The sequence below is a fragment of the Carcharodon carcharias genome, chromosome 15, assembly GCF_017639515.1.
Source record: "Carcharodon carcharias isolate sCarCar2 chromosome 15, sCarCar2.pri, whole genome shotgun sequence".
Lineage (NCBI taxonomy): Eukaryota > Metazoa > Chordata > Chondrichthyes > Lamniformes > Lamnidae > Carcharodon > Carcharodon carcharias.
In genome coordinates, this window is record NC_054481.1 from 26,762,586 (window position 1) to 26,818,568 (window position 55,983).

Below are 55,983 nucleotides of genomic sequence, written 5' to 3' on the forward strand. Positions count from 1 at the left end.
GCACAGAGAGAGGTTTTCGTGCATTGACCCTACCTTGACCTGTGCTTAAAACTGCTACAAAAAACTGTAATTGGTTTGTTTTCCCAACATCTGATTTTACATTTCAGTTAAAGTTAGAAAATGGCCTGGTTCCATTTACTTGCTAAAATATAATCTCGCTGTTTAATAAAGTCTGCCCAGTCAATACAAAAGGAACTTGTTTATAGAGATTTTTTCTTCTTTTTGGTTCCATTGGATTTTTTGTTTGGCACTACATGGACAATTTCCGTGGGCACCTTCTGCACTGGATTAGTAAATGTATCTCCATCTTCACTATGTTCAATCAAAGTCAATTCAGTCTCTTCTTGTTCAAAGGCTTCCTGTTTCAATCTATAATTATATTAGAACACACCACCAGTTGGGATGCCATTGAGGCACATTAGATAGCAATGCAGAAATCACTTAATGTCCATATCACAATATGCAACATCTTAACTTATTGGCTTATGAATTATCATCAAAGTAGTATAAGTAGAGATCCTGAGTACAAGAGCCAAAGAGGTGTGTACAAAATTTCTACAAGGCATTGGTTAAAACAGTTTGGGCAGGAACTTTAAAGCCACAGGAAGTCTAGCGTCTTGATACACCACAATGACACCATGCATGAAAATCTATTGTTAAGAGGAGAGACTTGAAATACTGGGGCTATTCCTACTGGTGAGAGTGCATGTGTGAGACTGGAGTCACTTTTAGGTCCAGTCCACGGTAGAGCAGCAGGGTCCCTTCCCTCACACAAAAACAGAAAATGTTGGAAAAACTCAGCAGGTTTTAACAGTATCTGTGGAGAGAGAAAGAAATTGAGTTAATGTTGAGTCCATATGACTCTTCTTCAGAGAGGGTTCCCTTCCCTGAAGGACATCAATGAATCATCTGGGTTTTTACAACAGTGTAACTTTTATGGTTATTTTTCTGGCACTAGCTCATAAGGATCCAGATTTCCTGAATTGAGTTTCATAGTGGGACTTAAACCACAATGTGGAATTCAAATCCCAGCAAGGCAAGTTGGGTATTTATATCTCATGACCTCTGGGCTACCAGTCCAGGATGAAACCATTAGGCTTCCTTATTCGGGTATGGCATACACACCAGTAAAGAACAAGCAATCTTTGCCTCAGACTTGTATCAACCAGACTCATCCTCTTCAGCAAACTCCAATGTGAGGGAATCCTAACCTTGTGAAAACCTTTTGTTTTAGATATAGCCAAGACCAGATCAACAGATCTATCTCTCCACACCATCCACTCCTAGCCTATAAGAGTTGGGATTAATCAATGATCTTCTAGTAAACATAGGGATACAGACCTAGCTCTTGTTGCAGCCTTTACCGCAGCCTGGCGAGCCAGCTCATTCTGTCGCACAATGTCCCTCTTTGCCTCCACTTTCAGAACTTCAGCATGTCCAAAGGCTGGAAATAGCCTCTTCATGAAGAAGAAATAAATTTGACTCAACCAGAATTCCAACTCAGCCCCTGACTTGACCAGAGCCTTTTTTGCTGAAACCTTTTCTGCTGAAGCCTTTTCTGCTGAAACCTTTTCTGCTGAAACCTTTTCTGATGGGGCCTTTTCATGTGGAGCCTTTTCTGATGGGGCCTTTTCAGGTGGAGCCTTTTCTGATTCAGCCTTTTCATGTGGAGCCTTTTCTGATTGGGCCTTTCCTGCCACTTTGTCTTAATAAAAAAAAAGAAGAAAATGGAACATTTTTACAGTTAAGATCTAAAATTTATTTCTATAGATAGTAATATAAGAACAGAAGGCCATTCAGCCCATCGAGTCTGCGCCCCCATTCAATATGATCATGGCTGATTGAACACTTCAATGCCTTTTACCCACATTATCCCCGTAATCCTTTGCATTATTGCGAATCATAAATCTCCTTAAACATACTTAATGATTGAGCTTCCACGGCCCTCTGGTATAGAGAATTCCAAAGATTCACAACCCTCTGAGTAAAGAAATTTCTCCTTGTCTCGGTCCTAAGTGGCTTACCCCTTATTTTGAAATTGTGTCCTCTGGTTCTAGACTCCCTAACCAGGGGAAACATCTTACCTGTATCTACCCTGTCTATTCCTTTAAATGTTTTGGCGGTTTCAATGAGATCACCTCTCATTCTTCGAAACTCTAGAGAATACAGGCCCAGTTTGCCCAATCTTTCTTCTTAAGACAGTCCTGCCATCCCCAAACAAGTCTGGTGAACCTTCGTTGCACTCCCTCTTTGGCAATAATATCCTTTCTGAGGTAAGGGGACCAAAACTGCACACAGTACTCCAGGTGCTGCCTAACCAAGCTTCTATACAATTGAAGCAGGACTTCACTGCTCCTGTACTCAAATTCTCTTACGATAAAGGCTTACATTCCATTAGCATTCCTAATAGCTTGCTGCACCTGAATGTTAGCCTTCAGTGACTTATGGACAAGGATACCCAGGTCCCTTTGTACATCTACACTTTCTAATTTCTTACCATTTAGGAAATACTCTGCACATGTGTTCCTTCTACCAAAGTGGATAACCACACATTTTTCCACATTATATTCCCTCTGCCATGTTCTTGCCCATTTACTGGGCAGAATTTTGCCCTTGGTGGGCGTGCCAGCCCCACCGGCTCGGCAGTGGGCGGACAGCCGACCCCCACTGACGAAACGGGGCCTGCCGCCATTTTGAGTGGGCTGGCCAATTAAGGCCTGCCCAGCAGCCTGCCCGACATGAAGCGCTATGCGCTTCCTGTACGGGGGTGGGGAGGGATTCCCCATCTGTCAGTGTGCGCTCTTTTGCGCATGCACACGAAAGAGCGCACTGCTCCGAGACTAAGTGCTGTCTCAGGGAGATTACTGACAGGTAAAAAAACTGCAAGAATAGAAAAATATTAAAATGTACCCCTCATGTGACAATGTCACATGAGATGGGACATGTTAATAAGAAACACATAAACTTTAACAAACATTTTAAACCTCATAAAACCTCATCCCGCCATGAATAATCTGGAGCCCACTGGGGCTTCTGGCCTGCCCACCAACCTTAAGCTTGGACGGGCAGGTCTTTAACAATCTTAATTAGCCTGTCAATGGCCTTAATTGGCCATTGACAGGTCGGCGGGCGGACAGCTGATTTCGCTGTCCGCCCGCGTTCCAGAAAATTTAAAGGGACCGGGATGACATCTTGGGTTCCTCCCAATGTCATCTCGTGTCATTTTCCCGTCAGCAAGCGGGCGCCGCCCCCAAATCACCGATGGGAAAATCCTGGCCATTACGTTTGTCCAAATCCCCCTGTAGCCACTTTACATCTTCCTCACGTCACACCTTCTGCCCAGCTTTGTATCATCTGCAACCTTTGAAATATTACATTTGGTCCCAACATCCAAATCATTGATATATATTGTGAACAGATAAAAATGGATGCCTGAGAGAACACTCCTTTACAATTTGTTTAAGAGTTTTAAATGACAGAACTGCGAGAGCAAATTTTATCAACTGGCATCAATTCGGCTTTGATATTTGTTGACCCCTAGTATTGTTGTAACTTATAATATTTACAGTTTTAAACTTGCATGTAGCTACTTCTCTGTGCTTGGTTGCTTTTGAGCCAGGAGAGAGAGAGTGTGTGTGTGTGTGTGTGTGTGTGTGTGTGTGTACGTGCACATGTGTGTGTACACGCATGTGCATACTTGCATGCGTGTGTATGATGACAGAATGCGCTACACATTCATTGTGTGTAATACTGTTTGTAATCAAGAATTTTAAGCTTGCAAAGTCATTACTGCAGATTTATCAAGAGATAAAAGAATGGTTGATTCTACACAGTGATTTTTCATGTTTTGTTGTCGGATTTTCTCCCTTCCATTCACCTGCTGAAGGTACTCCAAACTCACCACAGGGAGAGCATAGAATACTGCCCAAAGAGTAGAGAAAGTTGTTGTTCAATCATATTGAACTTGAGTATTGCTGAAAAAAAGAGACATTCTATTGAAGCTTTCCATCTTGCACTCATCAAGACAGCTACACAAGATAAACCAACAGTAAAAGGAACAACAATTTATACTGTATGAGAAGAGAGTTCTGACTGATTGACAAGCGGACTGTGATTGGTAGAAGCATGCCCATGAAGAACGCAGCCGAGAACTGTTAACTGCAAAGCATTTGTTTCAAACTCAAACCAGGCAGGTTGACTGTGATTGATCAAAGCATTGCCAAGGGGAATTACCAAGGAATAGCGGTACCCCAAGCTTTTGTTTAGTGGGGAAAAGGCGTAATTTGTCTTTCTGTTTGCAAAGGACAGGGCCCTGTGTGAGAATAAATGTGGATTCTAGTATGTGTAAGTGAGCCACACTGCGAGCCTGACTGATAATCTTAAATTTGTTTTCAGTGTAATTTTTAGCACAATCAGGATTGTTTAATAATTGTAAACAGAATCACATTTAATATTTGCAAGCACTGGGGGGGGGGGGGGGGGGGGTGGGGGGGTCGGTGGCGGGGAGACAGTGGGGCCCAGAGCAAGAGCAGACCTACCGAAGTGTGTTCTTGTGTGTCTGTGAGAGTGAGTGAGTGTGTGTGAGAGTGAATGAGTGTGTTTGTGTGTGAAGGAAAGAAGGGAGTGTGTGTCTGTGTGTGTGTGAGTGAGAGAGAGAGGAGAGTATGAGTGAGTGTGTATGTGAGAGAGCAGCATGTGTGTGTCTGGCTCACTCCCAGTCTCAGGGTTCTCATTCACCCTCAACCCCACACACCAACTTGCAATCTCATCTACTCTCACAGTGTTTGAGGGTGAGTGAATGAGCACCTTGAACCTGGGAGTAAGCTGAACACATACACTCTCACCCTCTCAGACTCTAATGGTCACCATTATTTATTAAAATAATTTCTTTTTAAATTATCATTTTATTGCTTTGACGTTTTTTATTTTTGCTCAGTCAGTTGTCTCTTTTCATATCTCAGTGTTTTTTTTTAAATTCATATTTAATGTTGTGCCAAATGTTATTTTTCAGAAATTTTCTCATTGGTCCCTTGAATGAGAAAAAAATTGAAATTTGGCATTCCGAAGCAAAAAGTTTGGACAAGCCTGTTGTAGGTGAACTCAAGGTCCTGTAAGAACTATGCCAGTCAACACCCTGAGATGGGCCTACACTTGGACAGTGTTGACGCCACCTTTTAGCCCCTCAATTTTTACTTTAACTGGCTGTTTGCACTACTGCCCCACCATACCCAGGATGCCAGGCCCTTCCCTCTTCCACTCCTCCATGTCCCTGACCACATCTTGTCCTCCCTTGGATCCCTCTTCCATTCTTCCATTCCCTCAACCCCACTACACACCACCCCCGCCTCACCACGGACTCATCGTTGCTGGTCCTGAGCCTCCTTGCAAGCTGCCATTCTCCTGCTCCCCTCCCTTGTCCACAGAGTTTAACAAGGAAAACCAATGACCTCAGACATAACTGCGCAAAGCTGACTTTTATACATCACCGTTAAATGAACATGAACGGGGTGCCACGAGATTCTCATGCATTGCTGACTTTATCTTGAAGGTAGGACATAATTAAAGAAGTGTTACACTAATGCAGTGTCACATGAGGGGACTTGTCAGGGAAATTTTATTTTTCTATATTTAACATTTTTGAATTTGGCGCCGATCTCCCTGAGGCAGCACTTAGCCTCAGGGAGATGAGTGCGCTCTTTCACATGCATGCGTGAAAGAGCCCACTCTTGGATAAGGGAATCCCCCCACCCGCACAGGGAGCACATAGCACTTCCTGGCGGACATCACGCTGGGAGGGCCTTAATTGGCCAGCCCACGTAAAATGGCAGTGTGTCCCCAATCGGGGCGCCGATCAGAGGTGCACCTGCACGTGCCCGCTCCTGAATATCCCCCCCAAAGGGGGGAAAATTCTGCCCCATATTTCAATTGCTATTGGAAGTTAGGGTCAAAATCCTATCCCAATGGGGAAGTTCTCTACTGTGTATAATAAATACAAATAAAAAAGATCCCAAGTGTGAAAATAAAGCCAGCTTCAATGTGTTCACCTATTTCACTCAGAGGGGCCTTGGACGGCATTTTATTAATTTCCTTTGTAGGTCCAGATTGCACCACTTTATGGCTTTGTTCCTCTTCTTTTGAAGAGGTCTTTGTAGAGGATGTAGTAGTTTTACTATGATCTACATAAATCAATAACAGACAGTTGTTAAGACCTATAAAAATACCAGTGCAATGCCTACAAACTTACACCAATTTCATTAAAACATTAGAATATAGGAAATAAGAGCAGGAGTGGACATTATGGCACTTTAACTCTGCTCTGCCATTCAATAAGATCATGGCTGAGCCTCTATTTCAGCTCCACTTTCCTGCCATATCCTCCTAGCCCTTGATTCCCCTTGCAATCTCAGTCTTGAATATGCTCAATAACTGAGCACCCATTGCTCTCTTAAGTAGAAAATTCCAAAAATTAATGAATCTCTGAGAAAAGTATTTTCTTGCTCATGCTGAATTGGTCTAGAGAACATGGTGGTGAACTACCTTCTTGAATACAAATTAGTTGCTTTCTAGGGCAGTTAAGGGTCAACATCACTGTGGATCTGAAGCCACATATAGATCAGGTAAGGGCTGCAGGTTTTCCTTCCTAAAGAATATCAATGAACCAGATGGGTTGTTATGACAGTTCAGTAGTTTCATGGTCACCTTTACTAACACTAGGTTTTTATTCCAGATTTATTTAAGTGAACTTAAATTCCCCAATTTCCATGGTGGGATGTGAAGTCATGTCTCTGGGTCTTTAGTCCAGGTCTCTGGATTATTAATCCAATAAAATGACCAGTTCGGTATGCCTTTACATTACACTGAGATTCCCAGTACTTCTCCTCTGAGGGGTAGAGCATGGCAGAATCGCTGAGGTTAACAGTAATGGTAGGACAGGAGTTCCAAACCCTTCTGACTCTTTCCTTCACTCATGTAAATGAATGGGGCACCCATTTTGAGGGAACCCCAAGAAACTGCTGGTGGCCTGCTCTCCTGCCATCATCTTCTGACCAAAGAAAGCAGCTAGCAAAGTGAGTAGCTGATCCTTCTTTCAGGATCCAGGCATGCTTTCAGGTCCCGCTGCCTTTTGGCTGCTATCTGACCCTCAAGACTGCTTAGAGATTTAGCTACAACACACTGGATAAACACTTGGCAGGGAAATATTTGCAGGATTACTGGGGAAAGAGTCAGGGGTAATGGGACTAATTGAATAGCTCTTTCAAATGCTAGCACAGTTATGATTGGCTGAAGGCCATCTCTGTTCTGGATGATTCTTAGATCCTACATAAAAACTTGGAAGAGCCACAGGCCACCATGGAAAAGACACCATTTGATGGAACTGTAAAAATTATACTCAAAGGCTTACTTGCTGAGCCTAGACAGGTCATTAACAGTCTCAGATTTGCAGCAGCAATCTTGCTACTACCTGTTTCCAATAAAAAGCTCTCTAAGTGTTCCGACAGGACTTGTTAACATCTTGAAGCACATACATTGGACAGCGATACCTTGATAGGGATAGTGCGAGATCTATTTTTCTTTTTATCAGATCCAAAGATTGTTTCAATGGGTGGCGATACCTTGATAGGGATAGTGCGAGATCTATTTTTCTTTTTATCAGATCCAAAGATTGTTTCAATGGGTGAATGTGCTGGGTTTTTTGATTTACTGCTTACTTATATCTTCCAATTCTACACAGCCCTCCACCCCTCTCATGAAGGAACACTGGATAGCAATGGGATAGGACCTATCAGGCTTCTTTCCTCCATATCTCAGGGACAACCTGGACAATTATGGTGACCCCTTAAGTGTCAATGCAGCTGAAATCAGCAAGCGTAGCACTGGCTGAGCAACAAACCTGGGACCTTCCAGTCTCTAACAATTAGTTGCTCATTGACTTCATTGATTGAGCAGTGGAGGATTGGAGCCAATGCTGGGTTACTCCCCTGTATTGCCGTTATTCAATGTATTGCCTAGTACTGAAGTGAGGCAGACATTCAAACTTTTGCTGATTTTATAAAATGGCTGCTATGGAAATAAATGCATTTTGCATATTGAAATTGCTGCATGCATTGATGTACTAAACTTACCATGATGGGCAGATAATTTCGAAGGTTTCTCAGCTGATGAGACAGGTGCTTTAATTTTCTTTCGCTAAAACAAATATAAAAGTTAATTTTTGCCCCATGGCAGTAATTGCAGTCCCCATCTCCTCAAAACAATGTGGGTAATTTTGACTTTGAGAAATAGTGTAAAACAGGCGTTATCGATTCATGCCCCCGATTTTAATTTACATTGACATTTCTTCCTTTGGTTCCCTCCTCTTCCTCATCTATATGCTGGTGCTTCACAATGTCATCCATACACAGGGGGTTAGCTACTGATTCCATCCATCCCCCTGACAACAGTCTGAAATTAATCTTGGTGTCACATTTGACCCCGAGATGAGCTTCTGAACTCATATTCGCATGATCACTCAGACCACCAATTTCCACCTCCATAACATCACACTGACTTCGCCTCTCTCAGCTCATCTGCTTTTTAAACCCTCATTCATGCCTTTGTTGCCTCTAGACTGGACTATTCCAATACAATCCAGGCTGGTCTCCCACATTCTATCCTCTGTAAATTGGAGGTCATTCAAAACTCTGCTGCCCACGTCTTAACTTGCACCAAGTCCCATTCATCTATCATCCGTGTACCTGCTGACCTACATTGGCTCCCAGTGAAACAACGTCTTGACTTTAAAATTCTCATCCTTGTTCTCAAATCCCTTCATGGCCTCGCCCTACCATATCTCTATAATCTCCCCCAGCTCCACAATCCTAAACAACTATCTGCACGCCTCTGCTTCTAGCCTCTTGAGCATCCCCGATTTAATTGCTCCACCATTGATTGCTTAGGCCCCAAGCTCAGGAATTCCTTCCCTCCTTTAAGACAGTGTTAATATCTGTCTGTCTATCTGTCTATCTCTCTGACCAAGTTTGTGGTTCGGTATCTTTTTTTATTTTATAATCCTACTCTGAAGAGCTTTGGGTCACTTTATTACATTCAAGATGCTATATAAATGTAAATTGTTGCTGTTGTAGCTTCCCCATATATGCAACAATACCAAGCTCTATTGCTCCATCATCCTGTCTGGGTGGACAGGACAGTGGAGTTGAGGCCGCAATTAGATCAGCCATGATCTTATCGAATGGTGCAGCAGGCTAGAGGAGCCGAATGGCTTACTCATGCTCCTAGTTCTTGTGTTTGTGTGTTCTTTTGACCTCTCCAGTAACTCTGTAGTCAGAGTGCTTGTCTGACATCCAGTATTGGATGAGCCAAAATTTCTCCAGCTAAACAGTGGCAAGGCTGAAGCCATTATGTGCAGCTCCTGTCACAGCTCTATGTCCTTGCTACCAATTCAACTCCCACCGCTGCCACTTTTTCAGACTGAACCGGATAGATTGCAAAATGGGAACCCTTATTTGACCCTTACCTGTTTCCGATCCCACATTCTTTTCACCAGAAAGATAACTTACTTACGTCAAATCTTGCCCATCTCCATGTTTGCTTCAACAATTGCAGCCTCACCCATGTCTTTGTCACCTCCAGATTCAACTATTGATTGCATTGCTCTTCTGGGTGGCTTCCTATCTTCCATCCACCGTAAATATCATCAGTTCATTCAAAACTCTGACGTCTTTATCATATCCCACACAAAGCACTGTTCATCCATCACTTGCCAACTTACATTGGATCCCAATCACCCCCCAAACTAACAGCACCAGTTTAAAATTCTTATTTTTCATTGTATCAAAACCCTTCATGGTCTTGCCCCTTACCAATGATGTAACTTTTTCCAGCCCTACAACTCACACCCTAATTCCCCACTTCAAAATCACCAATCCTGTAACTCTGACCTTTGGGGTTTTACCTCCTTCCTTTGCCTCACCATTGGCAACCACGCCTTCAAGGCGCCACACGCTGGAATTTCCACTATATACCCCTCAGTCTCTCCTCCTTTAGGATCCACCTCTTTGATCAACATCACCCTTCTTTGGCTGTGTCCAATTACTCCCTTATGTCCCCCTGAAGCACTTTGGGATTTTTTTTGAATTTACAGGTGGTCTATACATCAAAGTTGTTGCTACTGTTATATGTTGACATCCAGAACTAGCTAATCTTAATTAATCTTAATTATCATTCAGAGTTCCTTCTGCCGATTTTTATCCTGTGACTCTCCAACTGGAAAGTGCAATGGGTGTCAAGTGAGAACAGAATCGACAGAACTGAACTCTGGGCTCACAAATGCAAGGCCAACTTTGGCAAACCACCACTTCCAATGGGCTGACTGCACCTGTGGAAGTGTACCCCAGCAAGAAGCTTTCACTTCTGGAGGAGATTGGCATTAGAAAAAGTACCTAATGTTTTGCATATAAAATATCATCCATTCATCTTGTAAATAAATGAGATACGTAATCATCATTTAAACCACTGATTTCCTTCAAGTGCTTACAGTAGATTCACCACGTTTCTTCACAGGGGCTTTTGTGCTTTGTTCATTCGCTTCTACTGCAGATGATTCATGGGTAATCTGATTGATTTAAAAAAAACAGTTGTAAAATTTTACTCAACATTCTTTCACTAAAATAAATAAATAGGTATTGAAAGTCTATGGTGTATAGTATCACTAATAAAAGCATTTTGTCAGAATTTTTGATTTAGTGCTGTGGTGCAAATTGCTCATCACTATACTTAATTGAGATGAAAAGGTCATACAGAAGAAAAGCTTTGGTCTCCAACTTTTTGGAATGCATCGTGTATAAAAATCAAACATTAGGACAGCCAACGCTTAATATTTGTCTTTGAATATATTTTAAAGTGCAATTCACAAAATTTTTAAAATGTTATTCTTTCATGGGATTTGAGGGTCGCTGGCAAAGCCAGCATTTGCTGCCCATTCCTAATTGCCCTTGAGAAGATGGTAAGGAGCTGCTTTCTTGAACCACTACAGTCCTTCTGATGTAGGTACACCCACAGTGCTGTTAGAAGTGCCAAATGCTGGCCTTGCAAGCCACGCTCACATCCTATGAAAAAATTTTAAAAGTTGATATATGGTAGGCAACTTACTATCAGGCATTCCTCCTCCTCCGCCCAAGCTGGGCATTAGGAGGTGTGAGAGAGCACTAAGACTGATACAGTCTCAGACCTCTTTCTAGCAAAATACTGAACCAGACTCTTGTGTTACAACGGTAGGACAGTTTTGTTTAACATTTCATCCTAAAGGGCAGCATTCTCTCAGTACTGCACTGGGAAATCCAGCCTGGATTATGTGTTCGTGCCTCTGGAGGGCTACATGAGCCCACAACCTTCTGATTCCAGGACGAGTAACTATTGCCACTGATTGGGGACTCTAGGGCTAGAAGATATAACCTAAAAATTAGAGCCACACTTTTCAGGAGTGAGATTAGGAAACACTTCTACACACAATTGGAACTCTCTTCTGCAAACATCAATTAATGCTAGATCAGTTGGCAATTTTATCTGAGAGTGAAAGAATTTGTTAACCAAAACGTATTAAGGGAAATGGGACGAAGCTATGGAGTTAATCACAGGTCAGCCTTGATTTCACTGAATGGCAGAACACGCTCAAGGAGCTAAATGGCTGTTCCTGTGTTCCTATGAGTGCTCAACTGAGCCATGGCTATCACTAGATTAACAAGTATTAGGTTAACAAGTCATAATGGATGATTAATGAGGCTTCAAAATATTTTAGATCTGTGGAGCAGAGAGGTACTGAGAAAAATAATTGGTAAGTAAATGTCAGGAATCAACAGCAATTAAGGGGAAACTTTTTTTGTTTAATTGAGTTTGGCTCTGGAATGCACTGCCTGAAAGAGTGCTGGAAGCAGATTCAATAGCAACTTTCAAAAGGGATAAATACTTAAGGGGAAAAAATTTGCAGGGGTACGGGATAGGACAGGCAAATTGGGACTGGTTGGATAGCTTTTTCAAAGAGCCAGCACAGCATAATGAGCCAAATGGCCTCCTTCCGTGTTGTGTCATTCAATGATTCTATGAATTAAATCCCACAGAATTTCATGAGCGTGAGGTGTATCCCATGGAGATCGAATTTATCTTTATGAGATTCTTGCTGTTAAGCAGAACAGTTTGTATTTAAAAAGATTAAAGAAATCAAAGCCATTTCATTACCTGCTCTGAAGGCGCTTGGACCACTTGCATAGACATATCACTTGCTATGTGTAATACTTTCACCTCAACCGAAGATCTAGAGGATGCTTCTGAATTCTCGAGCAATCTTTTAGTCACATACACTGTTGCACATGCAATAAGTGCTTCCAGAAACTCCAAGAAAACCATCTGAATAAAAAGGTTTGTTGCGCTCACATCATCAAATAATAAAATATTTATTCCGTTTGCAAACACTTTATTACTAGAAGTTTCATAAATTTGCTTTTGAATTTTTCACAGATTTAAAAATAAAGGTGAGAAATTGCAGAATGTTCCAAAGCCCTTCACAACCAATCAAGTACTGCTGTAAAGTGGTTACTGTTCTGATGTAATCAACCACAGCTGCCAATTTGTGCACAGTAAAATGTGCTTTATATTATATTGCAGTACCTTTTCCAAGTGTTAGTTGGTTGCACTCTTGTCCCAGAGTCTGAAGGATATGGGTTAGAACCTCTAACTTCTAAAATGAATTATACCTCTATGTTCATGTTATTGTAGGTTCCATCAGACACTGCAGGGTTATCCTCAGACAAGATCTGTACTACATGAGTTGCTGTTAAGTTCTTGCTTAATAAATTTAGATCCTGCAATTACAGAACAAAATGGAAAATAGGATACATGCATTTTTTATAAATATGTAAAAATCAAGATTATTTAGAATTAAGCAAATTTTAATTGTAAAATATCATATTATTTATCATGAAACCTTCCTCCCACAGAGATGGGACAAATGACTGGGTACCAGTACTTGATGATTATCCAACAAACCCTGATGTGAAACGCATTGAATTAGGCTAGGATTAGATACGGCTCTCAAGCTGCATGCTAATACTCACTGCTTAGCTCGCCAGAGAATAACAGTTGCTTGGACAAGTTCTTAGAAATCCAATTAGCACCCAAAAGGTGTCAACACTTTCAGGAGAGATGGGAGAAAATTGCACCACCTAATTTTCAGGTTTCCATTATTCTGGGAGCAATTAATGCTGCATGCCATGGATTTCTAGTGTCAAATAATATCACACTGAACCCACTTCTTTTCCAATACGACAGCTACTTGTCTCCACCTGCTGGTTTTGGATGCCTGCACCTGAAACTATAATGAAGCTCCACTCATATGGTTCGCATAAATATGTCAAGATGTCTTTCATCCCCTTTATCACCTAAATTCTTTTCTTTACTTCCTATTGCTACAGCATTGTATCTTTGAGCACTTACCTTTCCCAAGAACACAAGCAAAGTGGAGGGCAAATCCACTTTGGTCTGCCATCCACAAAATGGGGATATTCGGTTTCCATCATATAGACCAGACTTGTCCAACCTTTTCATGTGGGGAGTGGGGGGGGCGGGGGGGGGGGGCACATTTCAATTTTTTCCCACTCAAGGGTCCAATGATCAAATTTCAGTAAGATAAGGTTTCACACATTAGACATGAATTTTTTAAAAATCAATGTCAAAGTAATAAATTGATCATTTTTTAAAAAAAAGTCATTAATATAAATGCCCATTAAAAAGTGCCAAGCAGCAGAGTTCACCAATAAAACCCATTTTGGCTTTTCATTAAGAAGCAGAGCTAGGGAGAGACAGACTAGGCCCCAAGTCCTGGTCACCAGGGAAGAGGTGAGGACCAGGCCTGAACTTAGGAGTTGGGTTCAACTAACACTGACCTTGCATTCGCTTCTGGTGGCACACACTCTGTGCTGGCCTTGGCGGAATTCATCCGAAAGCGGGGGCCAGAAGTGCGTTGCCTTTCAACCTGGGTTTCTCTCCTTTCCTGGCCTGCTTTGTGAATAGGTTTTTGGGGAGGGAGGAAGAGGAAGGCAGAGTGTGAGTGGGTCTGGCTCACTCCCAGTCTCAGGGTTCTGGCTAACACCCATTCACTCACACAGACACACTCTCTCTCTCGCTCAGACACACTCCCTCTCTCGCTCAGACACATTCCCTCTCTCGCTCAGACACACTCCCTCACTTGCACAGACACATTCTCTCTCACTCTGTTATGACACAGCAGTTGGTAAAGGCTGTTATTTAAAATCCTAGAGGGAAACTTTAACAACTGTCATAACCTATATTTTAAGTGGTATGTTTGAGATGCAGCTCTAAATTCAGGAATCAGACCACCAGTTCTCAAGAGGTTTTATATCAAAATACATGAGGCATTTATTAATTTACACAAATTAAATATATACACATGGCTACAAATTACTACTATCATAACTTTTTAAAAAATTCCCAAACTAATCTACATTAAGGCAACAACAACCTATAGACTTTAAGCAGACAGCAGGCAAACCATTTTCACCTTACAAATTCAAAATGAGGTTCCTTTGACTTTGGTTCTTTTGCAGACAGTTGTAGGCTTACATCTGCTTTGGTGTTATATGCCTCTGCTCTGCACACATAAAACTGCTATCTGTCATACCCAGCACATCCCTTTGAATGTAAATTCTCATTGTATCACCAGCCCCTTTGAACTGCACCTCTACTAACAATAAAACCCCTTTCATAGTACTAATTTTATTAGTAATATAAACATTGCTTGGTCTCTGCTACCTAGGTGCCAGATTTCACTCCCCTTCTTGAATGCTCTATTCAACAAGATGCAAATGCACTCCAACTCTCTTACACCTCAAAACTAGCATACATCAAAGCACCCAGACACACACGCACAAACACACACACACAGATACAGGCAGACACGCACACATTCACACACAGACACATATACGCAGACACACACACAGACTCACACTCGCACAGACTCACACACATGCACAGACTCTCTCACACACATACATAGTCTCTCTCTCACAGACTCACAAACAGGCTCACACACACACAGGCTCTCACACACACACACACAGGCACACACACACACACACACACACACACACACAGGCTCACACACACAAGCTCACACACACACTTGCCACCTGGGCCTATGAAGTTTGGACATGTCACCTCAGGAGAATCAATCATGAGGTGATAGCCTGGCCCTCCTCCCATTTGGCTGGCCTTCCCAACCTCCACTCATTCCATAGACCATGCCGTTGCTTCCCATTCTGCCAGCCTTCACAACCTCCAACCCCACTCTGCAGGCCTTTCCGACCTCCACTTGCTCTGTGGACTTTCCCGATCTCCTCCTGATTGCCGAACACTTGTTGCTTCTTCCTTGCTACCCTTCTTACCACCCTTTTCCCGAGTCCTTGCTTGGGATAACCCTTGGAGCAATCAGCACTATCAGGAAGCAGCATGATTTCATCTCATGTTCTCAACCCTTTTAAAAAAAGGTAAAGCTGCAATTTTATCAACAAAAACATTAAAGTTACAAATGAGGTGATCTCTGTTATCGTCCATGGATGTACTTTAAAACATTCATTAATTTTTTTTATTGTATTACAATAGTCACATTTTGAGATCTTTTGACCATCTTATACGGAAAGAATTTGGGAGAGAAAGTTATTTTCAAATTTTTAAAGCTTAGGATAGTCACATAAATTTAAAAAGGCATAGAGCAAATAGTTGGTTAAAACGATAGTGGACAAAGTTCTGATATTGTTTCCCCATAGACTGAAATTAATAAAAGATTGTACATACATAGCACCTCTCATGACCACGGGATATCCCAAAGTATTTTAAAGCAATGAAGTACTTTTGACGTATAGTCACTGTTGGAATGTAGGAAGTGCAGCAGCCAATTTGCATTAAGTAAATTTCCAGCGGGATGATAATGACTAGTCAATCTGGTTGGAGTGATGATGATTTTGAGAGGGAAGTATTGCTCAGGACATGGGGCATAATTTCCCTGTTCTTCTGCAAAATAGTGTTGTGGACCTTTTATGTTCGTCCGTGAGAGCAGATGGGGCCTTAGTTTAATGCATCTGAAAGATGGCAAGGGTCTTCCCTGGTGCATCATCTAGATTTTTGTGTTCAAATCTCTGAACTGGGACCTAAGCCCAGGTGAAACTGCTACCATTGAGCCATGACTGGTACTGTAAATTTGCTAACTTTTCCCAGCAGTCAATAAACACCTCTTGCCCACTGTGTTGGGAAGTTTCTGGTCATTTCAGGCTGTGAACACAGGATGACAAGACTTATAGAAGGAGATACTGGTAGTCAGCCATCAATGGCTGTTACCCATTGGGTTTATAAAACCAACCGTAGCATGGGAAAAGTTTGGAGAGGCTCAGAGGAAGATTGCTAGAGGCTAGTTAGGAGTTATTTTGATTAAGACCAACCCACTGACGTGGGAAGTATTATTTATTTATTATGTTTTTAAAAATTAATTCATGGGATGTGGGTGTCGCTGGCTATGCCAGCATTTATTGCACATCTCTAATTGCCCTTGAGAAGATGGTGCTGAGCTGCCTTCTTGAACCGCTGGACTCCATGTAGTGTAGGTACACCCACAGTGCCGTTAAGGAGGGAGTTCCAGGATTGCGACCCAGTGACAGTGAAGGAACGGCAATTTGGTTCCCAGTCAGGATGTTAAGTGGCTTGGAGGGGAACTTCCAGGTGATGGTATTCCCACGTGTCTGCTGCCCTTGTCCTTCTAGATGGTGGTGGTCATGGGATTGGAAGGTGCTGTCTAATGAGGCTTGGTGAGTTTCTGCAGTGTATCTTGTAGATGGTACACAATGCTGCCACTGTATGTCGGTGGTGGAGGGAGTGAATGTTTGTGGATGGTGTGCTAATCAAATGGGCTGCTTTATCTTGGATGGTGTGAAGTTCTTGAGTGTTGTTGGAGCTGCACTCATCCAGGCAACGGAGAGTATTCCATCACACTTCTGACTTGTGCCGTGTAGATGGTGGACAGGCTTTGGGGTGTTAGGAGGTGAGTTGCTCTCTGCAAGATTCTTAGCCTCTGACTTGCCATTTGTCAGCCCAACCCTGGATATTGTCCAGGTCTTGCTGCATTTGGATATAGACTGCTTCAGTATCTGAGGAGTCACGAATGTTGCTGGACATTGTGCAATCATCAGCAAACATCTCAACTACTGACTTTCTGATGGAAGGAAGGTCATTGATGAAGCAACTGAAGATGTTTGGGCCTAGGACACTACCCTGAGAAACTCCTGCAGTGATGTCCTGGAACTGAGATGATTGACCTCCAACAACCACAACCATCTTCCTTTGTGCTAGGTATGACTCCAGCCAGCGGAGAGTTTTTCCCCTGATTCCCATTGACTACAGTATTGCTAGGGCGCCTTGATGCCACATTCAGTCAAATGTTGCCCAAGGATAGTCACTCTCACTTCAACTCTGGAGTTCAGCTCTTTTGTCCATGTTTGAACCAAGGCCGTAATGAGGTCAGGAGCTGAGACGCCCTGGCAGAACCCAAACTGAGCATCAGTGAGTAGGTTATTGCTCAGCAAGTGCCGCTTGATGTCCCCTTCCATTACATTACTGATGATAGAGAGTAGACTGATGGGGCGGTAATTGGACGAGTTGGATTTGTCCTGCCTTTGTGTACAGGACATACCTGGACAATTTTCCACATTGCTGGGTAGATGCCTGTGTTGTAGCTGTGCTGGAACAGCTTGGTTAGGGGCATGGCAAGTTTTGTAGCACAAGCCTTTAGTACTATTGCTAGCATGTTGTCAGAATGTTTGCAGTATCCAGTGCCTTCAGCCATTTCTTGATATCACATGGAGTGAATTGAATTGGCTGAAGACTGGCATCTGTATGCTGGGGACCTCCATAGGAGGTCGAGATGGATCATCCACCCGGCATATCTGGCTGAAGATTGTTGCAAATGCTTCAGCCTTATCTTTTGCACTGATGTGCTGGGCTCCCCCATCATTGAGGATGGGGATATTTGTGGAGCCTCCTCCTCCAGTGAGTTGTTCAATTATTACCAAAGACAAGTTGTACTGTTGTACTGATTGAACTAAACGACTCAGATCATAATTGCTGCTTCATATGTTCACTTGTTGTGAAATACAACAGCTTAATGATTCCCATCATCCAACCAAGTGATTTTTTTGGAGCATTTCTGGAACGATTGAAAAAACAAAAGACTCAAGTATCTGGATCAGATCATATCAAAGAGTCATTATTACACCCCTTGGATATGAACATAAACAATTGGAGTACAAGTAAGCCCTTGTGCCTACTCTACCATTTATATTATTCCTTCATAAGGTGTGGGCATCGCTGGATAGGCTGGCATTTATTGGTCATCTGTAATTGTCCTTGAAAGGTGATGGTGAGCCGCCCTCAACAAAATCAACATCACTAAAACCAGGTTATCACATTGCTGGAAACTTTGTGCAAATTGGCTACTGCATTTCCTACATTACAACAGTGGCTATACTTCAAAAGTACTTCATTGCTTTAATAATAATATAACAATGTCAGTGACTAGTGAAAATCCATAATATAATATTCTATCATGAGATATATCATTGTTGCACAAAACAGACCAAGAGCGTACCTTGAGCATCCACATGAAGTGCCTCATTGTCATGATGTTGGTGTTGGGTGGCCTACGGTTTTGAACGCAGTACATTCTGTACACCTCCCAGCATTTATTTATGTAGCCAAGTGTGATTACAATACATTGATTTTCTTGAAACAGATTCCCTGCATCAAAAGGGAATCCATCAGGACTCAGAAGAGAAAGGGAAAACAGCATGGTTGGGAACATTAAATTTTTTACCTCTCCATTTCTCCTTTTAAATGTTACTGTCACTATGCCTCCCCTTGGGATACCAAATAATAACAAATTAATCAACTATTCATAAGCCAATAACGTTTACATTTTATTACAAAAATAAAAAAAATAACATTTCCAATAAAATGTCTAACCTCTATACTTCATTGACTATCAAAATTATGTTACCAGTATATGTTTCAGCACTTCCTCTTAACCAAAACAAGTTTCAACAGCAATTGTGTATGTTTTCTCAGGCCAGTAAAGATGACTGTTCAATAAATTTCTAATTACAAAGTAGTTTAGATTTGAAAAACAGATTATGTAGACAAACAACCCAGATAGAATATCTATCCTGCTCAACATAATTGTCTATTGTGTGGTAAATTCACAAGTTTCACTACGCGGAAGTGTTATGGGCAATTTTATTACAAGGTTGTTTTAGTGTAGAAATTCGCAAGTCAAAGAATAACTATCCTTGTCTGAACAAGGTGCATTTGATTCACATCAAAGGCAACAAAATATAATCAGCCATTTAAACGAATGGGATGATTTAGCATGTGTGGAGAAAGGGTTACAATGCCACTTCTTAGTATTCAGAATAGAAGAAGAACTATTGACAAAATGATGCCCAGTAGTGATGTATAACCCACTTGTGACACTGTCCATAATTTACAAGTGACAAGATCAGCACATCCATTGGATGCAAATCATTCCTACAAAACTTTAGAATATATCCTCACAATCCCATGTTCTATTCAGTTTAAGCAAAGTAGAAGGACAGCAGATCATTGTGCAGTAGTTATTTTATTAATTTGCACATGCAAATTGTACATACCGTTAACATTGCAGCCGTGAGGGATAAGGTTGTTGGTCATTAGCTTAGAAAAACAAGCAGCAAGTATTGAATCATGGCCTCTGAAATGAGAATACCATCATTGAGACAAAAGGTATTGATTCAGTTTGAGAAAATTACATTAGACAAAGAGCCACATTATATTTTGGGGGGTTTATGCTTTGTGTGTTCCTTGCATAAGGCTCATTGATGTTACTGGACCTCACATTCCTAATGAGTCACAGTTGCCTGCTCTGGCCCCATATGTAGAGTGCAAATGTAGCAAGACACAGGAGTTAAATGAAGAACCCTTGTCACTGCATTCTATAACACGTTAGAATATATATTCTATCTGACCAAAGCTTGATCTATAAATAAATAGACAAATTCATTTAGCTTTAAACACACCAAGAGTGTTCAGTACAAATGTCTATATATGGTTGTTACATCCTTGAGCGGCCTTCACAGAGTAGCTGAGGCAAATAATATAGATGCATTTAAGGGGAAACTAGATAAACACATGAAGGAGAAGGGAATTAGGGTAATGCTGATGAAGTTAGATGAGGATGGATGGGAGGAGGTTCAAATGGAGGATAATCCTGTCATGGGCTGGTTGGGCCGAATGGCCAGTTTCTGTACTTATATTCTATATAATTCCTCCTCAAGATATCAAAACAACAAAGATGCTTCTCCTGCACCAACACTCAACGTTAACTTGCCCATTGAAGCATGGTCACTGAATTGTTTGAAGCTGTGCATTAAGTAGAGCCCTTTAATTAGATCCCCATAGCCTCAAACAGTCAGTTTCCTTTTCAGAACACATCTGAACATAGCTCCACATTGCTTTCCAAAATCCCAGAAGAACAGGAATTAAAAGCAGGTATTTATCATAATTACATTCTTGTGACCAGGCATTCAGAAGATTCAAAACAATTCTGGCCCACATAAGTAAAAGTGCCAAACAACCGTGCATTGTAAACAGGCCCAATGCGTGATGCAGGATGCTTGTGACTTAATGGAGTAACTTGACACCTTTCTGGGCATCAAGCGCACCACCTCCCCCCACAAAGTGGTGGTCTAACCTCAAAAGCTTGAGAGAGAGAGCACCTCCATCTTGGAGCACCCTATACTTTACCTTCCATCACAGCCTGCTGCTCCTTTCAAGCTGAAAAGCCTCTTATTGTCCTTCCAGCTTCAACAGTCCACCTGCCCATCTTCTATCCTTAACTGGATGTCGAACCTGTATCTAAGCCAATTAGCCAATGAGAATCACTATGAGTCAATGTTACCCCTCAGGCCAGATTTGACATCCAGAAACTGTTCTGACTTCTGTTTCCCACTCATAGAGGGAAAATTCAGCCCATTGCAACACCATGGCACCATGGTTACAACAAGACTGGAAACATTGCATGACTACCCTAATAGCTTTGGCAATACTTATCCCAATCACTCTCATGCTCATGCATAGACAAATATTTGCTATTTTGAAGGAGTTAACATATGAAGAATTAGTTTATTTTTGATGGGAATCTACTTTACATAGCTATTCTCTTACTCAATTTAAGAGGAATTTAAACTTTTAAATAAAAAATGTTTAATTAACCCATCTTGACCTTATTACGCTTAAAAGTTCCACCTAGAGCAAGGGTGCTGGCCAATAGAGAATGGGAGAATAGTTACATTGAATTAAACTTCAAAGACCAGAGTTTTCAAAAACCAACACAGTTACAGAATTGACACCATCAGACGATGTATATATATGTTTATAGCATGTTATGAGTTCCTCAAATAGTGTGATTCAAAGCCAAAATGAATAATAAACACTAACTGCGGAATTTTCATTCCTGGGTCCCAATCCCTTCTTGGGATGATATATGGGTTGAGAACCCAGAATGCCAGCGGCAAGTCACTGAGGGAGATTTTGGAGGAGGCAGTAGACAAGCTCTTGCATCTAGAGGGCCAATGGAAAGACATCCAGCAGTGAAAAATAGGCAGCCCCACTGTCAGAGGTGGGCACTGCTGAAGTATACAGAGAGGCGTGAAAACAGCCCCATTCTTGGTCCCAGCAACAAATGGGGGATTTAAGGGCTAAAAGGGTTAGGGAAAAGCCTTCCCAGTAACAGGCACTGCTGCGGTTGCAGCTGTTTATTACTGCAGCATCCCCACTGAATGGCATTTCCAGCTCCATCAGCTACCCGGTCTGCAGCTGGGAGGCCGCCAACCTATCATGGATGGCCTCCTGGTTTGGACGAGTACCCCATGCACTGGCTGGAAGATCCAAACCTGGTTAAGAAAGTGCCCTTAATTAAGTCTTCAAAGGGCTTAATTGACTGCCAAGGCCAGTCAGGTAACCAGCCCCACCATCACCCCACCACCTGCAGAATCCCATAGGATGGTGGAGCCATCCTGATGGAATTTTCCTCCCATTTGTGGACCTCCACCTCCATATCTGCCTCTACAGACCCTTGAAAATATAACCCTAAAATACAGTTAATGAATTCATCACCAATTTAAAATGGATGGAAAGAAAATGCCTGGATAATTTTCAGCACGTTTCCTAAATGAAATACTGGTCTCTTACTCATGCTCCTTGTGGTAAATATGGTATGCCAGGATAATGACATAGCTCAGGAATTTCCCCAACAGTAATGTATCAAACGGAGAGTGAGTTTCCTCCACTGTCGTAAATTTTCCTGCATCAATAAGAAAATTTGTGGCTTAATATCTAGCTTATCTGAAGAATAAATGCTTAAATTTTCAAATTACTTTGAAGTTAAAACACCTTACAGTTCATGAATTCAGACTTTATGAATATAGCAATCTTGATTCTCAAAGAGTAAAATAAAAAGATTAGAATGGGATATATCCTTTACAAGTTAGTGGATTTGAATTCTAGTCTTGATATTTTACATATAATGATGGATATTTACAATTTAATTGACTACTTTATTATAAACTGTGCTGTTGGATGAGACTGGGTGGCACAATGACAGGGCACCCTTTCTCTTGTCCCTTTCATCTTTGGCACCTGGATTTAATTCCCATAGGATGAGTCTAGTCTGTCTCTCATTCCAAGCTGTAAAGGAGAGATCCTGTTGATCACAGAATCATTGCTCAAAACTGCCCACAATTTACCACTAAAATGGTAATTTTATTCAGAGTGGACAAGAGGAAACTGCATACTGGTGGAGAAGGGAGTGCTCTTCTGAAGCTGGGGTTTCAAGCATATCATTGTTACGCAATGCAGGAAGATTTATTATGCACTTACGCCTTGCTATACCTGAACTGGGCATACATGATACCAATACTAAGTGTTAAAATTGGTAACATGTCCCATTTATCAGCACTGACATTTTTCACTAATCCAAATGCAAAATACTGTGGATGCTGGTAATCTGAAATAAAAATACAAAATGCAGGAAATACTCAGCAGGTCCTATAGCATTTGTGGAGAGAGAAACAAGGGTTGATATTACCGTGACTTTTCATCAGTGAAAGGTCATGACCTGAAATATTAACTCTGTTTCTCTCTCCACACGTGCTGCCAGACCTTCTGAGTATTTCCAGTATTTTCTATTTTTATTTGACATTTCTCATCTTGGTGAGCAGAAAATTCAGCTACTTATTTTGCATTATAAAATAAATACTCGTGGATCTTCTGTAGTTAAGCTGAAAGGACAATATTGCGATTGACAAGGTTAGCAACAACAAGGTTTGCATAACACACAATTTTTATTCTGTTAAGACTGTGCTGTGTGAAATATTAAACTAAGGCCCCCATCTGCCAGTGGTTTAGTTGCCACTATTTTGAAAAAAAGAAGAATGTTCTCCTGGTGTCCTGGCCAACATTCCTCCCTCAAGAAATGGCACAAAAATAGATTAACTGGCCATTCATCTCATTGCCAACAATAAGATCTTGCAAAATGTCTAATTTTTGTCCACACAATAATTAGCACTTCAAACAGATTTATTAGCCATGAAAGGGTGTTATGGAAATATAATTATTTTTTATTTATTTAAAGCCTCACCTACATCAGTAGCTCAGTGTTCACAGAATTAAATTATTGCACAAGATTGAAAAGAATAAGAAATCTACCCAAACTCAACGTCCAGAAATAACTCAGTTCTCTCATCACAGCAGCCATCTATTTTTTAAATATTCCAGGGTTTTTGCCACTTCTACCTTAATTTTTCACATCAGTTCCAAAATACTGGCCTGAATTTTACATTCCAAGGTCGGATGCATGCCTGTCCTGAGCACACATAAAATTGCGCAAAATAACATTGGCCGTTGTCCCAACGTCATCACGCACGCCTGCAATATTGAGGTTGGTGGGCGCACGCGGGAGTCGAACCACGCCCACTGACAATTAAAGGGTCAATTAAGGCAATTAAAAAACTATTATCTAAGATTTTATGTTGCCACAATCTGGCTCTGACAAGGGGGAACCCAATGGAAGAAGAGGATTTTGAGGCAATTCCACAGGCCACAGATGATGACTCCAGTGGTGGATCAGAAGAGCAGCCCAAGGAAGAACACGGTGAGGATGTGGAGGCAGACCTCTGGAACCTTCAGGGGGGCAGGGACACCAGGGGGTCTTGATTCAACGCTCCTTCAGCAAGGCTGCAAGGCATTGCTTCCACCTCATGCCAGGTGTGTTGCCTCCTTACCAGACGTTTGCAATGACCCATTCCATTGAACCCAAAGTCCACTCAGTACCTGTACAATAAAGTTTAGAACCCCTCACATCCAGCATGAGATACTGGTGTGCCCTGCGCCTATAAATCAAGTGAAGCATACTCAGGCCGTTAACACAAAAGCAAAATTTATATGCTCTTGGCAATTACAGACAATGAACATAACATTATAAGGTGTTAACAGTCACACCAGTAAACAACTTAACAAATAATGGCGGAGCGGAAGTTCACCCATGAAAAGTTCCTCTTGTGCTCACAGTAATTTAAACGAATATTTGCGAGTGCTGCGTCTTGGTGCACCCCCCTTGCTGGCAGTGGTATTGGAGGCAGCATTCTGACTCGGGTATTGTGTTAGACCTGATGACCTTGGCAGTTGTCTTCTGGCCAGCGAAGCCTGCATGGCCACTACCTGTGAGGGTGCATCCAGTGCATTCCTCAGTCATCATGGCCTCATCAGATGCCATAGTCACTGGCAGAGGGGTGGAGGAGCTCCAGGCGCCATCGAGAGCACCCTGAGAGGAACTCGCAGAGACGGCACGAAGCTCGTCCACCAATGTGAGGTCGTCTGGACCTCCCTGCTCGCCATTGATGGACAAGCACCTAGCAGAGATACTCAGTGCCATCTCTCACACTGGCAGTGACCTCCTGATGTCGTTGCCTGTTAGAGGGCTTGCAGGTCCAAGCGCAGCCCAGGAACACCTGATTTTGTTCCTGGAGCTGCTTCTCCATGAGAGTCGTCACTGTCTCAATAGAGAAGGTTGTGTGCTTGGCGCTCAGGGTCAACGTAGTACTCATGCTCCGCATTGAAGCCTCAATAACAGATACCATGGCAAGCAAACCCTCAGGAGTCTCCGCCAGATCATCCCATTAGACATCCAGCATCTGCTGCCTAACGGATGACTCCAGAAGCTTGTTATTTGCCCTGAACTCAGCATGGTACTGGTCTCAAATGGTCCTCTAACTGCTGACACCCTGGGCACTCTCTGCCTCTGCCAGCTCCTCATGCGACTGTGCCGTGCCCTACCCACTGTGCACTGACATTGTAGCCGACAATCTAATGCCTACCAAGGTGCTTGTATCTGGGCTGGTGCAGAGAGGACGTGTGACACAGGTGCATCTGATGGGCACTGGTCCTCCGGTGTCAAGGATAGCTCCTCAGGGTCCTACAATTATTTGCTGGATGCCGATTCTAGGGGAGAAAAACAACAAGTCATTAATATTAGTCATCACATTGTCACAGTGCATGCTAAGCAGGCTGGTGAGACAGTGGAGATCTGCATCATGGTGTCATCATCTTTCAATGAACAATGGAGACTCCAGGTTTGAGGTTTCCATTTCAGATAAGACAACACAACAATGTTTACACACTACGATGCTCTCACATCTGTGCATTTCCCTCTTAGCTTCGTCAGAGACTCCTGCCTTTCCATGACCACTGGACCGCGCTGGATGTCAGCACTCCATCTCCAGGGCATCCATCTCGTACCTCACCAGAATTGAGGTTTGGGGGGGTGTCCACCTATCCTCAGCCTCTCGATGGTGTTATGGCTTCTCTTTTCCTGAAAGGACAGAGGAGTATTGAATAGTCCACTCTCCACCTGCAACACCATTGCAGCCTGACCAACCCCACCTGGGGGAAACCTTGCAGGGCACATCCGAGTCGTGGCCCTCAACTCACAAAGCAATCAGGCCAACCAGCCAGGGCTCACCACCTTGGCCAGTGGTGATGTCAGTGATAGTTGGCACTCTGAGTCATACACCCCTGAGCATCATGGTGGGACAGCTAGCCGTTAACACTTCTCCACACAGATCCATGTCAACTCGGTACTCACCCTTGCTTGAACACAGCAGATCATTGAACTTTCTATGGCACTGCACCCATGTGCGCTGCACAAAATCGTGGCCGCTGACCTGGGCTGCCAACTCTGCCTATGCCTTCTTGTTGAGGTGCAGTGGCCCCCTCTTGCCATCCCTGGGTATCAAGATGTCCCAAGTGGCACTGGCTTCCTCCTCAAGGATTTCCAGGCACGCATCCAAGAACCAGGGGGATGAGTGCCCACCAATCTTGCCCAGCAGGTGCAGATGCCATTGCTGTTCCACAAAAATATATCATCCAAGAACTCAACAGCTCCCTCTGTGTCCCCTGGCAGCCTTCAAGGAGCTGCTTCTGCTGCTTTTGAATACCCCACCAGGTCGTCATTAGACAGGCTCCCAGCCCCGCCTGGCCCTTCCAGCCAGTGAGAAGACGCGTTTCACACTGGGTGGGCCTTAATTGGCCACTAGTGTGAAATCGCATTGTAACACGATCTCACCCAGGAGCGGATTCTACATCCACTTCTGGGCCCACCGGTTTCGCACGTATACCAAGAGTCAAATTCAGGCCATTATTTTGAACTGAGCTCCTCTGTCCTACTGCCATAAATTAATTTGAAGTATCTTTCATTTTCTATCCTGTAAACTATCTCGTTTACATCAAAAGATGTCCTTAGAAATCTCACTTAATCGAAGAAAGGTTCGAGTTTCTGCAGTGTTATCAAATAATTCACATCTTCAATGCTGGCATCCACCTTACATCTCTTGTCTGCACTATCTGCACCTGAATGTGTCACTGTGACCAATATGCAAAGGTGCAGTTTATCCATGGCTTGTACAGTTTTAGCATGACATCCTCTGAATCGCACTCAACTGACTTAATCTTTCCATCATGTCATAATTCTTATACCAGAAACTTGCTGCCTCCTGCCCATCAGCCTGTTTCTTATCCATTCTTCAGTGTTTTCATGCAAAGCTATCTAGTAGCAACCCCTCAGCATAATTAGTTACCTTGACTATTACTTTAAACTTAGGTAACTGTCTCAGAATCATACAACACAATAGGAGGTCATTTGGCATTTTAAAAGGGCTATCCAATTAGTCCTTCTCCCCACACTCTTTGCCCAGAGCCCTATAAAATTTCATTTTCAAGTAAATATCCAATTTTCTTTCACAAGTTACTACTGAATCTGTTTCCACCATCCTTTAAGGCAGTCTGTTCCAGGTCATAACAACGTGCATGTAAAAATTATTCTACTCATCTCCCGTGTCTCTTTTGGCCATTATTTTAAATCAGTATCCTCTGGTTATTCAGCCTCCTAACAATGGAAACAGTTTCTCCTCATTTACCCTATCAAAACCCCCTCATAATTTTGAGTATGTCTATCGAGCAGTTCAATCTTTCATAAGGAGTAATTGGCTAGCTGGAGAGGCTATTTTCTGACTACATCAGTATTATCATGCAGAAAGACTCAGGTACAGGATGTGGGTTTGTGTTCCAAAGGATATTTAATTACCATGAAGGATCCTATCCATGTTAGCCAGACTCAGGGCATTATGGTGAAATTTACAGTCTTTCAGAAAACGCCAGAACTGGAGTTTGCTCATTAAGAAAGTATTGTCCAGTGTTTGCTGATGTCCCAGGCTACTGTAGAAACCGTATATTTTCTTCAGCTCTGCCAGATATCGGAGAGTAGTGTACTCTAACTGCACAAATAAAATCAAAATCTAAAGTCATATAACATTGAATTCTAATAAAGTAACTTTATAAAATAAACTTGAGTGGAGATCCTTGACCAAAGGTGAGGTGAGAGGGTAGCATTGGGGCTAGGAGCAAATGTGGGCTGAGCCCTGGGATCAGAAGGACAGAGGAATGATAGCTGGCTGCACAGTGGGAGCTGGGTTAGAAATGCAGAAATCACTCCTTGGTGACTGAATGAGTGATAATTCATTAATTGTCACATGATTAGCACACATCAATCAGGAATGTAGGGCAAGATAGGAAAAATCTGTTTACTTACATAGATACCAAACAGATAAATAACTCTAATGCTGTGACTGATTATGAAACATCCAAATTAAAAATTTATACATCTATCTACAGAATTTAAATTATCTCAGTAAGCTCTGTATGTAAACACCCAATAAATATAAGATTATTTCTAATTACCTAATAGGTTGCCATGATTCCAGTATGACACGCAGTTATATAATTGCCTGATGGTAAATAAAACTAATATTGTAAATGCATAGTGCCAGTAGAGAATATGTAGAGCAGACACAGTCCCAAGGCTGGAGTGAGATACAGAGCGTTGTGCCTGCACAGCAGACGTGGGTCTGCAACCAGGTCCAAAAGGAGAGGTGATGAATCCAAAAGAATTGGAAAGGCTGGTGCTGAGGCTATGAAAGATGAGAAAAAAGAGGGCAGACAGGCTGCAAGCATTTGAGGTCGGCAAGAAAACAACAAAATGGTTATAGGGATTGAGCCAGTGGCTCAAGGCTATGGAGTGGGTGACTGGCAGCCTGAGGCCCATGAAACAATGGTGCTGCCAAATGAGGTTTAATTACCATAAAGGATGCTATCCATGTTAGCCAGGCTGAGGGCATAATAGCGAAATGTACAGTCTTTCAGAAAATGCCAGAACTGGAGAAATCACAGGTTTAGGAGACAGTAATGGGGACTGAGAGAACTCTGCTGGTATGGAGAAAAGGTTGTTAGCCAAAACAAAGGAACCAGGCCTTGGAGTATCAGGGAAACATGTATCTGCAATTGGGCATGTTCCTCATATCCAGTAATATTGATGCCAATATTTATATTAAATTAATGAAAGTTAATTTCAGGCTAGTAATGGCTTGGGTTCTGCATTCTATAACCTGCTTGAGTTTCCATTTACCTGCATAAGCTCATTTTGTCTGTCTTCCTCTGGGATCATCTCCAAAAGTGAAGCAATATCAAGTTCCACATTACGTTCCAGAACTGATTTAATGACACCCTTTGAACCACTTGTTTTGATGTTATCTATCATAAAAAAAATATTCAACTTTTATTCCTTTTCCTGATTTAAAATCATTTATTAGTGCTCTGTATTTCTGTACATATGTTAAAATGTTTTATGTATTGCAGGGTCTTCCCATGCTTACAATATTATACTATTTCCACTAATACCTGTGTTTCACACATGGGGCTTCACCTGAAGGTGTAAGGTACTTTTATAATTACATTTACATTTCAGCCCTCCTGAAGCTAGTTGAAGATTTGACACCATCCACACACTTGGCCCAATTTCTGTGCAAGTAGATAGCTTTTGAATGGGTTAAAATCAGGACCATTATATTTAGCTCTCATTGGATGATTTCTGCTTAGTGACAGGTCCTCAAAACATTTTTCAACCTGCAAGTATATTTTCTCTGGTTTGTTTTTCTTCTGCAGCTGCTGGTTCAAATCTGACACTTTCCCTGCTGCTACTGCCCCAAGCCACTTTGCTCCCTGGCACACCCCCACCTCCACAGCTGCTGCAGGATTCGGCAACTCTGATGCTGCAGAATTCCCCACCCTCACCCCCAGAACGTGCACTCCCGAGCCAGCAACTTCCTTCACTGGTTTCCCAGCACCAAGCTGGTAAACTGGTAGACACAGTGCACATAAGGGCATAAGTCGCTCATGTAATTTAATAATAATGGCACATGCCATAGATATGCCATTACTATGATGCAAGTTTGCAACAAAATGAAATATGAACATAAGAATTAGGAGCAAGATTAGGCCACTCGGCCCCTCAGCCTGCTCTGCCATTCAATAAGATCATGGCTGATCTGAATGTAACCTCAATCCCACATTCCTGCCTACTCCCGATAACCTTTCACCCCCTTGAATGCCTGGAGTTTCATTTTTAAAGTACTCACCAACAGTATGGTGGGGGGAGAAGAAGGTACAGATGATGCTTATATAGTGGTTTGAAGACTAAGCCTTTCCACAAGTTGCATATTGACATCTCTGCATAACCTCTTACCAGTTTTACGTGGCGATTGGGTGCGTATAGAACTGAGGTCCGGTGTGTTCATTCCGTCAATTGAAAAATTAGGGAACTCTACCATACGATCTTCAAAAAACTCTCCTTCAAAAGTACGACCATTCGTAAACGTGAATTTCCCCTAATATCATGAAAGGTAGAAGACCTGATTTACCTATTTGGACTTGAGCAGTCTGAAAATACAATATTGGTAAATGGTACATCAATTGCCTAACTGGGCAGCAATCAGGAGAAACCAATTATGCCTTTTACCAGATTTACTGCCTTATTTCAAATTTTCAGCAGATGCAAGAAAGGCAGCAATTTATGTGTAAATTTTATAATAGATGAGTTGTATAATTTTCAAGAGAGCAGAATCGTTATCTAGATATGGAATACTTTATTTAAATTGAGATTTTTTTTCTTTCATGGGATATGGGTATCACTGGTACCAGCATTTGTTGCCCACCCCCAACTGCCCCTGGGAAGGTGGTGGTGAGCCACCTTGTTCATTGGCTGCAGTCCATGTGGTGTAGGTACACCCACAGTGTTATTAGGAAGGTAGTTCCAAGATTTGATCCAGCAACAGTGAAGGAACAAAGATAATCCCAAGTCTGGATGGTGCGTGGCTTGAAGGTGGTGTTCACATGCATCTGCTGCCCTGCCCTTCTATGTGGTGGAGGTCGCAGATTTGGAAGGTGCCATCAAAGGAGCCTTGGTCGCTAGCAGTACACCTTATATCTATATATATACATATATATATATATAGTTTACAATACTGCCACTGTGCATCGGTGGTGGAGGGGGGAAATCTTTAGGTTGGTCAGTGGGGTGTCAATTAAGCGGACTGCTTTGTCCTGGATGGTGTTGAGCTTCTTGAGTGTTTTTGGAGCAGCACTCATCCAGGCAATGGAGAGTATTCCATCACACTCCTGGCTTGTGCATAACAAATGATGGGCAGGCTTTGGGGAGTCAGGAAGTGAGTTACTCACCTCAGAATTCCTATTTCTGACCTGATCTTATAGCCACAGTATTTATATGGCTGGTCTAGTTCAATTTCTACTCAATGTAAACCCCCAGGATATTTACAGTAGGGGATTCAGCAATGGTAATGCCGTTGAATTTCAAGGGGAGATTGGTTAGATTGTTCCTTGTTAGAGATGGTCATTGCTTGGCTCTTGTGTGATGCAAATGTCACCCGTCGCTTATCAGCTGAAGTCTGAATGTTGCCCAGGTCTTACTGCATATAGTCTGCTTCAGTCCAAGAAGTTGCAAATGATACTGAAGCTTGTGTAATCACTTCTGACCTTATGATGGAGGAAAGGTCACTGATGAAGCAGCTGAAGATGACTGGGCCCAGGACACTACCCCGAGGAACTCCTGCAGTGATGTCCTGGTACTGAGATGATTGTTCTCACCTCACCTCTGGAATTCAAGCCTTTTGTCCATGTTTGGAACTAAGCTGCAATGAGGTCAGGAATCAAGTGGCCCTGGCAGAACCCAAATTGAGCATGCATGAGCAGGCATTTTTAAAAATTTATTTACGGGATGTGGGCATCACTGGCTAAGCCAACATTTATTAACCATTCCCAATCGCCCTTGAGATGGTGGTGGTGAGTTGCCTTCCTGAACCGCTGCAGTCCATGTGGTGTAGGTACACCCACAGTGCTGTTAAGGAGGGGGTTCCAGGATTTTGACCCAATGACAGTGAAGGAATGGCAATATATTTCCAAGTCAGGGAGGTGTGTGGCTTGGAGGGTAGCTTGCAGGTGATGATGTTCCCATGTATCTGCTACCCTTGTCCTTCTAGATGGAAGTGGTCGTGGGTCTGGAAGGTGCTGCCTAAGGAGCCTTGGTGAGTTTCTGAAGCGCATATTACTGATAGTACACACTGCTGCCACTATTCATCGGTGGTGGAGGGAGTGAATGTTTGTGGAAGGGGCGCCAATAAAGCGGACTGTGTAAATGCTGCTTGACAGCACTGTCAATTACACCTTCCCTCACTCTACAGAGGAGGCTGATGGAGCAGCAATTAGTTGGATTGGATTTATCCTGTGTCATGTCCCAGTATAACCTGAACATCAATTTAATTTTTGTATTTTAAAATTGACCACAAAAGATTGCAAAAAGATGGCAGCCCAAGGATCACCTGACTTCTCATGGATTGGAACCATTCCCCTCTCTCAAGAGGGAATAAAAGGAACCTTCCAGACTGGTGTTGACTCAATGCCCTTTCCTGAAACTAATTCAAAAGGTTATCATCAATTGAATGGGTCTTTCAAATGTAAAGACACTGACTGTCTGAAACTCTCCAAGTCTGAATTCCACAACACAGGATGTATAATCGACTTAACCACCCCATTATTTGGAAAAGGCTTTGAACTTGTGGAAGTCACATGATGAGGAAGCCATTTTGTTATCTACTTTGAAAGTTCAGCAAGAAGCTGCTTACACACAGAGTTTCACCAAAAGCCTTTGAACCCGCTACAAGTTATCCAGACAACCAAAGTAATAAACAACAATACCTTGAAAGTGGGAGAAGGACTTCTCCAACTTTGAGTTCACCTGAGATCTAGCCTCCAGGAAATTTGACTATAAGAAGCTTGCAACTTGCTGAGAATCCTCTCCTTTACAAGACCCTGCACTTCAACTAAAGCATCAACTCATCTAAGAAACTACAGGCTTGCCATGAAAGAGACTGAAATAACTATAAATTGTAATCTAATCTGTCTCTAATCTTGATGTGTGTGATGGTGTATGTGAGATGAATGAGTGAGGTGTTGTATTATAAACATCCGAGGTAAGTGTGTAATAATAAATAACCTCTTTATTTTAAAACTAATGAAAAGCTTGCTGCTGGAATTATTTTATTGGGACAATTGTTCTGAAGGTAAGAAGACACACACCCCTTATATTCAAAAATATTGATCAAGAGCAGTAAAAAGGAACACATAAATTTTGTCCGTGACACCTGCTTTTTGTGCACAGGACGTACCTGGGCAATTTTCTACATTGTTGACTCGATTTTTAAAAATTTATTTATGGGGTGTGGGCATTGCTGGCTAGGCCAGCATTTATTGCCCATCCTTAATTGCCCCTGAGAAGGTGGTGGTGAGCTGTCTTCTTGAACTATGCAGTCCATGTGGTGTAGGTACATCGCAGTGCTGTTAGGGATGGAGTCCTAGGGTTTTGACCCAGCAACGGTGAAGGAACAGCAATATATTTTCAAGTCAGGCTTGGAGGGAAACTTCCAGATGGTGGAGTTCCCATGTGTCTGCTGCCCTTGTCCTCCTAGATGGTAGCGGTCATGGATTTGGAAGGTGTTGTCCAGGGAGGCTTGGTGAGTTGCAGCTGTGTATCTTGTAGATGGTACTCACTGCTGTCACTGTGCATCAGTGGTGGAGGCAGTGAATGTTTGTGGATGGAGTGCCAATCAAGTGGGTTGCTTTGTCCTGAATGGTGTCAAGCTTCTCGAGTGTTGTTCGAGCTGCATTCATCCGGGCAAGTGGAGAGTATTTCATCACACTCCTGACTTATGCCTTTGGTGGACAGGCTTTGGGGAGTCAGGTGGTGAGTTACTCATTGCAGGATTCTTAGCCTCTGACCTGCTCTTGTAGCCACAGTATTTATACACCTTGTCCAGTGCAGTTTCTGTCAATGGTAACCCCCAGGATATTGATAGTGGGGATTCAGCCTTGGATAATACCATTGAATGTCAAAGGGCAATGGTTAGATTCTCTCTTCTTAGAGATGGTCATTGCCTGGCACCTGTTTGGTGCAAATGTTATTTGCCACCTGTCAGCCCAGGTCTGGATATTGTCCAGGTATTGCTGCATTTGGACATGGAATGCTTCAGTATCTGAGGAGTCGTGGATGGTGCTGCATATTTTGCAATCATCAGCAAACGTCCCAACTTCTGACCTTATGATAGAAGAGAGGTCACTGATGAAGCAGCTGAAGATGGTTGAGCCTAGGACACTACCCTGAGGAACTCCTGCAGTGATGTCCTGGAACTGAGATGATTGACCTCCAACACCCCCAACCATATTCCTTTGTGCCAGGTATGATTCCAACCAGCGGAAAGTTTTCCCCCTGATTCCCACTGATTCAAGTTTTTCTAGGGTGTCTTGATGCGGGGGATATACAGGGCCAGGAGGTTACAGATTGTGGTCGAGTACTCTGCTGCTGCTGGCCAACAGTGCTCATGGATGCCCAGTCCTGAGTTGCTAGATCTGTTCAAAATCTAAAACCAAAACAGAATTACCTGGAAAAACTCAGCAGGTCTGGCAGCATCAGCGGAGAAGAAAAGAGTTGACGTTTCGAGTCCTCATGACCCTTCGACAGAATTTGAGTTCGAGTCCGAGAAAGAGTTGAAATATAAGCTAGTTTAAGGTGTGTGGGGGGGGTGGAGAGAGAGAGAGAGAGAGAGAGAAGTGTGGTTGTAGGGACAAACAAGCAGTGATAGGAGCAGATCATCAAAAGATGTCAACAACAATAGAACAAAAGAACACATAGGTGTTAAAGTTGGTGATATTATCTAAACGAATGTGCTAATTAAGAATGGATGGTAGGGCACTCAAGGTATAGCTCTAGTGGGGGTGGGGAGAGCATAAAAGATTTTAAGATATTTAAAAATAATGGAAATAGGTGGGAAAAGAAAAATTTATATAATTTCTTGGAAAAAAAAGGAAGGGGGAAACAGAAAGGGGGTGGGGATGGGGGAGGGAGCTCACGACCTAAATTTGTTGAATTCAATATTCAGTCCAGAAGGCTGTAAAGTGCCTAGTCAGAAGATGAGGTGTTGTTCCTCCAGTTTGCGTTGGGCTTCACTGAACAATGCAGCAAGCCAAGGACAGACATGTGGGCAAGAGAGCAGGGTGGAGTGTTAAAATGGCAAGCGACAGGGAGGTTTGGGTCATTCTTGCGGACAGACCGCAGGTGTTCTGCAAAGCAGTCGCCCAGTTTACGTTTGGTCTCTCCAATGTAGAGGAGACCACATTGGGAGCAACGAATGCAGTAGACTTATTTGGGGGAAATGCAAAATCCCCTATCCCGTTTAGCACTGTAGTAGTGCTGCACAACACGATGGAGGGTATCCTCAATGAGAAGGCGGGACTTCGTCTCCATAAGGACTGTGCAGTGGTTACTCCTACCGATAATGTTGTGGACAAATGCAGCAGCAGCAGGCAGGTTGGTGAGGATTAGGTCAGATGTGTTTTTCCCTCTTGTTGGTTCCCTCACCACCTGCTGCAGACCCAGTCTAGCAGCTATGTCCTTTAGGACTCAGCCAGCTCGCTGTATACTGGTACTACCAAGCCACTCTTGGTGATGAACATTGAAGTTCCCCACCCAGAGTGCATTCTGCGCCCTTGCCATCCTCAGTGCTTCCTCCAAATGATGTTGAACAATGGAGCAGTACTGATTCATCAGCTGAGGGGGCATGGTACATGGTAATCAGCAGGAGGTTTCTTTGCCCATGTTTCACCTGATGCCATGAGACTTCATGGGGTCTGGAGTCGATGTTGAGGACTCCAAGGACAACTCCTTCATAACTGGATACCACTGTACTGCCACCTCTATTGGGTCCATCCTGCCATTGGAACAGGACATACCCAGGGATGGTGATGGTGGTGTCTGGGGCAATGCCTGTAAGGTATGATTCCATGAGTCTGACTACGTCAGGCTGTTACTTAACTAGTCTGTGAGACGGCTCTCCCAACATTGCTGTGGGTCATATGTAGGTCAGAACAGGTAAGGATGGCAGATTTCCTTCCATAAAGGAGATTAGTGAACCAGATGTTTTTTTCCAACAATCAACAATAGCTTCATGGCCATCATTAGACTTTCAATTCCGGATTTTTATTCAATTCAAATTCCACCATCTGTCATGGTGGGATTCAAAACCAGGTCCCCAGAGCATTACCCTTGGTCTCTGGATTGCTAGTGTGGTGACAATACCATTACGCCACCATTTCCCCCAATGCCAATGTTGTAGCTGTAATGCAAATGCTTGGCTAGGGGATCGGCTAGTTCTGGAGCACAAGTCTTCAGTTCTATTGCTGGGATGGTCAGGCACTAATCCAGTTCCCTCAGCTGTTTCTTGATATCATTTGGAGTGAGTCGAATTGGCTGAAGATTGGCATCTGTGATGCTGGGGATCTCAGGAGGAGGCCGAAATGGATCATCTAATTGGCACTTCCGGCTGAAGATGGTTGCAAATGTTTCAGCCTTGGCTTTTGCACTGATGTGCTGGGCTCTGCCATCATTGAGGATGGGAATATTTGTGGAGCCTCCTTCTCCACATTTAACTGAATGTGGCAGGACTGCAGAGCTTTGATCTGATCTGTTGGTTGTAGGATTGCTCTGCCTATCACATGTTGCTTCCTCTGTTTAATGCAAGTAGTCCTGTGTTGTAGCTTCACCAGGTTGACACCTCATTTTTAGGTATGCCTGGTGCTGCTCCTGGCATGCTCTCCTGCACTCTCCATTGAACCGGAACTAATTTAATTAAGTACCTGCTTGACTCAGAGGTAGTAAATCAGAAAATTACCCCAGTAAGTCAGAAAATTGTGGGTTCATGTCCCACTCCAGGGATTTGAGGAAATCATCAGGGCTGATATTTCAAGGAATTCACAGTGAAATTCCTCTTTGAATGAAGAACAGAGAAAGCTTGCTTTGGTCCATAATTATCAAACTGACAATGAAAACCCATTCTCAGCAATCAAATATTTCGCAGTTTCCCACAATTTTGTTCCCAGTCTTTACTTTCAGAACAAAAGAGGCGTTATTCCATTATTCATTGAAGAAGAATTTCAGTCCCTTAATCTTTTCAAGGGCCAACTAAAATGTTTTTTTTTAAAGAAGCAAATAGGTTTTCCACCCAAAATCCTCTCTCTAAAATTATACCACCAAAAAAGGAACAGATGTCTTTATTTATAGGATTTAGGAAGATAATTAAAAAGGCTAAATAATTTTTAACTCAGTATATAAATATTGCTCAAAATCTGAAATAAAAACCAGAAAATGCCAGAAATATGCAGCAGATCAGGCTGTATCTGTAGAGAGAGAAACAAAGTTAAAGGTTTCAGGTCTGGAGCCTTTTATCAGAGGATTTTGCTGCTACTTTCCAAAGGCTAATGATTGTGCTGTGAAAGTGATTACAAATTTAAAAAAGAGCCAGGTGTTATTGGAATAAACTTACCAAACCATGCTTCTTGTTTGCCACCCATTCTCCAGAGTACACTGCTCCATTAGCATAGAAGAACTTGCCTTGCCCTTGCCGGGCTCCCATCACAAGCTCCCCTACATATTGGTTCCTCTGTGGATACTGACTACCTGGCACCCGCTTCAGAAACCAAGTGTGGATGCCAAATCCATGCTGAAACAAAAAAAGAAGTCTGCTGGAAAAGCTTCAAATTAGCTCACTTAAGAGAATATAACATTTGGTTTTCAATGTATTATGGTTAATCACTGATATGCACATCTGTTAATTACTGATAGCATGGTAAATGTTTCCTACTGGCGATTTATTAGTGCCCAGCTGCTAACAATGTATGCCTGTTAGTTCTGACAATGCATGCCCAATAACTGCATGCACCACACATGCACACCATCACACTAATGAAAGCAGATATATAGACATTTACACAAAAAGAGGCAAAAAAATATTTTTTATTCTGACCCTGTAATTTAATTTGCTGAGGTAGTTGGTGGGAAGAATTTGGTTTCTCAGCACATGCACCTTCTGTACCATATAGATACTAGGCTTTTATTAGCAGAGATATAAATCAACAACCAGCACTGTCCCTGTATATAATGTAATAGAATATATTGAGAATCAACATATATGGAAAAACCCATCCCTCTTCCATGCTGTACTATATACTTAGCATTGAATTTCTGAATGACCATACAACTTCTACATTACATATCATATTCTAAATATATAGTATATATAAACTATACTATCATAGTGTTCATAGTTTACACCTTTGAATACAGTTGCACACAGTAGTTCCTATTTGCTGTACCTACGCTGGAAGAATGGGGAGGGACAGGTTAGAAAGAGCTTTAATATGTACCTAATATGTGCTGTGCCTAAACTTAGGAGTATTTGATGGGATAGTGTAGAGGGAGCTTTACTCTGTATCTAACCTGTGCTGTACCTGTCCTACTGGAGGGGGTGCAGAGGAGATTCACCAGGATGTTGCCTGGGATGAAACATTTAAGTTATGAAGAGAGATGAATAGACTTGGGTTATTTTCGTTGGAGCAGAGAAGACTGAGGGGCGACCTGATCGAGGTGTACAAGATTATGAGGGGCATGGACAGGGTGGATAGGGAGCAGCTGTTCCCCTTAGTTGAAGGGTCAGTCACAAGGGGGCATAAGTTCAAGGTGAGGGGCAGGAGGTTTAGGGAGGGATGTGAGGAAAAACCTTTTTACCCAGAGGGTGGTGGAATGCACTGCCTGGGAGGGTGGTGGAGGCGGGTTGCCTCACATCCTTTAAAAAGTACCTGGATGAGCACTTGGCACGTCATAACATTCAAGGCTATGGCCAAGTGCTGGTAAATGGTATTAGATAAGTCGGTCAGGCCTCTTCTGCTCTGTGATTCAGTGTTTGATAGAACAAAAGATTTACTCTGTATCTGTCTGTGCTGTATCTGCCTCGGGAGTACTTTTATACAGTGTGGTTCTCTTCAAGTGCTATCCATATTCTTAAATAAAATAGCTCCCACATAATATTTGCAGCAGTGTTATGATGTGGCAGGTGATATGTGCCAAGTAGACTAAATCCACAAGGGAATCTTGACCATACTATCAGAACGGTTTTGCAATTTGTTTTTATTACAAGAAGATTTGTGCACTGAATTCAGAAGTAGTGTGTCCACTAATATCATTAGTGATTTAGAAAATTAAAGTATAACAGTTATTAACAAAAGAAAAGAATTCAAACATATACATAAGATTACAGTTACTTAATACTATAACAAATCCCAAAATTCCTAATTAACCTGACTCCTGACTATACATCCCCTTTAAGGCAACAGTCCAAAATAGATTTTAAATTTAAATAGGCAATCCAGCAAGGTTACCACACACACCCATTTGACAAGTGGAATTCCAAAGGCTTCTTAACACAACTTTAGTTACTAGACATAGCAGACTTCTGCAAAAGTGGCTGGAGGCTTTTCCCCAAGGCCGCTCTACATGGTATACCTTTCAAGATATTCCACAGTCAACCTCACATGGCCTTCCATCCTTCTTTATATTTGCTTCTCTCTTTTTAATGTGTAAAATTCCATTGTTTTATATGTCTTTGGAAATTTACTTTTCCCATAAAATAAAAAATGTTAATGTCATCATTCTCGTCAGCACTTCTTGGAAAAATAAATGTAATAACTTTGCCCTATTTATCTTGTTGGTTGTAAACATCCTACCATTCCTTTGAAAATCAAACAACTCCCCACTTAGCTTAAAATGCAAATTTCATTCAAGCCTTATCTTAGACTCTAGCTCACTCATTAGCATTTCAAATACCATTTTTACACCTGACTCTTCTGATAATTTCAACCTTGTAGTCTACCTGAGACTAATTCAATTAAATCAATCACACCGACAGAACCATCCACACTCACAACCATAAACCTACAACAATATTATGAAAAATGACAGCTTCGTGACTGCAGATACAGTATATTTTAAATAGATAGAGTGGATTTTGATCAACTATTGGATCAGACAGTCTTGAAGCCCCATATCCTCTCATCTCTTCCCCTAGCAATACAAGAGTCATAAAGATTCCACCAGAATCTGTTCCCTAGGGACCCTGGCAGTGTTCAGCTCTTGGCACAACTCCCACTCCTGTTCGGTGGTGTCAGGATAGGAGACAGTACAGACAAATTTAAATGATGGCCTGGAAAGTAAAATGCTACACATATGAGCTCCTCCTTCCCAATCCTGACTCACCCACCCCTAGCCCACCTGGGTTATAATCAGGATACACACCGTGTCATCAGTTTCTCATTTCTTCCTGAATTGCGTGCTGCAATTCCAGAAGTTCACTCAATTTTTATACAAAGTTGGAATTTGTGAAATCATCGGCCTAAATTTTACTCTGTGCAAGTGAGTTTTGAGTGAATTAAAATCTCACCCACGATTATGGAAATTGTAGAATAATTTGTTATGTTGACAAAGTTAACCACTTCCCACCAAAAGAAAGTTTAACAGGACTGGAATCCTACCTGTATGCCGTTTTCCCACTGGCCTGTGTATTCTTCATTTGTAGAAGTCCAACTCATGGTGCCTTCCCCATGGCGTTGAAAGTTTTTCCATTCTCCTTCATACATATTCCCATTCTTGTACCTAGAGAACATGTCAAATTACAGAGCACATTGCAAGAAAGAATCACTATTTATAAATAAGGGGTCGCCCATTTAAAACAGAGATGAGGCAAAATCTTTTCAGTCAGAGGGTTGTGAGTCTTTGGAACTCTCTTCCTGAAAAGGTGGTAGAAGCAGAGTCTTTGAATATTTTTAAGGCAGAGGTGGATAGATTCTTGGTAAGCAAGGGGGCAATAGGTTATCGGGGCTAGATGGAATGCAGATTTCAGGTTACTATCAGATCTGCCATGATCTTATTAAATGGTGGAGCAGGCTAGAGGGGCTGAATGGCCTACTCCTGCTCCTTGTCCGTATGTTTGTATATATTTGGATGCTGCCCTTTATGAAATGTTCAGTTATATCCCAAACCTATAGGGAAAGAAATGTTCTGCTACTGGTCACCTGAATATAAGAGCCTTGCCCAGCAACAATCTCCCCCCCGCCACCCCCACTGGTTTCTTGGTCTCTGCTGAATCAGATTGGGCTGTGGTGGGGACATTACAGTATCCACCCTGGCCCTGTACTAAGAGGGGTGGGTGGGCAGGGGTATGGAAATCAACAAGCCCTTATTACCATTCAATGAACTGTTGAAAAATGTGCACACAATGTCAAGATAGGATAGCATTATGGTTAGCTGTGACACTCTCCAGAGTCAAATATCCCTCACTCCATGTTCACACAACAATAATAGACACTTGGACCAAGTATCAATATGTGCATGTGTGTGAAGAAGTAGAAAAGTAGAAAACCTGAGGTTTGAAGGGCATTGGTGGGGGCCGGGTGGTGGGGTGTTGGGGCGGGGGGGGGCGGGGTTGTTGAATGCAGGGAAGAAAGAAGGTCAGGTTCACTGCAGTAAACCTACTGGAAGCTACTTGAGCTGATGATATTTGATAATCTTCCAATTAGGCAATTTACAGCCTGGACTTAACATTGAGTTCAACAACTTCAGATCATGAACTCTCTCCTCCATCCCCCACCCCACTTTCCGATCCCCCTTTTTTCTAATCATTTATATATTTTTTAAATATATTTTTATTTTCCCACCTATTTCTATTATTATTTTGAAATTTATTTCCATCCATTGTTTTATCTCCACCTTTTAGCCTATTTCAATCCCTTCCCCCTACCCCACCCCCACTAGGGCCATCTGTCACTTGCTCGTCCTGCTTTCTACCCTTAATGTCACCATTTGCACATCCTTTAGATAATATCACCACCATCAACATCCCTTTGTCCTTTTGTCTATGACTTCTTCGGCAATCTCTTCTTTGTCTCCGCATATCACAGGCCCTCTATCCAGCTCTACCTGTCCCACCCCCTTCAAACAGCTTATATTTCACCTCATTTCTATTTTTCTTTAGTTCTGATGAAGAGTCATATGGACTCAAAACATTAACTGCTTTCCTCTCCACAGATGCTGTTAGACGTGCTGAGTTTTTCCAGCTATTATTGTTTTTGTTTCAATGATAACAATAACTTGTAGTTCTTCAGCATCTTTAACATACTAAAATGTCCTTAGGCATTCACATTCATTTGCACTTGTAATGAAAGTCTTTCTCCCTATCACTATCAGAATGAAAACAGAAGTTCACAAGAAAAATATGATTTTAATTAATTTAATTTTACATACTAATATTAAAGACAGTATAAGCCTGCCAATGTCATTTTTAAAAATGCATGGATTTAGATTCCTTGGCATTAAATATTGCCTATTCCTTTTAATTCAGTCACTAAATTCAGATTATCAACAATTCTTACAAGTCAAATAATAAATTATTACTTTGTTGTGTTACTTGCTATGTCTATTTCAAAGTACTGTATAATACAAAGATTAACCAAATTGACAGTAGCCTGCATGCAAATAAATATCCTTGGAAATATACTTGCCGCCTTATACCCCAGCCTTCCCTGACATTGTTCACCCAGTCACCTTGATACCATGAGCTCGCTTCTTGGTTGTAGTATATGGTGCCCTAGAAAGCAAGATTGCAGCAATATGCAAAGGACAAACGTAAATCACAAATGCAACAAAACCTGTCATTGTGTTCCCTTCTGCTTAAATATACTCTTAACTGAAGAGCACCCAGAAGTTCTCTGATATAATTAAATAAGGCCTTCATTTCAAACTTTGAAAAGACAAATAATTGATCAAAACTTTACGATGTAGCTTGGCTAGATTTCTGTCTTCAGTCTGTCTCTGCCTCTCTCACACACAAAATATATAAAGGCTCTTTCTCATGATCCGACATATTCAAACTTCTGATTCTCTTACATAAAAATGGACATAATAGATAAAAAGTCTTCCCTTGCTCTCTATGGGTTGGATTCCAAATTAGTGGCAACTAATTTTGAATGAATGGCAGTTCAAAGTTATGCACACAACTGCCCCTAGGAACATGGCTGAAACTAGCCAAGCTCATTTCATCTCAGATTCTTACAGTCGGCCAGTTATGAAAACTTTCATCCCCATCAGAATGGGCTAAATTCAAACCGATTCTGCAGCAGTGAAAGAGGTGGCTTAACCCACAATAGCATCCAGTCCTCTAATCATAATGATTTTTCTAACTTAAAAGTTCTTGATTACAGTAAGGCTGTTAAACTTGGTAATATCAGTGAAATCATGACACAAAGAAAAATAATGATCAAAGAGAAATTTGCTCTGACCTTCCCATGTCTCTTGGCTTCGTGCCACTCTCCAGTGTAAGAAACAGATTGATGTGCGCTTGTGAATATCCCCTGTCCATGGCGTATTCCATTTAGCACCTCGCCAACATAGGTACTGCCATCAGTCCATGTATAAGTGCCATGGCCTGTCAGGGTATTCATTGAAAAATCTCCCTGTAGAATAACATTTCAACTATGATTAAGGTATGAAGTCTTAATTATTCAGTATTAAGAGAATCATGGACTTACAGGGGAGAATATTCTCCCTGTCGGGGTAGCTGAGCAGAAGTGGGCTTACAGCTGATCACCACATGCGATGGGCTGTGCGCCACCATTTTACATGGGCGGGCCTAGAGGCAAATACAATTAATTGGTTGAAATATCATGAAAAAAATAAATGCCCTCTATTCTTTAACAGAAGTCGAAGAACTGACCCTTGTGTTAATCGAAAAGATCTGATTATGTCCAGGCAGCACCAAAACCCAACCCTAAACTAAGAGCAGTGCAAGATTACATTAAACAACAAGATTCTGCTGCAATTACAGTGTTGCATTATATATCTCATCTACACAAACGTATTCACTAATTTGCCAATTGCATTATACCCCTATTTCAGTAGGCATGTATTCCAAATCAGTTTGAAAAGGTTAAAAACACTGATGTGCCTTGGCATTTCCTTACTTCATACTTTATTCCGTTCCTCCATGTGTAAGTGCCTCTACCATGCATAAGGCCTTCAGAAAACACGCCCTGTGGGAAAACATTATAGTAACAACCCTTACAACATTATAGAAAAGGTAACAAAGTTTTAAAGCTCATGGAAGGTAGGGATGGGGATCAAGGAATGGTAATGGTAGTGATCTGGGTGTGGCAGAAGTGGAGAGAAATGCTTTTACCAAGTGCTCCTTCCAGCTCAACATGCAGATAAGTAAAGTTGCCTTGTTGATTGTGGCCTGTTAGGCCTTCTGTAGGCCTGGCCACCCTAAATGCAGCTGGCATCAGCAGTATCAGGGCAAACCAATATTACAGAAGGAGGCTTCAAAAGGTCCTTTGTTTACATATGAATTTATTTGATGAGATTCAATCTTGAGCTGTCAATGACTGTACTCACTCATTGATAACTATAGTCTTCCTAATTTGACTGATTATATGAGAAAATAAATTGTAGCTGCTGAACTAAATGTTTCAATTTTCTTGTTAATTAAAATAGTTTTTTGTTTAATTGAATATGATTAATATTACATTGATTCAGCTACGGTGATGTTTGAGTTTTATTAGGTAACATTAGTGTTTATTTCAACTTTGTAGCAATTGGGAACTAAACTTTCAAAACCGGATATTTGTTCATCTAGCCTTCTGACAGCAATATCCAGAGGACAAATGCAGCCTTCTGATTGTTCAAGTGTTGAACTAATAAGTTCACTACACTTAAAAACTATTCATATAAAGTTCCACTGAACTAATCTGATTACTTTCTTTGGCCAACTGAGAAAAGCGTTGAAGCTTATTCGGATAGTTGGAGCAGACACAAATAGCAAGGCCATCGTTTTGTTTGGCTGATAATTACATTAAGGAGAGCACATCCTAACTAGTGACAGAGGACCTGACCTAAGGAGGGTTGTTCTTGCCTTAAATGGTGTTCCTGGGAATAGAGAGTTGTTCTGTGAGGAGAGATTAAATAGAATAGGTCTATATTCTCTGAAGTTTAGAAGAATAAGAGATGATCTCATTGAAATACATGAAATTCTTAGAGAACTTGATAGGCTGGATGCTGAGAGGCTGTTTCCCCTGGCTGGAGGGTCCAGAACTAAGGATCATATAGCTGGATTTTCAATCACCGGTGCGGTTAGGAGTGGGTGCGAGCACGATTTGAAAATCACACTCCAGGAGGGTGGCACTGGATCCCATCACCTCCGGAATGTGAAGCAATTTTCAAATGGAGGGCAGTGGAAATGGGAACACGCTCGTCTCCAATTAACAGCCCGTAAAGTTCCTTGAGGAGCTTGTTAATCAGCCGGGGAGGGCAAGAATGCAATTTTCAATCAGCAAACTTGCAAATCCAAATAGTCTGGTGCATGTTCGTGCACAGCTGTCAAGTTCAATGTGGGCCGAAGTTAAAGATTTTTTTAACCAGGTGAAAATTCTCAGGACCTAGGGGATCTTGCATCAGGTTGTGTGCATTACCTCTCATTTTTTAAAATAATTCGTTCATGGGATATGGGCGTCGCTGGCTAGCATTTATTGCCTATCCCTAATTGCCCTTGTTCAGAGGGCATTTAAAAGTCAACCACATTGCTGTGGGTCTGGAGTCACATATAGGCCAGACCAGGTAAAGATAGCAGATTTCCTTCCCTAAAGGACATTAGTGAACCAGATGGATTTTTATGACAATCGGCAATGGTTTCATGGTCATCATCAGATTTTTAATTCCAGATTCTTTTTTGACCTCAAATTCCACCATCTGTCAGAGCATTACCCTGGGTCTTGGGATTACCAGTCCAGTGACAACACCACTATCCCATCACCTCCCTCATATGGTCACTTCCATGCACAGTGAGGCTACTGGCCCTCCAAGGTGCGGCCTGTTCTCTTCTGTAAGGCAGCAGCAGGCCCCATCTTGGCTACCATCTCCCTTTGCCGCTCATGTTCTGCAAGCAGCTTCCACCTCCTAGTAATGCTCACTGTCACTGATTGGGTGCTGAGCTCACCTTCAGCCCAATTAGGGCACTTACATGGGGCATGGGGTCAGGACCCAGAATTTATATGGGCATTCACCACCCCAAATTCAAAATCAACCCCATAGTCTAAGGTAAGGAGTTGGCTATTTTTGACTGAGATCAAGAGAAAATTCTTCACTCAGAGGATTGTAAATCTTTAAAATTCAATACCCCGGACAGCTGTGGATGCTAAGTCGATGAGTATACTCAAGACTGAGATCAATAAATTTTTGGGCACGGAGGGAATCTAAGGATATGGGAATGGAGCAGGAAAGTGAAGTTTAGGTAGAGGTTCAGCAGATTTTATTGAATGGTGGAGTATGCTCGAGGAGCTGTATGGCTTACTCCTGCTCCTATATCTTAGTTCTTATGACCTCAGTTGACACAACATTCTGAAAGAAAATTCCTCAACAATAATCATTGCAAAAAATTTAAATTTTTGCTCTGAAGGTGAATGCTGTATGTAAAACAATTGAAATCAGAATTCCACTTACTTCGTAAACATGGCCTCCTTGGAAATGGGCAGTCCCTACACCTTCATAAAGGCCCCGTATTATCTCTCCCTCATAGCTTTAAAAGAAATGGTTCCTTTTTATAATATAGAAATGCATTTTCTCATTTAACTGTAATTTATCAACATGGTGTTTCATAACGTCTTTGTAGATAGAATTTTATAATTTCTCAATAAATTACATCAGTTATAAATGGGGTCTTCATTCACATCCCCACTTCCAGGGAATTTTCTTTCTTAGAGTCAAATGAGGGGCCCGTAAAAAGACTTCTCCCAAAATGTTCCATGCACTCTCTGAGCAATTGGCTGAAAGCGGTGTTTATTAAAGCTTGGGAGTTGGTGTCTATTTACAGCTACTGCACAGACTAGAGAAAGGAAAAGGGCTTAGTCAAGAGAAAAGGTTTCACAATTCTAAAAATAATTGTTTTTAAAGAGTTTATGTTACTTTTTTGATTGGCAAAATTCAGGTATTAACATATAATGTGCTCCTACTGTACTTTATTAAAGTTCGAATATAGCTGGTGTTCATGCAAATGTGTTCAACAGGTCAAAACCCACAACGCAATTCAGGAAAGAAAGCATAAAATCATTTTAAAGTTGTGCTGGAAAGAAAATGCTAGAAATATTCAGCAGGTCTGGCAGTATGTGTGGAGAGAGAAACATTTCAGGTTGATGACCTTTCAACAGAACTGGAAGATGCTGGAGATGAAGAGCATTTAAGCAAGTGCAGATCAAGAGAAAAGTGAAGAACAAAAAGGGAAGGTCTGCAATAGGATGGAGGCAGGAATGATTAAATGATAAAAGTGATGATGGTACAAAGCAAAACAAGGTAATAATGGAACAAGCCTAGAAACAAAAGATGCATCCTGAGGAGGTGTACATAGTTACAGAATGCCTGAGAAAAAATGGAAGCAGTGGTCAAGCTCTAAATTGCATTGCTGCACCTCAACTTGTTCAACCATCTACCAATCAATCAAATAAGCCAGTATAGGATAAACTGCACAAGTTGCCATATTTTTCCAAATCTTAAACTGGAGAAAATAGGCTGTAACTGAAAACCACACAATCAGAAGGGACAGAAGCAAGTAGAAAAATGAAATACAGTTCTAAAAATTCCAACCGTTCGTGGCTGCTTTTTAATACTTTGCAGGACAACCACCACCCCACTCCTCTCCACCTGCAAAAATCAGTCTGTCTCACTTAAATTTAGATTTTGTCAGGGGTGTGTCATATTATCATGTCAATGGTTTTCAACTCTTACATCCTGCGGACACTCAGCTGATTCAGTCAACATCTATAGAGAGACTCCCACGACTGTGGATACTGTATATCTATCACCATATGTACTCATGCAAAAGTTGAAACTTTGAGACCAGTTTCTTGGGCCAAAGTTATGAGGTTGACTTTTACATGGGTATTATTTTCAAGATGTTGTCATGTGGGTTTAATTTGGGCCACATTGAATGGACAAGGTGACATCTAATGGCTTGGAAAGCTGAGGTATTGCCAAATTAATTTTAAAAGTTTTTAACCCATTATAAAAGGAAGCAGAAGTCTGTTAAATAAACTTTTCTGACCTGATCACCTGCTCAATATTATTAATCATATACTGGTAATGCTGCAAAAAGAAAGCTTGTAATTATACCTTTCTTTGCTACAGTTTTTGAGTGATATGTCAGTGAGTCCACCTTTCACTCAATGCAAAGGTCCAGAAAATACAGTATTCTCTCCCCTTTTAGAAAGGAAATAAATCAGCATTTATAATCTCAGCTACTAACCCATCACTGTATTGATCTCTTTGTAACTTTTGTGACAACTAGGATTTATTGAGAAGCAATTAATTCATTGAGAAGTATTTAAGTTCCAAAGAAGAGTCATAATGGATTCGAAACATTAACTCTGTTTCTTTCTCCACAGATGCTGCCAGATCTGTTGATATTTTCCAGCACTTTCTGTTTTTATTCACAAAGCAATTGGCTGGTTTCACTCATCTTTCCAACTGTAGCCTGAACATTTAAAGCAATGGCTTCTCTCTCCCAATCCCACAAACCCTTTGGTTCTGAAATTTTTGGACTTTGATCCCTGAAACACTAGGGGTTGATTTTTCCATGAGGTATATGAAAATTACGGTTTTTAGGCCAAAAATCATTTACACAAAATCAACTTTTACATGCGTATATATGGCATTTAATTTTACATGATCCCTTTGTTTTACGGTTTAGCTCTCCATCTGTTCTGTCCTAAAAAGGGAGCACTTTTGTTAGGTTTATCATTGGATGACACTGGGGGGTAACCTAGTGTCTCCTTAGGGGGTTATTTAGAAAAGGCATCTGTGGAGAGTACATCTGAGTTAAAGTTTCGCACATGGACTCCGCGTTTGAATTTCTCTGATAAAAGGTACACAGCTAAATGTTAATTTAGGTGTTGTCTCCATGGATGCTACCTGTTCTGCTGAATGTTTTCTGCATATTACATAGAATTTCCACAGTAACAGGGCATTCAGTCTTACTAGTCCATGCCTGTGTTTATGCGCTACAGGACCCTCCTCACCTCACCAAATTCTTCCTCAAGTGCTTATTTTTAAATGCACCTATGCCTTTCATTTTAACTACTCCTAGGGGTAGTGAGTTCTGCTCTCTAACCGTTATTTTCTGTTTTTGTCTCAGATTCCCAGCTTGTTCTGTATGCCTTTTGTTACCTCTTAGTAAGTTGGTAACAACATTGCTTCCTTCCAGGTGAACTGAACTCTTGATCTTGGGGTTACAAACCCAGTACCATAACCACTTGGCTATTTAGGCCAAGCTGTTAAGAAGATGTAACTCTTTCGAGTTAAAACCAATAAAACCAAATTAACAAAATTGGGATAAATCAGGCACAGCCCCTAATTCAGGTCAGCTGTAAAACCAAGAACAAAGTTTAAAGAAAACTTACAAACTTTAAATCAAAATGAGATTAAAGGGGTCAACAAAACACCCCAGTCCCCACGGTGCCCACCGGGCACAGAAGGCCTCGAGAGTGCCAGCAGACACCGCATGTTCCCTCCAGGTGAACTGAAGAAGTAGTAAGGTTATTAAATCCTATAAAGGATTGACCAGTGAGAACGCAGGCGACCTGCATTACCAATGGCAATTGATAATATGTGGCTTAATAGTTAGCACTCAGGTTAAGATTCAATTGGATTAGCAGTTGAGTTCAAGGATAGTGGCAGGAGTTAAAGTTCAGGGTAAAGTTAGCAGTTAGGTTTAGATCTCAGGTGAAGATTTTAGTGTCTGGGTGCAGGCCAAGGTTTGGGTTAGTGGTAGAGGTTAAGGTTTACATTAATGGTTAGATTTAGAGTTCAGGTTAAGATTTGGGTTGGTGGGCAGCGGTTAAGGTTCAGGTTAAGGTTACGATTTGGGTTAGTGCCAGGGTTAAGGTCAAGGTTAGTGGTTAGTTTTAGAATTCAGGTTAATATTCAGATTAGCAGTAGGTGCTAAGTTTAAAGTTAGTGGTTAGGTTTAAAATTATGGTTAAGGTGAGTTAACGGCCGGGTGCAGGATAAAGTTTCGGGTTAGCAGTAGTGAGTTAAGGTTAGTGGTTACATTTATTGCTCAGGTTAACATTCGGGTTAGCAGGTGTTATATTCAGGTTAAGGTTAGTGGTTAAGTTTACACTTAGTGTGAAGATTTGAGTGAGCGATCGGGTGCAGCTAAAGTTCGGATTAGAGGTTATGGTTTGTTGCTAGGGGTTAGTAACTAGTTAACAGCAAGTGTGGAGACGGGGCTTGTTTCTTATGAACTGCTGATCCAGCCCCTGTCTCCTGTCAAACACCGGATGGGGCCGCACCTCGCTACGATTAATTTGGTCAGGACGGGTTCCTCGTAATAAAGCGCCGGGGTCTCCTGCGGCTGGCCATGGCGTTCGGAGCCCTCGGACATGGCCTCTGGAGTGGCTTCATCCTGCTGCTCCGACACCACCCGACACATCAGATTCCCCTCCGAATGCATCGCCTCGGCCTCCGACAGGGCCTCCTCCGTCAGCTCGGCAGACTTCCCCTTCGTTAGTTTATCTTTCTCCTTCTCCCCTTTCTTCTTCTTTTTGTCCGCCCCTTTCACCATCTTGGCGTCGCCCCTAGCAACGTGGTCCCGCGGTTACCAGGGCAACTCCGTGAGAACTCATGAACTGCGGGTCGCCGCAGGGCTCCAAGCAAACGCGCCAACATGCGCTTTAGAATTCGAAATATACAGCCAGCGGCATTGTCACCTTCTGCACAGCCTCCAGGACACATTCATTTGATGCACAAACAGACTGTTTTCATGTTTTCTTTTCCAGCTCCTATGTCTGCAATCTTTTTCATAATACCTTGGAGCAAAGGAGATTGAGGAGAGATTTGACAGAGATTTACAAGATTATGGCAGGTTTGGATAAAATAGACAAGGAAAAACCAAAACAAAAACAGAATTACCTGGAAAAACTCAGCAGGTCTGGCAGCATCGGCGGAGAAGAAAAGAGTTGACGTTTCGAGTCCTCATGACCCTTCGACAGAACTATTCCCTTTAGCTAATGGTACAAGAACTAGGGAACTCATATTGAACAAAAACAAAAATACCTGGAAAAACTCAGCAGGTCTGACAGCATCTGCGGAGAGGGATACAGTTGACGCTGAAAGTTGTTGGGCGGGATGCAAGGGGAATGTGCAGAAGCACTTCTTTTACACAGCGAGTGCTAATGACCTGGAGCTCACTGCCCCTGAGTGCAGTGTGATGGAGACAATCAATGAATTAAAAAGGAATTTGGATAGGCACTTGAAGGAAATACATTTGTAGGACTATGGAGATGGAGCAGGGGAATGGGACTGACTGAGTTGCTCCACAGAGAGCTGCCATAAACTTGCTGGGCCAAATGGTCTCCTCTGTGCCATAAATGACTATATCTGCAAGCAAGTATCCAACTTTCTACTCCATTTCTTTTATCCTGCACGACAGGTGCTGATTCTTGCTGGGGTAAAAAAAGAGTTGCATTTATATAGTGGCTTTCATGATCTCAGAACATCCCAAAATTTCTTACAGCCAACGAAGTACTTTGGAAGTGTAGTCACCATTGTCATGTGGGAAATTTGGCAGCTAATTTGCACACAGCAAATTGTCTCAAGCAACGATGTGATAATGTTTTAGTGATGTTGATTGAAGGATAAATATTAGACAGGACATCGGCAATGACTCCCCTGGTCTTTAAACCATAAGATCATAGAAAATTTACAGCACAGAAAGAGACAACTTGGTCCATTGTATCTGTGCTGGCCAAAAAACAAGACACTCAGCCTAATCCCACTTTGCTGCATTGGTCCATAGCCCTGCAAGTTATGGAACTTGAGTTGCATATCCATGTACCTTTTAAAAGAGTGGAGGGCTTCTGCCTCTACTACCCTTTCATGAGACCATAAGACCATAAAACATAGGAGCAGAACTGGCCATTCGACCCATCCAGTCTGCTCCACCATTTAATGAGATCATGGCTAATCTGATAATCCTCAACTCCACTTTCCTGCCTTTTCCTCATAACCCTTGATTCCCTTACTGATTTAAAATCTGTCTATCTCAGCCTTGAATATACTCAACAACCCAGCCTCTACAGCCCTCTGTGGTAAAGAATTCCATAGATTTACACCCTCTGAGAGAAGAAATTCCTCTTCATCTCTATATTAAATGGGTGACCCCCTACTCTAAGACTATGTCCTCTGTCCTAGATTCTCCCACAAGAGGAAACAACCTCTCAGCATCTACCCTGTCAAGCCCCCTAAGAATCCTATATGTTTCAATAAGGTCACCTCTCATTTTTCTAAACTCCAATGAGTACAGGCCCAAACTACTCAACCTCTCCTCATAAGAAAATCCCTCCATACCTGGGATCAACCTAGTGAACTTTCTCTGGACTGCCTCCCATGCCAGTATATATTTCCTTAGATAAGGTTACCAAAACTGTTTACAGTATTCTAGGTGTGGTCTAACTAGTGACTTGTATAGTTTCAGCAAGATTTCCCTATTTTTATACTTCATTCCCTTTGAAATAAAGGCCAATATTCCATTTGTCTTCCCTATTACCCGCTGAACTCGAATGCTGGCTTTTTGGGATTCATGCACAAGGCCTCCCAAATCCCTCTGTGTTGTAGCTTTCTGCAGTCTTTCTCTATTTAAATAATATTCAGCTCCTCTATTCTTCCTGCCAAAATGCATAGCCTCACATTTTCCCACATTATATTCCGAATGCCAAGTTTTTGCCCACTCACTTAACCTGTCTATATCCCTCTATAGACTCCTTTTGTCATCCTCTTCCCACCTATTTTTGTGCCATCCACAAAGTTGGCAATAGTACATTCACTTCCCTCATCTAAGTGATTAGTATATATTATAAATAATTGTGGCCCCAGCACCAATTCCTTTGGCACTTCTCTAGTTACAGGTTGCCATCTGAAAATACCCCCCTTTCTTCCAACTCTCTGTCTTGTATTAGTTAGCCAATCTTCTATCGATGCTAATATACTACCCCCAACACCATGGGCTCTTATCTTATTATGTAGCTTTATGTCTGGTATCTTATCGAACGCCTTTTGGAAATCCAAATATATTACATCTACTAGTTCCCCTGTGTCTATCCTGCTTGTTACCTCCTCAAAAAATTCTAATAAATTTGTCAGGCATGATTTTCTCTTCATGAAGCCATGCTGACTCTGCTTGATTATATTATGCATTTCTAAATGCTCTGCTATTACATCCTTTATAATTGGCTCTAACATTTTCCCAATGACAGATGTTAAGCTAACTGGCCTATAGTTACCTGTTTTTTGTCTCCCTCCCTTCTTGAATAAGGGTGTTACAATGACAATTTTCCAATCTTCTGAGACTTTTCCAGAATCTAGGGATACTACCAGTGCATCCATTATCTCTGTAGCTACTTCCTTTAATATCCTAGGATGCAACCCATCAGGTCCAGGGGACTTATCGGCCTTTAGCCCCATTAGTTTCCTTAGTACTTTTTCTCTAGTGATGGTTATTATATTTATTTCCATCCCCCTTTTGCCCCTTGATTATTTAGTATTTTTGGAATGCTATTAGTGTCTTCTACTATGAAAACTGACAGCAAAGTATTTATTCAATTCCTCTATCATTTCCTGGTTCCCCATTATTATTTCCTCAGCCTCATTCTCTAAGGGGCCAATGTTTACTTTGGCCCTTCTCTTCCTTTTTATATATTTAAAGAAGATCTTACTGTCTGTTTTTATATTCCTTGCAAGTTTACTCTCAAAGTTTATTTTCTCCCTCTTTATTTTTTTTTTGGTTTTTAAAACTTTCCCAATCCTCTGGCTTACCACTAATCTTTACCACATTGTATGTTATTTCTTTCAATGTTATACTATCCTTAATCTCCTTGGCTAACCATGGTTGGTTATCCCATTCCTAGAATCCTTCTTTCTCACTGGGATACATCTTTGTTGAGAGTCATTAACTATTTTCTTAAATGTCTGCCATTATTCATCAACTGTCTTTTCTGCTAAACTCCTCTCCCAGTCCACTCCAGCCAACTCTGCCCCCATTCCTTTGTAAGTAGCCTTATTTAAGTTTAGCACAGCTGTTTCCAACCCAGGCTTCTCACTCTCATACTGAATGCTAAATTCTACCATGTTATGGTCACTGTTTCCTAGGGGATCTTAAACTCTGAGAACATTTATTAAACCTGCCTCATTACACATTACCAGATCCAAAATAGCCTATCCCTGGTTGGATCCACAACATATCGTCCTAGGAAACTTTCCCAAATACACTCTATGAGTTCTTGCTCGTGGCTACCTCTGCCAATTTGATTTTCCCAATCTACATGAAGATTAAAGTCACCCATGATTAATGTACTGCCTTTTTTACATGCCTTCCTTATCTCCTGATTTATTCTGTCCTACAGTATAATTACTCCCACCAGTGTCTTCTTCCCCTTGTCATTTCTTACCTCCATCCATATGGATTCTACATCTTCTGATCCAAGGTCATTTCTTGCTATCATACTTATTCCATCGGGTACTAATAAAGCCACCCCACCACCCTTTCCTTCCTGCCTGTCCTTTCAAAAAGTCATATATCCCTGAATATTTAGTTCCCAGCTATGAGCTCCTCGTAAGGGCTATAAGGTCATACCCATTAACCTCTATTTGTGCCGTTCATTCGTTTATTTTGTTCCAAATGCTACGTGCATTTAAGAGCCATTAATTTTGCCTTCTTACCATTTTTTCCCCCCTTTGACCCTATTTGCTGTTGTTTTTTATGTTTGTACACTCTGTCCCTTCCTGCACACTCTGGGAATCAATAGCTAAATAGCTGTACTGCAATTCTGCCACATCCTTTTGCTTTGTTAGCCTTCGTATCTCCACTCCTGAACCCTCCCTTCTGCCCCTCCATTTAGTTCAGGCAGAGAGTTCCAGACCCCCACAATCCTCTGGGTGAAAAATCTTTCCTCATCACCCCTGTAATCTTTCTATCAATCACTGTAAATTTATGCTGCCTAGTCACTGACCTCTCTGCTGAAGTAAATAGGCCCTTCCCATCCACTCTATCCAAGTCCCTCACAATTTTATACATCTGAATCAAATCTCCATTCAGCCTCCTCTGTTCAGACGGAAACAACTCCAGCTTATCCAATCTTTCCTCATAGCTGCACTTTTCCAGTCCTGGAAATATTCTCATATTCTCTGTACCCTAATACAATTACATCCATCTGTAATGAGGCGATCAGAACTGTTCACTGTGCTCAAGTTGTGGCCCAACTAATCTTTTATATAGTTCCAGTATAATCTCCCTGCTCTTGTATTCTATGCCTCGGCTAATAAATGAAAGGATTCCATATGCCGTCTTAACCACCTTATCAACCGGTCCTGCTACTTCAGGGATCTGTGGACATTTAATCCAAGGTCCCTCACTTCCTCTACACCTCTCAGTATCCTTCCATTTATTGTGTAATAAATTGCCTTGTTTGACCTCCCCAAATGCATCACCTAAAACTTCTCTGGGTTTAATTCCATTTGCCACTTTTCTGCCTACTTGACTAGCCCATTGATATCTTCCTGCAGTCTACAGCAATCCTCCTCGCTATCTACCACACAACCAGTTTTTGTGTTGTCTGCAAACTTCTTGATTATTCCCCCTACATTCACATCCAAATCATTAATATATACCATAAAAAACAGGGGGCCTGGTACTGAGCCCTGCGGAATCCCACTGGAAACAGCCTTACTGTCACAAAATTATCCATCAATAATTACCCTTTGTTTCATGCCACTGAGCCAATTTTGTATCCAACTTGCTACATTCACCTGGATCCCATGGGCTTTTAGGTATTTAACAAGTCTACTATGTGGGACCTTCTCAAAAGCCTTGCTAAAATCCATGTAGACCATACCAACTGCACTACCCT

The 55,983-nt window shown here is 41.8% G+C and overlaps 1 protein-coding gene across 1 annotated transcript; it reads right to left on the reverse strand.

Moving 5' to 3' along the window:
* Positions 1 to 200: 200 nt before the first annotated feature.
* Positions 201 to 50,645, reverse strand: rsph10b (radial spoke head 10 homolog B). Its single transcript, XM_041206904.1, has 20 exons — positions 50,374 to 50,645; positions 46,532 to 46,607; positions 44,002 to 44,070; positions 43,321 to 43,494; positions 42,544 to 42,629; positions 40,519 to 40,639; positions 37,479 to 37,655; positions 30,278 to 30,419; positions 29,162 to 29,286; positions 27,785 to 27,974; positions 22,339 to 22,474; positions 19,761 to 19,840; positions 18,704 to 18,852; positions 12,747 to 12,854; positions 12,232 to 12,399; positions 10,535 to 10,612; positions 8,124 to 8,187; positions 6,045 to 6,176; positions 1,342 to 1,705; positions 201 to 369 (listed from the first exon to the last, which is right to left on the reverse strand). The coding sequence occupies exons 1-20, from the start codon at positions 50,643 to 50,645 to the stop codon at positions 201 to 203; spliced, it is 2,880 nt and encodes a 959-aa protein (XP_041062838.1).
* Positions 50,646 to 55,983: the final 5,338 nt, after the last annotated feature.

Coding starts and splice junctions, on each gene's coding strand:
- rsph10b (XM_041206904.1), bottom strand. CDS start 50,645: ATGGTGAAAGGGGCGGACAAAAAGAAGAAGAAAGGGGAGAAGGAGAAA. Junction 19,841..22,338: donor ATTTACCACAAGGAGCATGA/GTAAGAGACCAG, acceptor TTCTCATTTCAG/AGGCCATGATTCAATACTTG. Junction 12,400..12,746: donor ACAATAACATGAACATAGAG/GTATAATTCATT, acceptor CTTTTTATTCAG/ATGGTTTTCTTGGAGTTTCT.